Raw genomic sequence first — 72,089 nt, forward strand, 5'->3', positions numbered from 1 at the left:
GCAAATTCATGGTGGAGGGAGCCTCTAAACAGCCCAGTTTGGGCAAATTCATGGTGGAGGGAGCCTCTAAAAAACCCAGTTTGGACCAATTCATGGTGGAGGGAGCCTCTAAACAGCCAAGTTTGGACCAAGTCATGGTGAAGGGAGCCTCTAAAAACCCGTTTGGACCAATTCATGGTGGAGGGAGCCTCTAACCAGCCCAGTTTGGGCAAATTCATGGTGGAGGGAGCCTCTAAACAGCCCAGTTTGGGCAAATTCATGGTGGAGGGAGCCTCTAACCAGCCCAGTTTGGACCAATTAATGGTGGAGGGAGCCTCTAACCAGCCCAGTTTGGACCAATTAATGGTGGAGGGAGCCTCTAACCACCCCAGTTTGGACCAATTCATGGTGGAGGGAGCCTCTAAACAGCCAAGTTTGGACCAATTCATGGTGGAGGGAGCCTCTAAAAACCCCAGTTTGGACCAATTCATGGTGGAGGGAGCCTCTAACCAGCCCAGTTTGGACCAATTAATGGTGGAGGGAGCCTCTAAACAGCCAAGTTTTGGGAAATTCATGGTGGAGGGAGCCTCTAACCAGCCCAGTTTGGACCAATTCATGGTGGAGGGAGCCTCTAAACAGCCCAGTTTGGGCAAATTCATGGTGGAGGGAGCCTCTAAAAAACCCAGTTTGGACCAATTCATGGTGGAGGGAGCCTCTAACCAGCCCAGTTTGGACCAATTAATGGTGGAGGGAGCCTCTAACCAGCCCAGTTTGGACCAATTAATGGTGGAGGGAGCCTCTAACCACCCCAGTTTGGACCAATTCATGGTGGAGGGAGCCTCTAAACAGCCAAGTTTGGACCAATTCATGGTGGAGGGAGCCTCTAAAAACCCCAGTTTGGACCAATTCATGGTGGAGGGAGCCTCTAACCAGCCCAGTTTGGGCAAATTCATGGTGGAGGGAGCCTCTAAACAGCCCAGTTTGGGCAAATTCATGGTGGAGGGAGCCTCTAAAAAACCCAGTTTGGACCAATTCATGGTGGAGGGAGCCTCTAACCAGCCCAGTTTGGACCAATTAATGGTGGAGGGAGCCTCTAAACAGCCAAGTTTGGACCAATTCATGGTGGAGGGAGCCTCTAAAAACCCCAGTTTGGACCAATTCATGGTGGAGGGAGCCTCTAACCAGCCCAGTTTGGGCAAATTCATGGTGGAGGGAGCCTCTAAACAGCCCAGTTTGGGCAAATTCATGGTGGAGGGAGCCTCTAACCAGCCCAGTTTGGACCAATTAATGGTGGAGGGAGCCTCTAACCAGCCCAGTTTGGACCAATTAATGGTGGAGGGAGCCTCTAAACAGCCCAGTTTGGACCAATTAATGGTGGAGGGAGCCTCTAACCAGCCCAGTTTGGACCAATTAATGGTGGAGGGAGCCTCTAACCAGCCCAGTTTGGACCAATTAATGGTGGAGGGAGCCTCTAACCACCCCAGTTTGGACCAATTCATGGTGGAGGGAGCCTCTAAACAGCCAAGTTTGGACCAATTCATGGTGGAGGGAGCCTCTAAAAACCCCAGTTTGGACCAATTCATGGTGGAGGGAGCCTCTAACCAGCCCAGTTTGGGCAAATTCATGGTGGAGGGAGCCTCTAAACAGCCCAGTTTGGGCAAATTCATGGTGGAGGGAGCCTCTAACCAGCCCAGTTTGGACCAATTAATGGTGGAGGGAGCCTCTAACCAGCCCAGTTTGGACCAATTAATGGTGGAGGGAGCCTCTAAACAGCCAAGTTTTGGGAAATTCATGGTGGAGGGAGCCTCTAACCAGCCCAGTTTGGACCAATTAATGGTGGAGGGAGCCTCTAACCAGCCCAGTTTGGACCAATTAATGGTGGAGGGAGCCTCTAACCACCCCAGTTTGGACCAATTCATGGTGGAGGGAGCCTCTAAAAACCCCAGTTTGGACCAATTCATGGTGGAGGGAGCCTCTAACCAGCCCAGTTTGGGCAAATTCATGGTGGAGGGAGCCTCTAAACAGCCCAGTTTGGGCAAATTCATGGTGGAGGGAGCCTCTAACCAGCCCAGTTTGGACCAATTAATGGTGGAGGGAGCCTCTAACCAGCCCAGTTTGGACCAATTAATGGTGGAGGGAGCCTCTAACCAGCCCAGTTTGGACCAATTAATGGTGGAGGGAGCCTCTAACCACCCCAGTTTGGACCAATTCATGGTGGAGGGAGCCTCTAAACAGCCAAGTTTGGACCAATTCATGGTGAAGGGAGCCTCTAAAAACCCGTTTGGACCAATTCATGGTGGAGGGAGCCTCTAACCAGCCCAGTTTGGGCAAATTCATGGTGGAGGGAGCCTCTAAACAGCCCAGTTTGGGCAAATTCATGGTGGAGGGAGCCTCTAACCAGCCCAGTTTGGACCAATTCATGGTGGAGGGAGCCTCTAAAAAACCCAGTTTGGACCAATTCATGGTGGAGGGAGCCTCTAAACAGCCCAGTTTAGGCAAATTCATGGTGGAGGGAGCCTCTAAACAGCCCAGTTTGGGCAAATTCATGGTGGAGGGAGCCTCTAACCAGCCCAGTTTGGACCAATTAATGGTGGAGGGAGCCTCTAACCAGCCCAGTTTGGACCAATTCATGGTGGAGGGAGCCTCTAAACAGCCCAGTTTGGGCAAATTCATGGTGGAAGGAGCCTCTAACCAGCAGAGTTGTGGGAAAGCAGGGTGGAGGGAGCCTCTAACCAGCAGAGTTGGTGGAAATCAGGGTGGAGGGAGCCTCTAACCAGCAGAGTTGGAGGAAATCATGTTGGAGGGAGCCTAGTATTAGCAGAATTGTGCAACGCTTATGGTGGATGAGTATGAGGATGCGGAGGAATTGGAGAGGTTGAGTACAGACATGGAGTTTCATGTTGGGGTGCTTTACACAGGTGGGCACAAAAATGAAGGCTCTATCCAGTGGTGGTTCATTTTTATCAAAGTGAGCCGGTCGGCACTCTCAGCTGACAGACGGGTGCGCTTGTCAGTGATGATGCCACCGGCTGCACTGAACACCCTCTCAGATAGGACGCTGGCGGCAGGACAGGACAGCACCTCCAAGGCATATAGGGCAAGTTCAAGCCACAGGTCCAACTTCGACACCCAATACGTGTAGGGCGCAGAGGGGTCGGAGAGGACAGGGCTGTGGTCGGAAAGGTATTCCCGCAACATGCGCCTATACTTCTCACGCCTGGTGACACTAGGACCCTCCGTGGCGGCACTTTGGCGAGGGGGTGCCATCAAGGTGTCCCAGACCTTAGACAGTGTGCCCCTCGTTTGTGTGGACCGGTGAGAACTTGGTTGCCTACTGGAGGAACTGCCCTCCCTGCCGCCAACGTCACATGCTGGAAACATCTCCATCATATTCTGCACCAATTGCCTGTGGCAAGCATTGATGCGATTGGCCCTCCCCTCTACCGGAATAAAAGACGAGATGTTGTTTTTATACCGGGGGTCAAGGATAGCAAAGATCCAGTACTGGTTGTCCTCCATGATTTTGACAATACGCTTGTCGGTTGTAAAGCACCCCAACATGAACTCAGCCATGTCTGCCACAGTGTTAGTTGGCATGACTCCTCTGGCCCCACCGGAAAGTTCAATCTCCATTTCCTCCTCATCCTCCATGTCTACCCATCCGCGCTGCAACAATGGGACGATTCGAAGTTGCCCGGAAGCCTCCTGTATCACCATCACATCATCGGACAACTCTTCTTCCTCCTCCTCCTCCTCCTCCTCCTCCATTAAACGCAGTGAAGCGGACAGATGTGTGGACCTACTCTCCAGCTGTGACGGATCGGATGCTATCCCTAACTCCTCTGTGTGATCTGAGTTATCCCTGATGTCAATCAGGGATTCTCTCAGAACACACAAGAGCGGGATTGTAAGGCTCACCATCGCATCCTCAGAGCTCACCCTCCTTGTGGACTCCTCAAAGACCCGTAGGATGTCACAAAGGTCTCTCATCCATGGCCACTCATGGATGTGAAACTGAGGCAGCTGACTTTGTGGCACCCTAGGGTTTTGTAGCTGGTATTCCATCAAAGGTCTCTGCTGCTCAACCACTCTATTCAACATCTGAAACGTTGAGTTCCAGCGTGTGGGGACGTCGCACAAAAGCCGGTGTTGTGGCACATGCAGGCGTTGCTGGAGAGATTTTAAGCTAGCAGCGGCTACTGTCGACTTGCGAAAGTGGGCGCACATGCGCCGCACTTTCACCAGTAGCTCTGGAACATTGGGGTAGCTCTTTAGGAAACGTTGCACCACTAGGTTGAAGACGTGGGCCAGGCATGGAACATGTTGGAGTCCGGCAAGCTCCAGAGCTGCTACCAGGTTCCGGCCGTTATCACAAACGACCATGCCTGGGCCCAGGTGCAGCGGCTCAAACCATATTGCCGTCTCATCGAGGAGGGCATCCCTCACCTCGGAGGCAGTGTGCTGTCTGTCCCCCAAGCTGATCAGCTTCAGCACAGCCTGCTGACGTCTACCAACGCCAGTGCTGCAACGTTTCCAACTCGTAGCTGGGGTCAATCTAACAGCGGAGGAGGAGGCGGTGGCGGAGGAGGAGGCGGTGGCGGAGGAGGAGGCGGTAGAGGAGGAGGAGGAGGGGGGTGTTCTTCTCGTGTCCCTGCCAGGAATGTTAGGCGGGGAGACGAGGTACACCGGGCCAGTTTGGGAAGCAGTCCCAGCCTCAACTACATTCACCCAGTGTGCCGTCAGTGAAATGTAGCGTCCCTGTCCGCATGCACTTGTCCACGCGTCGGTGGTCAAGTGGACCTTTGTGCAAAGCGCGGAACTAAGGGCCCGCCTGATGTTGAGTGACACGTGCTGGTGCAAGGCAGGGACGGCACACCGGGAGAAGTAGTGACGGCTAGGGACGGCATAGCGAGGTGCCGCAGTTGCCATCAGGTCCAGGAAGGCGGGAGTTTCAACAAGCCGGAACGCCAACATCTCCTGGGCCAGCAGTTTAGCGATGTTGGCGTTCAAGGCTTGCGCGTGTGGGTGGTTAGCAGTGTATTTCTGCCGCCGCTCCAATGTCTGAGAGATGGTGGGTTGTTGTAAAGAAACGCCTGATGGTGCCTTTGATGGTGCAGGAGAAGGAGATAAGACAGGACCAGGGGAGGATGAGGTAGAAGTCAACAAAGTGGCGGAGGCAGATGAAGTGGTGTCCTGGCTCGTCCTCTGGAGTGCATCGCCAGCACAGTCAGCAGTGGCAGTGGCAGAGGCAGAGGCAGTGGCAGAGGCAGTGGCAGTGGCGTGAACGGCAGGCGGCCTTTGTCCTGCCGTTGCTGCCTGCCACTGATTCCAGTGCTTGGATTCCAAATGACGGCGCATTGAAGTGGTGGACAGGTTGCTCTTCTCAGAGCCCCTAATCAATTTCGAGAGGCAAATTGTGCAGACAACACTATATCTGTCCTCGGCGCATTCCTTGAAAAAACTCCACACCTTCGAGAAACGTGCCCTCGAGGTGGGAGTTTTTCGGGGCTGGGTACGAACTGGAACATCTTGGGAGATTCCGGGTGTGGCCTGGCTTCGCCTAAGCTGCTGACCTCTGCCTCTGCCTCTAGCTACCCTTTTTGGTGCTGCACCTGCCTCAACATCCACACTACTTTCCCCGCTTGACATCCCCCCTGTCCAGGTCGGGTCAGTGTCCTCATCATCCACCACTTCCTCTTCCAACTCCTGTCTCATCTCCTCCTCCCGCACAATGCGCCGGTCAACTGGATGCCCTGACGGCAACTGCGTCACATCATCGTCGATGAGGGTGGGTTGCTGGTCATCCACCACCAAATCGAACGGAGATGGAGGAGACTCTAGTGTTTGAGCATCTGGACACAGATGCTCCTCTGTTAGGTTCGTGGAATCGTGACGTGGAGAGGCAGGTTGAGGGACAATGAAAGGAGCGGAGAACAGCTCTGGGGAGCAGGGACAGTTTGGGTTATTGTTCTGTAAAGCTTCGGAATTTTGGGAGGAAGGAAAAAAAGACTGTTGGGTAATAGGAGGAGAGGAGGCAGAGTCTGACTGGCTGCTGGACAATGTGCTGTAAGCGTTCTCTGACAGCCATTGCAAGACCTGTTCCTGGTTCTCGGGCCTACTAAGGTTTGTACCCTGCAGTTTAGTTAATGTGGCAAGCAACCCTGGCACTGTGGAGTGGCGCAATGCTTGCTGCCCCACAGGAGTAGGCACGGGACGCCCTGTGGCTTCACTGCTACCTTGCTCCCCAGAACCATTCCCCCGACCTCGCCCACGGCCTCGTCCACGTCCCTTTCCGGGAGCCTTGCGCATTTTGAATTCCTAGTTAGAAATTGGCACTGTATACCAGTAGTAAAAATTGTGGGTGCACGTAACCCCAATATATTCTTTGAATTCCCAGTCAGACACTGGCACTATATGGCAGTAGCAAGAAATGAGGGTATTTGTATTCCCAATATACTCTTTGAATTCCCAGTCAGACAATGGCACTGTATACCAGTAGTAAAAATTGTGGGTGCACGTAACCCCAATATATTCTTTGAATTCCCAGTCAGAAACTGGCACTATATGGCAGTAGCAAGAAATGAGGGTATTTGTATTCCCAATATACTCTTTGAATTCCCAGTCAGACAATGGCACTGTATACCAGTAGTAAAAATTGTGGGTGCACGTAACCCCAATATATTCTTTGAATTACCAGTCAGAAACTGGCACTATATGGCAGTAGCAAGAAATGAGGGTATTTATAACCCCAATATATTCTTTGAATTCCCAGTCAGACAATGGCACTGTATACCAGTAGTAAAAATTGTGGGTGCACGTAACCCCAATATATTCTTTGAATTCCCAGTCAGAAACTGGCACTATATGGCAGTAGCAAGAAATGAGGGTATTTGTATTCCCAATATACTCTTTGAATTCCCAGTCAGACAATGGCACTGTATACCAGTAGTAAAAATTGTGGGTGCACGTAACCCCAATATATTCTTTGAATTCCCAGTCAGAAACTGGCACTATATGGCAGTAGCAAGAAATGAGGGTATTTGTATTCCCAATATACTCTTTGAATTCCCAGTCAGACAATGGCACTGTATACCAGTAGTAAAAATTGTGGGTGCACGTAACCCCAATATATTCTTTGAATTACCAGTCAGAAACTGGCACTATATGGCAGTAGCAAGAAATGAGGGTATTTGTATTCCCAATATACTCTTTGAATTCCCAGTCAGACAATGGCACTGTATACCAGTAGTAAAAATTGTGGGTGCACGTAACCCCAATATATTCTTTGAATTACCAGTCAGAAACTGGCACTATATGGCAGTAGCAAGAAATGAGGGTATTTATAACCCCAATATATTCTTTGAATTCCCAGTCAGACAATGGCACTGTATACCAGTAGTAAAAATTGTGGGTGCACGTAACCCCAATATATTCTTTGAATTCCCAGTCAGAAACTGGCACTATATGGCAGTAGCAAGAAATGAGGGTATTTGTATTCCCAATATACTCTTTGAATTCCCAGTCAGACAATGGCACTGTATACCAGTAGTAAAAATTGTGGGTGCACGTAACCCCAATATATTCTTTGAATTACCAGTCAGACACTGGCACTATATGGCAGTAGCAAGAAATGAGGGTATTTGTATTCCCAATATATTCTTTGAATTCCCAGTCAGACAATGGCACTGTATACCAGTAGTAAAAATTGTGGGTGTATATAGCCCCAATTCTATTGCTAGGGGACTTGCAGGGTATTTCTGGGGTGAAGGTGGGGGGGCACACCGTTGGAACGGGTATCGGGGTATATATCGGGTATACGGGAATACACTGACAGTGTATTCCATTCAGGATCCTGGGAAAGCTGGGTTGCGGCGATTGAGCCCGTCAGTGCCACGTTACACTGACAAGCTTCTCCCTGGAATTTAGCTCTTACAAGAGCTGTTGGTTGTCTTCTCCTTCCTATCCTAGCCTGTCCCTGCCTACCCAGAATCTAAGCCCTAGCTAGCTGGACGGAAACCTCCGTCCTCGGTGAATTGCAAGCTCAGAATGACGCGAAGCTGGGCGGCGCTGTTCTTTTAAATTAGAGGTCACATGTTTTCGGCAGCCAATGGGTTTTGCCTACTTTTTTCAACGTCACCGGTGTCGTAGTTCCTGTCCCACCTACCCTGCGCTGTTATTGGAGCAAAAAAGGCGCCAGGGAAGGTGGGAGGGGAATCGAGTAATGGCGCACTTTACCACGCGGTGTTCGATTCGATTCGAACATGCCGAACAGCCTAATATCCGATCGAACATGAGTTCGATAGAACACTGTTCGCTCATCTCTAGTTATTAGCACTGAGCATATATATACAGTCCTATGAAAAAGTTTGGGCACCCCTATTAATCTTAATCATTTTTAGTTCTAAATATTTTGGTGTTTGCAGCAGCCATTTCAGTTTGATATATCTAATAACTGATGGACACAGTAATATTTCAGGATTGAAATGAGGTTTATTGTACTAACAGAAAATGTGCAATATGCATTAAACCAAAATTTGACCGGCGCAAAAGTATGGGCACCTCAACAGAAAAGTGACATTAATATTTAGTAGATCCTCCTTTTGCAAAGATAACAGCCTCTAGTCGCTTCCTGTAGCTTTTAATCAGTTCCTGGATCCTGGATAAAGGTATTTTAGACAAACAATTCAAGTTCAGTTAAGTTAGATGGTCGCCGAGCATGGACAGCCCGCTTCAAATCATCCCACAGATGTTCAATGATATTCAGGTCTGGGGACTGGGATGGCCATTCCAGAACATTGTAATTGTTCCTCTGCATGAATGCCTGAGTTGATTTGGAGTGGTGTTTTGGATCATTGTCTTGCTGAAATATCCATCCCCGGCGTAACTTCAACTTCGTCACTGATTCTTGAACATTATTCTGAAGAATCTGCTGATACTGAGTGGAATCCATGCGACCCTCAACTTTAACAAGATTCCCGATGCCGGCATTGGCCACACAGCCCCAAAGCATGATGGAACCTCCACCAAATTTTACAGTGGGTAGCATGTGTTTTTCTTGGAATGCTGTTTCTTTTTGGACGCCATGCATAACGCCCTTTTTTTTATAACCAAACAACTCAATCTTTGTCTCCAAAATGAAGCTGCCTTGTCCAAATGTGCTTTTGCATACCTCAGGCAACTCTATTTGTGGCGTACGTGCAGAAACGGCTTCTTTCTCATCACTCTCCCATACAGCTTCTCCTTGTGCAAAGTGCGCTGTATAGTTGACCGATGCACAGTGACACCATCTGCAGCAAGATGATGCTGCAGCTCTTTGGAGGTGGTCTGTGGATTGTCCTTGACTGTTCTCACCATTCTTCTTCTCTGCCTTTCTGATATTTTTCTTGGCCTGCCACTTCTGGGCATAACAAGAACTGTCCCTGTGGTCTTCCATTTCCTTACTATGTTCCTCACAGTGGAAACTGACAGGTTAAATCTCTGAGACAACGTTTTGTATCCTTCCCCTGAACAACTATGTTGAACAATCTTTGTTTTCAGATCATTTGAGAGCGAGCTGTCCATGTTCGGCGACCATCAAACTTAACTGAACTTGAATTGTTTTGTAGAAAGAAATGGTCCAAAATACCTTCATCCAGGATCCAGGAACTGATTAAAAGCTACAGGAAGCGACTAGAGGCTGTTATCTTTGCAAAAGGAGGATGTACTAAATATTAATGTCACTTTTCTGTTGAGGTGCCCATATTTTTGCACCGGTCAAATTTTGGTTTAATGCATATTGCGCATTTTCTGTTAGTACAATAAACCTCATTTCAATCCTGAAATATTACTGTGTCCATCAGTTATTAGATATATCAAACTGAAATGGCTGCTGCAAACACCAAAATATTTAGAACTAGAAATGATTAAGATTAATAGGGGTGCCCAAACTTTTTCATAGGACTGTATATATATACACACCATAATATACAGCTTGTAGGTCAAGACCATATTTTAAGCGAATTTCTATTAAAAATTAGATTTTAGAGTATTTTTTTGTATTTTTGGCCTTAAGAGTTATGTTAGGCCTTAGGAGTTCGAGTAATTTTTTTTTTTTTTCGAAATTATTTATGTTATATAAAAAAAAAAAGAAACCATACAAATACTGCCATCACACATGTAGGAGACAAACAAACTGTATAAGAAACAGAAACAAGCAGAATATCAAGATGGGAGACATCTGAATTGATAACTTCAATGAGAAGTATATGCATAAACAGAGAAGGGGAAAAAAGAGAGGGAGAAGCTCAGAAGGAAGAGAAATGGAAGAGAAGAGAGAGAAGGAAGAGAAGGAAAGAGAAGAGAGGGGGAGGGAAAAAAAAAGAAAAAAAGGGGTGAGGGGAAGTCAGGATAAAGAGTTCCAGCAAACTCTTCAGCGGAAGCGAAGCCCACAGAATACAGCCTAACTCTCAAAGAATCCACGGTGTCCAAGCTGTAATGGAGGATTCATACATGTTCTGAAGGCATGTCGTGCAATCCTCCATGCCTTGCATAGATTGAGTCATTTCTGACTCAAGCAGTTTGTCCTGGACGCCTAAGCTATAAAAGCTGTTGACATTTCTCTGTATTTGTGCCTTTAATAATCTTTATAATACTTAACTAATGATCATTAGTTCCCTTTCAGTTAATACCTGGGCTTAAATCTATTTCTACCCCTTCCTTGTACTCTGGTAAGTAGCTCTTGTATGGCAACAGCATATAGAGCTTCAGGAGGAGTCTGAGGCTGAAGAGTGAGTGGCTTCAAATAGCTGTATCTCAGGATTTATTCCACCTAGAATAGGCAAAGTCAGTAATGGTTGCTGTATAGGATGTAACTATTGTCGATTGTGTTCTTACCTGATGATAGCTCTTAGTTAGTTACAGCGAGAGCTGCTGAGAATATCAACTTAAATACGACTCCAGTATCACTGTTCTAGATGGTATAAAGCCTTAGTTAGTCCAACAAAAATGTCTCCTCTCTTAGGAAATCTATAGATGTGGGAGAAGCTAAAAGCATTTTTCTTTTTTCCAATGTGAAAAACTGATTTATATAATTTTTTCCCATAATTCATAGAAAGGTAAAAACAGCTTATACATCTCATTACTCTTTCCTTAATGTGACAAAGTATAAAAAGATTATTATTTTAGAGTCTAAGAATAGTTTTTTCTTTACTTGAATTTCCCTCTTTATTCTCTAGAATAGGAGTAGAGATACAAATTGACTCAATCTTGTACAAAAGCTGTCTTTTAGTAATGTCTAACTGACAACATCCATTACTTAGGCAGGGCTTAGCATTCGATGCTAAAGAGGATAACTCTAACCTCCCATTATTAGTTTAGTATCCACTGCCACCAGAAGTACCAAGAAGAGTCAGTTACGGTCTAGTACCCACCTATCTAGTAAAAAGATATTTACAGTTTCCTATGTTTTTGGTTATGGAAAATTGGGAAGGACATCAGGTAACTTTTTCCAATTATTTGATATGTAAAAAGACAATCTTTGATATCTTTTCTTTCAAATTTAAATGTAAGAAAAAATGCAAACTAGTCCATGTAGGGACACAGCCTTCTGACAAAGGTAAAGGTAGCATCAATTTATTCCTACATATCTGAAGTATAGTAAAGAAAAGCAGATGCAATTCAGAATGCTAATAAAAAAAATACACAGAATTGTTTCATTATGGGGACAACACATATTTACTATACAGATATGTCAGGAAAAGTGAGAGGTCTTCTTTAAAGTAGTTTACGGAAATCACAAGTCTAAATATACATTATATAATAGCAACACAAATGAAAATCTACAGGGTTTTTTTTAGTATGTTGACTATTCCCATATTCAACCATGACTTAAGGCTTCCTGCTCATGACTATGTACCTGTACTCTACAATAGGGCTCAAATAGAATATACATGAGGTCACTGCTGTACATACCTATGGTTCTGATTTTCTGTCATAGATTGTACTAATCTGAGTAGAGACAAGGTTAGTTCAGAAAAGTTCTTTATAGAACAATAAAAATATTCTTAGACCATAGATCTTAGTGAATCATTTTAGCAGAGCCCAAGAGGCAAACAGTCAGTGATGCCCCAATGGACTTCTTTTTCCTTCTGGGTAATTTTCTATCTCTGATCATCAGGTCATGTATTGTCCCAGCACTATATAAATCCCATACACGGCTTCCTCTCACCCCAGTAAAGAATTTTACATGAAGACAAGTCCTGTGTTACTATGCTGGTAAGTCACCAGACATTGATACGTTATTGTGAATTATATTTTCATGAATGATTATACTACAGTGGTCAGTAAATTTTTTATAGAAAAAATTAGGTATAAATAGACTTATATTAAATAGAATATTATAATGTCAGGATGTTATGGACACTTTACTTTATTGGCATGTCAGCTCATTTTATGTCGCTTATTTCATTTTTAATTTTTTGATTATTTGCGCTCTTTTATTTTATCAACACAGCAAAAAATGAATATACGTACAAAGCCATCTCTCACCTCAGCAATAATGGGGCCTCGGAATTTTAAAAAAAAAATCTAGTGTAGAACTGACTAAATGTAACGCTTATAGTGAAATAATATTTCTAGAACAGAGCCTTAGTTTTTATTATAATGTGTTCTCTTCATAGCCTCCCAAATAGATAGGGCAATGGAAATCAGCCAAGATAAAAAAAAATACATTGCGGTAATAATATCAGGCTCAAATTTAACCCTAACTGCAATAAATAGCAATAGAGATGAGCGAACACCGTTCGGATCAGCCGTTCCGAACAGCACGCTCCCATAGAAATGAATGGAAGCACCTGGCACGTACACTTTGCCGGCGGCCAGTCGCCGTGCCAGGTGCTTCCATTCATTTCTATGGGAGCGTGCTGTTCGGAACGGCTGATCCAAACAGTGTTCGCTCATCTCTAAATAGCAAAACTTAAAGGTTTAAACTCACAATTAAAAATAATGTTATTCGTTCGTGTTATCGAGCCTCAAACTCAAATTTAATCATTTGTAAAAATCAGAATTTAATCTGTATGAGATTTACAATTATCTGAAACAAAAACTTGTTCAAGGCGCTCTCTATAACTACAACATGGATGACCAATCTTTAGAATAAGCCATTAATAGCACATGGGGGAGGGAGAGGTTGATTCTCTGCCGATCATCTAATTGTATTGTCTGATATTTCAGTTCAGAACACTTTATCTCATAGGAAACTTTTTGACCTTTGCCGTGCAGTTTTTTTTCTCTTCTCTTAGCCAATAACCAAAAAGTCTTCATGGATTGTCACTAGATGACTCGATGACCTCCGCTTCACCAGACCACTCGTTTCTGTATATTTTACATATTTTCCTCCTGTGTCTTAAATGTGCTGAAATCTGTTTATTAATACGTCATATATTGTGCTCTAAATACTATGTTTTTTTCTAGAATACTCAATAGATAGCAATGAAGAATCAGACATCTGTTAAATATTTCTACATTTTACCATTTGCTGTAGAGAGGAATAAACCATTAATTTCCACTTTCTTCTTCTTGATATATGTGGTCGGAGTCCTTATCAATTCCTCCATTATCACAGTGATATGTCTGGAAGTTCAGTTACATAAACCAATGTATCTCTTTATCTGTAATTTATCCATTGTAGACATATTTTATACATCGGTCACGGTTCCTAAATTACTGTACATGTTATTGTCCGGAGATCATATTGTTTCCTTCTCACAATGTTATACGCAGTTTTACTTTTTCACAGCTGTGTCAACTGCAGAGGAAATCCTTTTATTTGTTATGGCTTATGATCGATATGTCGCTATCTGTCTCCCCTTATATTATCATCGTATATTGAGCCAGAGAAATTGTATCCTGATAACTATTGGGATCTGCACAGTCGCCTTTATAAACGCTTTACTGTATATAATATCAGCTGTGTACATGTCCTCCTGTCACTCCAACATCATCCACCAGTTCTTCTGTGATCCTAAGTCCCTTACAAAGGCCACCTGTACAACCTCACAAATGTTTTTTGTAATAACTGGTGTAGAAATTTTTATATTAGGTTTTATTCCGGTCATGTGTACTGTGATTTCATATGTTAAAATTTTCTCCATCATCTTCGAGATGAAGTCAAAAGAAAGCCAAAAAAAATCCTTCTCCACCTGCTCATCCCACATCACCGTCATCTCTGTTTACTATGGGACAGGCTTAATAGGGTATTTCATACCACCATATTGTGAACGTCTAGAATCTGCTTTCAATATAATATATACAACTATTACCCCCATGATAAACCCTATTATATACAGTCTACAGAATGCCGCTGTACAATCTGCATTGCTGGGGTTAGTGAGGAGGATTTGCTTTTTTAAGAGCAAGTTTTGACATATGATAGGGAAATGAATACATTCATATATATTTCCTATATGTGTATACATTCTTTCAATAATACTTACGCTTGTAGAAGGTCAGCTTGACCCATCGTTCATATTAATCAGAATATTTGCAGAAGAGAATGCTACACCCCATAATAAACCTGATCATAATAAAGTCATAAAGTTCTATTAATACAGTACAGATAAAATTGATAGTAGATAGTCATTGGGACTTTGCCTTGTCATGAAACAAAATTATGTCACCTAACATTACTTCATGTGGTGTGATGGGAATTTACCTTTTTGGGAAATTGTCATTGGATATTAAAATAGCTTAAGATGAGACTAATGTCAAAATAGACTTTGTTATGCCTCGCAGTAAAGATGGCCGCGAACTGACGTAACTTCTGGTCATCTAGCGTGAGTAAGAGGAATAGTTAGAATATTCATATTAGGGGCAGGATATTCTTGTAATACTCATGTATGGAAATTGCTGATGCCGGTTAATGCCGGTTAATGATGAATCAAGTATACACCCATATACGCCTACTGTACTATACACTTGTGTACACCTCCTGGAAATTGCTATAAAAAGAGATGTTTTGTTCAATAAAATTATGCTTCTATCCAGGTTCAACTGTGTCTCTGAGTGGAAGGCATCACTGACTCGAGTCAATCTTTAAATCTGACTATCATTCAATATACTTAAATGGTCCCATTGAGACCACCCTAACACATATATATCATGAAATTTGGCCACGTATCGGTAATTGAAGCACAAATACAATGTATTAGACCTCTTATTCATGGTCTTATAAACTATTTTAATTTTCGACCAAAAATGTATGAAACATAAAAACTCTTCCTAGAAGATCATCCACCTACAGAATCTGCCGCTGTTTCACAATGTAATAATAATACTAATAATAATAATACATTTATTTATATAGCGCCAACATATCCCGCAGCGCTGTACAATTTATAGGGTTCAAGTACAGACAAAAAGATATATTACAAAGAAATAGTCACAATGGGACTGAGAGCCCTGCTCACAGGAGCTTACAATCTATGAGGTAGAGGGGGTGACACAAGAGGTAGCAGGGGCGGCATCAGAGGTAGCATTGCTTATACAGTGGTCAGCCAATTTAGTAATAGAGGTGACTGTCATTTCACATACATAAAAATTTATGAGCCATCACCAGTATACTTTAACGTGCATAAAGTTAACCTGAAAAGGCATTGTATTGTGTAGAGTAATGTGGCAGCGGGGACAGAGGAGGGTTCATTTTAGAGATTGTAGTTACAGTACAGAATGGTTTACATTAGGAATGGTGATAGGCCTGTCTGATAAGATGCGTCTTTAGTTTGCACTTGAAGCTGTAGAAATTGGGAGTTAATCTGATTGTCCGGGGTAGAGCATTCCAGAGAAGTGGTGCAACTCAGGAGAAGTCTTGTATAAGGGAGTGGGAGGTTCTGGTAATAGAGGATGTAAGTGTTAGATCATTGAGTGAACAGAGAGCATGGTTGGGCGGTAGACAGAGATGAGGGAGGAGATGTATGGACACTACTGTGAGGAAGGGCGTTCCTGACTGAAATGCCCTTCTGACAGTGAAGAGCTATGGTATCGGCACCGATAGCTCCTCAGTGGGGGCACAGAACGTAAAAGACAATAGTACACTGAATTTAGCGCACTGTCGGCTTTCTAGCGGTGTAGCGGTCCTCTTTAAGCATTTCATGGGACTTAAAACAATATAGAGCTGAAATTTTTAATTTTTTTCAATAACACCTTCATTTTTCCCTATAATTTACACATTCACAAAAGGTTAAAGGAGAAAATACATCTCAGATTTTATGTCATTTCTCTTGAGCATGTAAATACCCCACATGTGGATGCAAACAGATGTTTGAGCTCACAACAGAGCTATGTGTTACGGTCAGCAGGCTATCTTAAAAAAAAAACTAAAATAAACAATATCTTGCAGAGCCCAACTGGGCCCTGAACCACAGGGCACCCTGGTGTGAACAAGGCCCGACAGTTAGCTTCACTACTGGGCTATACCACCAACTGGGTGCTGTTACCTTACAGGGAAGCTGCCTCTGCAGTACAGAGCAGCCGCAAATTAATCCCAAAGTCTTGCAGTTACTCCACTGCAAGACAACATAAACTAAGACCGTGTGCTCTCAGTAGTTTTCCGGGCCGCACCCACTACATACCTGCTGTGCAGCACCACAGGTGGCAGAATAGCTAGGTAGGAGTTCCCTGGGTACTTTACTAATGAAACAATTCTAACTAGAGAACAATTCTATCTAGGGAACAATTCTATCTAAGGAGCTACCTAGCTAAGGCTGCTTACTGCCAAACTAATGTTTGCACTGACATGCACAATTCTGAGTTAAGGCTAAGGCACCGGGCGAACAGACCTGCCCCCTTAAATGGAGGGAAGGTGGGTCTAAACAGCAAGTTCAGGTGCCCACGCCAGGTGCTCATAGGTTAGCACCAGTGTCAGTCAGTAAACTGACCACGCCTACCGGCTGCAATTAATCCCAGCCATGCTGGACTGAGCAATAACAGTGGAACAGGCTGCAACCCTGATCCCTTGACCGCACCTGCCGCACAGTCCTAACACTGTGAAGGGAAGAAGCGACACTGTGTTTGAAAAGCAAATTTTGTAGAATAATTTTCAGGTCTCATTTGCAGAGTCCCTAGAGTACCAATACAATGGAAGACCCCCAAACGTGACCCCATTTCTTAACCCCATTGGGATAAGAATTTTTTTTTTTTTTCATATTAAATGTTGTTATTAATTTTCACAAGGGGATAAAAGAGAAAATACACCCAATGTCTTACATTAATTAATTAGAAATTACACAATGTCTCCTGAACACGGCAATGCCCCATATGTGCTTGTAAACTACTATATGGGAACTTGGCAGGGTTTGGACCCGGAAAGTCAGTTATTTGGTTTTTGGTGGAAAGATTTTCCTGGAATAGTACCCTTTAATGAGTTTAGCGCTACTGCCATCTTCTGTTACCCCTTTGTTGTTATATGCCCTTGCTTAGCGCATACGCTATGGCTACTTTTGTGGAACATTGCTCATAGAATTTAGGAGTTAATTTTAGAAATGGTTTTATAGAATGCAAATAAAATCTTAGTACATACACATCCTTGTGTTAGAGCCCAAGGGACGCGAATTCTCTTATGTCATTATGAACATCTATTTCCTCCTGGGTAATTTCCTATCTCTGATCATCAGGTCATGTATTGTCCCAGCACAATATAAATCTCCTACACGGCTCCCTCTCACCCTAACACAAAAATTTTACATGAAGCCAAGTCCTGTTACTTTACCGGTAAGTCACCAGACATTGATAGTCCATGAAAATATAATTTACAATAAAATTATTATACTACATAGGTGAATTCATTTCTTTTTGGAAAATTTGAACATGAGCTATATTAAGCAGAATATTATGAGGTCAGGATGTTTATTGGCGCATTGGTTCATTATATACGCGTCATTTTTCTTTCCTTTTACACAGTAGTCAGCAGTGATGTCTCTTTAGGATGTCGTCATTATTACTCAAATCTAAATCTAATTAAATGTACAACTAAAATTAATTTGAATAATTATTTGGAATATTTGGTAATATTATTTGGGAAGTTTTTTTCACCAAAACATATTTCTCTCCCCGAACTTCAGTTTTTCTTACTGTTTTTGCCTGTAACTGCACAGGAATGATGAGATTAAAGCACAGAATAGATAGAGGAATGGATATCAGCCAAGATAAAAAAAAAAATACAGGGAGGAAAATATAACACTGCGCTCAAAAGATTTATTTGATTTAGCAATTTTTGAAAAAAAAAATTGGTAAAATTTCTATTGTGTTGGCCTAATTACATAATTTTATAAATCGGAATTCAGTATGAATGAAACCTACATTCATATGAAAGAATAAACGGTCAAGAGTGTCCTTAGAATAGGCCAATAATATCGTATAGATCGGAGTCTGATTCTTGGCTCACTCGATGCTGATCTAATTGTTTTGGCTCTGCCTGGTATCACAGGCAGAGCCAAAACAATCAGCACCCCTGATTTAGATAGAAACTGTAACACCCACTGGTTGAGGATAGAGCAGGTTCTTTCTCATACACTGAAAAAATAATTTTCTTGAAATAATACAATAAGAAAATCATGGCTGGGTTCTTACCAAGTCCCAGACCATAAAAAGTTCCTGCATTGCTAAAGTTCCATTAGCAATCGATGAAGTCAACAGAATGTCATCACTAAGTTGGTTAGAGGAAATCTTCAAACTCTGAAAAATATTGAATTATTTATATTTGCAAAAATGTTTCACTTTTAACTGTCTACAAATTTACATAGGTTTATGTTCATGGGAAAAACCCTTTACTATAAAGTTCTAAACCAGTAACCAATAAACCATCAAGGATTGTCATTAGATGACTGGATCACTGGGAATAACCATTGGAATAACAGGGATGACCAGTTGATCATTGTAAAATCTGTGTGTTTTTTTAGATTATGTATCAAATATCAATGAAGAATGAGACGACTATTAAATATTTTTATATTTTACCATTTTCTGGAGAGACACTAAATAAGCCATTCATTTCCACTTTCTTCTTCTTGATATATTTGGTCGGAGTCCTTATCAATTCCTCCATTATCACAGTCATATGTCTGGAAGTTCAGTTACATAAACCAATGTATCTCTTTATCTGTAATTTATCCATTGTAGACATATTTTATACATCGGTCTCGGTTCCTAAATTACTGTACATGTTATTGTCCGGAGATCATATTGTTTCCTTCTCACAATGTTATACTCAGCTTTACTTTTTCACAGCTGTGACAACTGCAGAGGAAATCCTTCTATTCATTATGGCTTATGATCGATATGTCGCTATCTGCCTCCCCTTACATTATCATCGTATATTGAGTCCGAGAAATTGTTTCCTGGTTACTCTAGGATTTTGGGCAGCTGCCTTTCTAAACCCTTTGTTGTTTGTAACCTCAGCTGTGTACATGTCCTCCTGTCACTCCAACATCATCCACCAGTTCTTCTGTGATCCTAAGTCCCTGACAAGGACCACCTGCACAACCTCACCAATGTTTTTTGTAATATCAGGTGTAGAAATTTTGACCTTTGCATTCATTCCATTGATCTGCACTGTTGTTTCTTATGTTAAAATCTTCTCCATCATCTTCAAGATGAAATCTAAAGAAAGTAAGAAAAAATCCTTCTCCACTTGCTCATCCCATATCAGTGTCATCTCTATATACTACGGGGCAGGGTTAATAGCATATTTGATACCAGCTTACTCTAATATTCTGGATACTGTCTTCAATATAGTATACACCACTATAGTCCCCATGATAAATCCTATCATATATAGTCTACAGAATTCTGGGATACAATCTGCCCTGCTGGGATTATTTAGGGGAATATGTTGTTAAAGCGGAACACCACCGGACACATACAACTATGAGGAAGATGTCAACGACATAATTAGCTATGTAACATTTTTTATGTGCATGTATATATACATGTAATATTATTTATATCTATGGCTAATTAGATTTTATTATGCTTAATAATGCATACTTACACAGTCCAGTCCCATTAATGTGACCACCTGTCACAGTCCAGAATAATCACCTTTCGTAGAGCGGACCGCTGCAAGACATGCAGGAAGAGGGGGGATGTTGTGATGATGTCACTGGGATCTTGAGCCATGCCGACTCCAGTGCCATGGCCAGCTGCGATAGGTTACACGGTTGAGCATCCATGGAGCGAACAACCCGATCGAGGTGGACCCACAGATTCTCGATTGGGTTCAGCTCTGGGGAATTTACTGGCCAAGGGAGTTCAGTAAACTCATCCTGGTACTTCTCTAACCACGCACCACACACTGCAAGCTTTATGACACGTCGCATTGTCCTGCTGGTAGATGCCATCATCCTAAGAAAAAACATTTTGCATGTAGGGGTCCGCAAGGATAGATGCATACTTGTGTTGATCCATCGTGCCATCCATAATGATGAGTGCACCCAGATGGCTGATGACACGTGCCTTCTGCCATTGGTTATTTAACGTTGACGTCAAAAGTAGGCGCTGGTCACATTAATATGACTGGACTGTGTATATGTAGCTCTCTACTATTTATTACTGCATACTATGTCAGTGGTTATACAGCCAATTATTATACATTTGAGAAAGGGGATTAGACTCCGAAACACGTTGTGTGTATTGGTTTTACTTCAATAAAGATATCCTTCTCAAGAACACTGATCCATCTATATTCATTGCATATATTGTATCTCCATCTGGATGTTGGTCCATTCTCCATTCTCATAATAGATAATCTGTGATAAAAGAGATTAAAGTCTCTCAAAGACAAGCTCAGGCTGAAAGTTGGCGTCTCCATTGCTGAGATATTGCCTTTTTTTGTCAACTTATAAGCAAGCTATTTGAAGCAACGAGGGCGTTAACACATACAATTAGAAACATTAAAGGGATTCAATCATGAAAATGGAATTTTTTAAGACTAACATGTAGAAATATGAAAAACAAAAAACCAAACCAAATACAATAATAACGGTCCCAAAACCACTCAAAGTATACAACTTGAGGTTACCAAAATATAATAAAATATAAATAATTTTATTAATGAATCAATAATACAAATCAAAATAACATATAAAGTAGAGAAGACAGCAATCAGAATTACTGTAGGAAATCTGAAACAATAAAATTATGACCAGGGACGTAAGTAGCAAAGACTTGGCTGCCAAGCAAATTTTTTGACTTAAGCCTTCCCCCACAGCATAGCATCCCCTTTTCTGTCCCCCACACAGAATAATGCCCCATTTACACACTTTATTGTTCCACAAAATATGTGGCGTGCTATGCGTGCCACAAAAAATTTAGCTCTGCCCACTTCTACATTGACTCCACTTATTCTCACCCATTTTTCTTTGTGCCCCCACATAGTATAAAGCTTCTACAGTCACCCTAACATTAGTATATGACCCCAATGCTCCTCCCTAAACTGGGGGCAAGTAGAGGGGAACATTAGACTGGGGCAGCTAGAGTTCTACATTAAACTAGGAGCAACTAGGGGCACAAGTGTCCCCCTCCAGCTACCTCCATGGTTTAATGTCCTCCTCCAGTTGCCCCTAGTTTATTGCCCCCTCATCTGTCTTCAGTTTAATGTCCCCTTCATCAGCCCCTAGTTTAATTCCCTGCCCTTCAAGTGCCACCAGTTTAATGTCCCCCTTTATCTGTAACTAATTTAATGTTCCCCTTCATCTGCCCCCAGTTTAATGTCCCCCTTCATGTACCCCCAATTTAATGTCTCCCCTTCATCTGCCCCCAGTATAATGTTCCTCTACATCTTCTCGTAGTTTAATTTCCCCCTCCATCTGCCACCAATTTAATGACCCTTCATCTGACACCAGCTTAATGTCCCTCTCCATCTCACACCAACGTAATGCCCCCCATTCAATTGCCTCCAGTTTAATATTCCCCTTTGTCACCAATTTACTGTCCCCCTTCATCAGTCACCAATTTAAGGTCCCCCCTTCATCTGTCCCCATTTATCTCTTCCCAGTCTAATGCCTCCCCAAAGTTTAACATAGTAAAGTCACTGAAACTCACCTCTCCTCGTTCCTCTTCTGCTCTGTCTCTTCTTCTGGAGTGTGCAGGGAGCTGCAGACACGATGTGAGTGACGTCACCACATCCTGCCTACAGTTCTCGTGGCCGGAGCACAGGGAGGCGAAGAGTGGCGGAGCAAGATCTCTCCACGGATTGCTCCGGCTTCACCATTGTATTCAACTGAACTGCATCCTCTCTGGAAGCAAATGTGTTGAATCCAGGAAATACCTCCCACTGCCTGGGACCGCGGAACAGGGCCTACAATCCGGGACTGTCCCTTAGAATCCGGGCATGGTTGGGAGGTATGGCTATATCTGTAATATTATCACTTCCTGGACTCCTCATCTAAAGGGCAAAGGTCACATGAAATATTGATGGGATTTATATTTCTCTTTCTTCATTCACTTTCCATTTTAATGGACAAAAATAAATTATTAACCTTTCTATTTCTGAAAGCATTCTTGCATTTCCCATGCCTGCCTGAAACTTTTACACAGTACTGTAAGTCCCAGAAAACTTCTTATATTTTTTAGCTGTCAAGCTATAAAGAGCTACATCTGTACTATGACCTTATTACAATGGATTACTAGGTTATACTAAAACTTTATAACTAAGCCCCAAAGGAACGCAGGTGAATCTCTCACTAGGGCACACTGCCAGGTAACCTGAGGCTGTCAGTATAAATCCTGCCAGGAATATATAGCAAGTCTCTGCATACACAGGGCCACGTCTAGCATCGGGCAGGGGGGTCAGCTGCTCTGATCAGCTGGCTCCAAGAAGAGAGTGCAGTCATACAGTATAGGGTCAGGGGGGTACGCAGAAGTATCAGAACTGGTCACGTCTGGCCATGTATGGAAGGATCAGCAAACATTAATTGCTTCAGCCAGTCTGGGGTTAACATGCTGTTCAGTAGCTCAGTATGTGGTTGAGGACAGGGGAGGTAAGGTCAGGGGCTGCTGCAGATGTGATATAGACTAGGAGGGAGAGGAACAGAGCTGTGTACAGCCGAAATAGAGCAAAGGGGCTCCATACAAAGAGGAGGCTGCAGCACCTGAGCAGGAGAGATGTGGACCTGGTGGGCAAAGTATTCAACCTACTAGGTGTGTGAATATGTATGTGCATGTGAATGTGTGTGCATGTGTATTTGTATGTATGTATGTGAATGTGTGTGTACGTGTAAGTGTGTATGTATGAGTGTGGGTTCATGTGTATGTGTGTTTATGTGGTGCTGCATGTATATGTATGTATGTGCGTGTGTGTGTGTGTGTGAATGTGTGCATTTACTGTATGTTGGTATAGATACGCACATATTTATTTACACACATAGATAAATATCAGAAAGGGATTTTTTGTTTTTATCTTTTTTTAATCCCATTGCATTTTGTATGCAGTTTTTTTTTTTTGAGTCAAAGCCAGCAGTGAATCCAACAGCAAGACGTCTATGCCCTTCCTTTATATTGGCCAGTCCATCTATATCCACTTCTTATATCCATTTTTTAGGCTCAAAAATTGCATAATAAACAGCCGGAACAGCACAGTGTGAAACCTCCCCTAGTAATATATATATATATATATATATATATATGTGTGTGTGTGTGTGTGTGTAGGTGTCACGTGCATGTACAGTTGTGCCTGGGTCCTGATTCCTGTCTCTGATGTGTAGGTGCAGTATATAGTATTGTATACTTCACTGTACTTTATTGTAAACGTGACACAACAAATCCACGACTGCTGACCATAACCATGTGCTTTGTCCTACATCTTCACCATCTTCCGTATCTGCACAATGATGGATTCAGGTCACGTGTAATGTTTTATAATCCGTGTTATAAATTACAATGAAGACGTTTATATATCACCTCTCTATACTTGCATAATATAGCTGTAAGATTTTTTTTTACTCATTTACATATTGAAGTTCTTCTATTTTTGCTGTCTTTTAGGAAGGCTGAAACCATCCTGGATAACCAGACCTCTGCCGGCAATATCCAAATTGTACCTTTCTTTACCAAATCACAGGACACCCCATATATCTTTTTCCCATTGCTGACTGTCTATTTGTTGGGCGTATTAATAAATATCCTTATCATTGTAGTAGTATATACTGACCGCCGGCTCCACACCCCAATGTATCTCTTTCTGTGTAATTTATCCATTATTGATGTCTGTTTCTCTACCGTCATAGTCCCTAAAGTGCTTTACATGTTATTAAGTGGTAGAAATATGGTGTCGTTCACCCAGTGCTTCACTCAGTTTTTCTTTTACGTCTTGGTTGGCACCACAGAAGATACCTTATTGTTTACCATGGCTTATGACCGCTATGTGGCCATCTGTAAACCTTTGTATTATAGTCGTATTCTGAGTAAGAGAACGTGTTCTGGGATCATTGCTGGTATTTGGTTGTCCGCCATAATGAACTCTCTATTAATTACAACCCAAGCCTCCAAGATGACCTTCTGCACAACCAATAAGATCCACCACCTATTCTGTGACTTCAAAGCTCTGTTTAAGATCTCCTGCGGTGGCTTAGAGAAGTTCTTCAATCTTGTGTATTTCGAGATTTTAGTATTTGTTTTCTTCCCCTTCTTGTTCAGTTTAATCTCATATATAAAGATTATCAACATCATCACGCATATTAAGTCCCGGGAGGGAAGACGAAAGGTCTTCTCCACTTGTTCTTCTCACCTGACTGTCCTCCTCCTCTACTACACCACTGCCTCATCTGTCTTATTGGCTCCAAATTCTAAATACTCAGATATCTTAGAACAGATCTGCTCTGTGCTTTATACCACGGTGACCCCATTGTTAAACCCTCTCATTTACACACTTCGAAATAAAGAAGTTAAACAAGCCCTCCAGAGACTGGTAAAGACCAAGTAAGAGTGTATTGGCATTGACCTTTTAGTGTCTGTTCACGCAATGGATACCAAAGAGTGTCTACTCTGCTGTGGCCAGTGGACTTGATGGATAGAATAGTATAATAGACTATCAATACAGAGGCGTTATTAAATGCATTAACTCTGCAATTCCTGCTGTAACATTGAATGGTATATGATCCTCTATTCCACCCAACTCTTAGACCTGGTTCACATCTGCACTTCGTAATCCATTTGGGGAGTCCTCATGGGGATCCCCCAAATGGACTACCGAGCACATTGATAAGCGGTGAGCTTATGAAAGCACACAGACCCCATACACTATAATGGGGTCCGTGTAATTTCCACTATTACCAAATGCAGATGTGAACCAGGCCTTACTGATCACTGAGCCCTATCCTGGCATTTCATCCAGGCTGTGTTTTTGCATTTCCATGTGTTCTTATCTGTACTAGTGTCAGTCTTGTGATGCTCACTGATTTTATGGTTGTTTATGGTCAGTGTTTACTTGGATCCACACAGCCCAGTCTCCTCATGTGTCACAGTTTGTAGATTAATTAGTTAATGACTTAAATTAGTTCTAGTTTTGAAGCTCTCATTCCCTATATAAGTAGATACAGCTTATGGGGGAAGCAGTTCCTTATGCAACATCCATCTTAACTGAAGTGCAGATTAACCAAAGTGCACTTAAACATGGCAAATCATGGTAAAACACAACCTAAAACAACAAGCTTTACCACATGGTATCACGGAGCTGCACTATCACTTACTATCTTAGCCATTGTCTTCCTGCAGACCTCACCTCTACCTTTACCACCAGTGCACACCATCCATATCAGTCCCTCTCGTCTTCCTTCTCCCATGTACAGTTCTCAGTGTGTAACAAACTAGAACATATTAAAGGGGCTCTATCAGCAAAATGATGCTGTAAGAGCCCCATATATGCGTGAAGAGCCTTTAAAAAGGCTACTTAGGCAGCACAAATGTTATTTCTAAACCTCCCCCCCCCCCCCCCGTTTTAAAATAAAACCATAAAAACATATTTCTATATCATACCTTATCGTGCACGGTGGGCGGTCCTCCACGGTCCGACGTCATCTTGCTGTCACGCTTTCCTCTTCTTTCTTCTTCCAGCGACGTCCTCCTGTCCTGGCTCTTCCCCGCCTTCATCTTCTGTTCTTCCAGCAGGTTGTGTTCAAATCCCATACGTGCGCAGTAGCGCTCCCTCCGGGCACTCATGGGTCCATCATTAAAGTGGGTATCTGACCCTAAAAAATAATCTAAAGGCTACTAATAATGTAAATTAAAGCTATCTCACTATTACAGGAACTAGACTCATTGAGTACTATATATACAGTGATCATGATGACAGGGGCAATAATAAACCACCCCTTCCTCTCTCTAGGTGTTGTAACTGCTCAAGGAAACCTCTGTGTAAAATGTGCAGTGGGAAAAACTGGGGTGCTTTGCCGCTGAGGGTTCTTCTGCAGCTCTTTTTTTGCTGCAGGACGCTATATGGATCCTTAGCCTAAATCAGGAGGAATGCCCTCCTCCCCTCCTTAAAGTACTTGTCCACAGATGAGTACGCAGGGTGGGGGGGGTGTTCCTCATCGTCATCGCTAGTGGTAAGAAACTCCCCCTCTCACAGTACAGCACGATAGACGCTACTGTGAGGAAGAGCGTACCTGACTGATTGTCAGAAACACTCTTCTGGCTTTGAAGGGCTATGGTACCAGCACCGAGGGCTCTTCACTGGGGGCACAGAACATGAAAGCCGATAGTGCCCTGAATTCAACGCACTGTTGGCTTTCTAGCAGTATATAAAACCGCATGTGCCCCAGGAGGTGAAAGGTCCTCTTCAAGACCATGGTCAGAGTAGTCTCAGAGCCCATTGACCTCCCATATATTCTACTCTGATGTCTCTTCAAACCAAAAAATATATAAGTGGAAAACATGGAAGGTAAGTCCCAGTCTTACTTACCTCTCCTGTGTCCCATTGTAACATCTAACAGTACTTTGGCATCCTCTTTGGATGAAATTACATTATGTGCTTTAGGCACTGAGATGCAAGCGTCATGACATTGGCGTACTTCTGAGGTCTGAAAACAGGCTTCGGTGACATAATTTTGGAGGTTGGAAGAGACCTGAAGACACCATAGAAAAAAATGGCGGATGCTGTAATGGAGTCCAGGAGAGGTGACTACACCGTTTAGTTTACTTACCTACCATGAACCTCTACTTATTATACTCTGGGGTCTGAATGATAAGAAAATAATAATGGCACCTCCAATTGAAGTTTGGTCCAAATAAATCTGCTGTGCAAATCCACAATTCTTGAAATGTTCCCCTCAACATTAGTCACCCCCTGAATTAATGAAGACATGGATTGTGTCACCATTAAGTGTTTCTAAAATAATTCACAATTATATAAATTATACAGTTTAAAAATTAGGTCCACAGGGATCAATTCAGTATAATTTCACATTATTGCACTGGGAGTTCAGACCTCCAAATTCTAATTGCCGAGTTCTTGGTGATTGTCCATGGAGAGAACGTGGCGTCAGGTGTTAGGCCATTCAATGATTCCTGTACTGTATATAAAACCGGTCTCTAACACTGAGCAAATGATCCATTAAGCTGCAACCAAGGAGACTGAGAGGTAAGATGTTTGGGACCTCCAGAATCTTCTTCCACTTGAATCGGAAATGGAAAGAATAGAAATCTCTATGGGATCTGCTGAGGAAATTGTAACCCGATGTATCAGTATGTCCTTTGCACTAAGTTGTTAAGGTCCTTAAAGGGATTCTACCACTAAAGCAACATTTTTTCTAATTACCACGTCGGAATAGCCTTAAGAAAGGCTATTCGTCTCTTACCTTTAAACGTGGTCTGCGCGGCGCCGTTCCTTAGAAATACTAGTTTTAACCGGTATGCAAATGAGTTCTCCGCAGCAATGAGGGCGGGCCCCAACGCTCAAACAGATGGGGGCATCCCCACTGCTGCCCAAGAGCTCACTCCAGCGATGCTTTCATCTTCAGCTGCAACCCCACCTCTTCTGTCTTCCGTCTCGGTCCAACTTCCGACGCCTGCGCAGTACGCTCCTGTATTGAACTACAAGAGCAAGAGCGGCCATTTTGGGGCCATTTTAAGCAGCCACTCGCACCCTAACTGCCCCCAGAGCTGCCACAAGCCATAAGACCAGTCAATGATCGCGTAATGTCTATGCTCTGCTTTCATGAGGACCACACTGGCTTTATTACACTTCTCACGGTCTGTTTAGGATCTCTTGCTCTTTAGATTTGTTAACATTGCTGCCATAACATGACTATGAGTCTGAATGAAACTAGGAGGACGTCTATATTTAATTTGTATGTTCCATGTATAATTACATCATTGGGTTCCTCTAGGTTCTTCAATGTCAAACTATTAAAAAAGTTTTAAAAAACAGGTACCCGGGTAATGTGGTTTTCAAGATTTCTGCAGGTATGTTATTCCATGGAAACCTTCCAGATTATCAAACTCTATGATACATTGTTCTGTAGTTGACAAATGTAATGATAGTTCTGTGGTTTCATCTCACTCATATACTTGGACACAACCATTCTGGGTCAGTGCAGAGCAGGGTGAGACAAAAACTCTCTCACTCTCTCAACATTCAATGTCCAGTAGGCAGGTGTGGAAAATTGTTACCCAGTAAGAATTATTTATAAAATAGAAGAGTTAATAGTTTAATAGATTTCCATTCTGGTGCAAGGGCAAGCACCTAATTTATTTGCACCAGTTGGGCCCTTTATTTGACATGCCAGTCTTGAAAAATCTTCCCCAGTGAATTCAAGGATCTTGAATGTTGAATTGATGCTCAATGAGGGGAACATTCTCCAAATTGAGCTTTTTCCTATTATTATGCCGAGGATTGACACAAGTGTAAGGCAATCCTTGGTAGATCTCACGGTCAGCTGGCCCATAGCATTCTAAGCAAACATGGTGCACTTTGGTGGTCCACTTTGACTATATCGTCCACATTCATCAAGAGTTGGCCCTCAATTTCCCTCCTCTGAATGTACATGTGCCTTTTATGGACAGTATACAAAAGGTATCAATCTACAAAAACTATAATAGACAATTGCTCCTTCTGTCTTCCAGTCTGACGTCATCCTGTTGGGGAATTTTACATATAATTTCTTTATCTTGACCTTTGCTACACATGAGAAGAATAAGTCATTTTTAGCTTTTTTCTTTGTTGTTATTTACCTGATCGGAGTACTTGCTAATTCGGCCACCATTACTGTAGTATACAGAGATCGGCACTTACACACCCCCATGTATCTATTCCTGTGTAATTTATCCATCGTTGACCTTTGCTACACAACCAGCTCAGTCCCTAAGTTGGTTGACATGTTACTGACTGGTGACTATACATTGTCCTTCACCCAATGCTTTGCCCAGATGTTCTTCTATCTCATTGTGGCTACTACGGAGGATCTACTGCTCTTCATTATGGCTTATGATCGATATGTCGCCATATGTAACCCTCTACATTATCATCGTATATTGAGTAAGAAGATCTGTATCTTGCTCATGGGTGTTGCCTGGCTTACTGGTTGTTTAAATTCAGCTTTTGCAACATTATCTTCATCTCGTATTCCTCTGTATTCTAATAGAGTCCCGCAATTCTTCTGTGAATTCAAAGCTTTTGCCAAAATTTCCTGCCCCAATGCTGGTTTCCAGCTATTTACCTACATGGAAGCTGTAATATTTGGCTTTGGACCATTTCTATGCAGTATAATATCTTATATTAAGGTGATTATTGTAATCCTACATATTAAATCTAGTGATGGGAGAAGAAAGGCCTTCTCCACCTGCTCGTCCCACCTCATAGTCCTCACCATGTTCTATGGCACCTGGATGTCTGTGTATATAATACCACCATTAAAAGATCCGCAGGTCTTTGAACTGACCCTTTCTATTCTGTATTCAACCATTACCCCCATGTTGAATCCTCTGATATACAGTGTACGGAATAAAGACGTAAAGAGGGCTCTACTGAAACTGCTGGGGTGCAAAGTCAGAGAAGTCAATCTTTAGGATTACATGGTTGATTTAAGCTTACATGGAATGTTCTGCCAGAAAATGTAATAGTTGCAATACCAAGTTTTCATGTAGGGTGGGATCACACCTGCGCCCCACTCTCTGCTTTAGCCAATCCAGCGGATTTACGTCTTCTGCCCTGAGAAACTGGACAGGGGATGGAAACCCGGTGGTCAGTTTTCAGACCCTTTCACTTGAATGAGTTTGCAAAGTGACTGCCCGTGTGCATCTTCTGTTTAATGAGTCAACGGCAGGAACAGATAGGGGGGGATCAGTGTTATTGTCCCAGATCTTAAATGGACAAATAAATAACACTCATCGGAGGATCCGAAACAGCAAAAATATTATAATCACATATGAGCCATCTCAAAATCGCTGGTTTCTGCTCCCCCTAAATATTCAGATAAGGCTTTATAATAGACTCCATCTACATCTTAATCTGTCATATTTCTATCTGTACACAATAGGATGTTTTTGTTAGGAAGCAAAATCGTACCAAAGCTACAACTGGCTTTGTTGGCAAAAATTCAAAAAATTGTAGCTTTTGAAATATGGAAATGGAAAGGTTTTTTTGAAATGCCAAAGCTTTTTAAACAGAACCTGTCATGTAGTGATATCACCCATCTCAGTTGCTCCTGACAGGGGCAGTTCTATAGGCAAGTCAGTGCAATATGCCTTGACTTTACTGTTGTAGAATAGAAATAGAAAATATTTCCAAAAAATTTCAGACGTTTGCCCCTGGACTATTAGTGAAATAACTATACATATAAGATACATGCCTACAACTTTGTACTGTACATACATTTCCCAGTTCATACTTAGCTTGGATGTTCATGGTTGGGTCAGTGTTAGGATTCAGCAAAAATCGGATCCCGATCGGATCGAGCAAATTTCACGATCGGGATCGGCTGGAGAATGATCGGAAATCGGATTTTGAAAGCTCAAGATCGGCTCAACCCGAAAAGTGACTTTTCCCATAGAGAAGCATTGACTAGGGTTGAGCGATCAGGTTCAGAAAAGATCAGATCCCAATCGCCGATCAAGCAAATTTCATGATCACGATCGGAATCGGCTGGAAAATGATCGGAAACCAGATTTTAAAATCGATCCTGAAATCTCAAGATCGGCTCAACCCCAGTCAGTGTCTATTTTTAGTCCTATTTTTGAGACTTAAAGGGATTTTTCCATAAACATAACTGTGTTTAAATTTGGAGACAATTAAAAGATAAACATTTTTTGTAAATGTGAGAAATTAAAAATTTTGAAGAGCTTTAAAGGTTTTCTCTAAACATCTTAGTGGTGATCAGTTGTCAATGGATATGACCATGAATTCAGGAACTTTTATGGTCTTTGACTTATCACAAATCCAGACAAGATTCCCTTGTTGATAAGTTATCAATAGAGTTGAGCAAATCATTTTATATTCAAAGTTGTTCTAATTTTATGAAACCAAACAACTGGAGATTTGTGTTGAATAAACGAAAATGGCCACCACAATATACTCTGGGGTCTCTTGTACCCAAAGTATATTAGATGGAGACCCAGGGTAGATAAAAAAAAAAAAATCATACTCACCATCCATTAACTTTTTGGACCTCCTAGCGGCATTCAGTGATCTTCTAGTGATGTCTAGTGCTCTTCCGTGACATCATCAGCCCGGGCTCAGCCTATGACCTGCGCAAATTTTGTATTTGCACATATGTTTAACTTTTAATTGTCTACAATTTAAATATGGTTATATTCATGGGAACCCCATTTAAATTGAAACTGAGGTACAAAGCTGACCTTATACTCTTTTTATGACTAATGTTTCTTCGAGGGATTCTTGGTTCCTACAAAACTGATAGCCCATTCTTAGGATAAGCCATTGATATAATATCGTTAGTGGTCCAGTGCTTTGCTTCGATCAGTTGAAGTGAATGGGATTTAGTAGTGGCACAACCACTATGGAGTTGTGCCTGGTAAACAATGAAGAGAGTGCAGAATTTAGAATAAAGGGTTGTCAGAATTTAGCAATCTGATATTATTGGCCTATCCAGTTTGGTAGGACTGGAGAACCCAGTTAGCCAATGGCCAGAGTAGTGTAACTCAACATTCAGTTACAGATAAATAGTTAATTATACTAAAATGCGACACCAACCATTCATTTGAGAGAAAAGAAAAAGGTCAACACCAAGTGTTGGATTACATCTTTCTTGGTATTCAGGACTTTTCTTAGACAAACGTTTCATAGATAACATGATTGTGACTATGTGAGCATATACTGCAAACCAGATGGAGGAGACTGGAGGATGGGAGTTGTACTGACGGATGCTGTGCCACCTGCTAGACTGAGCACACTCCAACTATCACTCCAATTGCACTTCAGGGTCGGACATCGTCAAGGGGGGGTCCTGCAGCTCTACTGGATGGTGATTAGAGATGAGCGAACAGTAAAATATTCGAGGTTTGATATTGGTTTCGAGTAGCCCCTCAATATTCGGCTACTTGAATCGAATATCGAACCCTATTATAGTCTATGGGGGAAAAAGCTCGTTTCAGGGGTAGGCAACGTTCGATCAAATTATACTTACCAAGTCCACGAGTGAGGGTCGGGCTGGATCCTCTGTGCAGTCTTCTCCTTGCAGCGTCCCTGTGGCGTCTTCTGGCTCTTCATTCACTCTGCCAGGCATCGGGCCTGGGCAGAGCCGACTGCGCATGCCAGCACTACAAGCGGACATGCGCAGTCGGCTCTGCCCAGGCCCAATGCCCGGCAGAGTGAATGAAGAGCCGGAAGACGCCGCAGGGACGCTGCAAGGAGAAGACTTCTAAAGGTAGGAGAAGAACCAGCATTGATTGGCCGACTGTATAGCATTCGGCCAATCAATGCTGGTTCTGCATCGAACTTTTACATTCGAACAGCGAGTGGTACTCGATCGAGTACGAGTATTTCGAATACCGTAGTATTCGATCGAATACCTACTCGATCGAGTACTACTCGCTCATCTCTAATGGTGATGGTAGTTGAAGTTTCCCCTGGAGAACTTCCAGTTGGAGAGGGGTCCTCACCTCTCTAGGCCAGTGTGGTGTTAGTCAGAAGGGCCCTGATGGTATGCAGGCATGGCTCAGGAGTCAAACAGGTAACAGTTTATTTAACACAACTGGAACAGAGGATAACAACAGCTTGTAGATGGGGGGAGTAGTACACTGTCCAAACCCCTTGTCTTGAGTGTGAGAGTAACTGTAGAGATTAGTGGCTAAGAATTCTTGATTTTTTCCACGACTGTATTGAGAAATGGCCTGTACATGTATATTCTACTCACAATGGCTAATTTTCCTCTTATTTGTTTCCCCACTATTAAACACCTTTAAAATAAGAGTGAGAATAACTTTTACTTGCGTAGATTGGTAGCTAAGAATTCTTGATTTTTGGCACAACTGGTAAGTATGATGGGCTCGGGTATATATATCTATATACAGTCCTATGAAAAAGTTTGGGCACCCCTATTAATCTTAATCATTTTTAGTTCTAAATATTTTGGTGTTTGCAACAGCCATTTCAGTTTGATATATCTAATAACTGATGGACTCAGTAATATTTCAGGATTGAAATGAGGTTTATTGTACTAACAGAAAATGCGCAATATGCATTAAACCAAAATTTGACCGGTGCAAAAGTATGGGCACCCTTATCATTTTATTGATTTGAATACTCCTAACTACTTTTTACTGACTTACTGAAGCACAAAATTGGTTTTGTAACCTCAGTGAGCTTTGAACTTCATAGCCAGATGTATCCAATCATGAGAAAAGGTATTTAAGGTGGCCAATTGCAAGTTGTTCTACTATTTGAATCTCCTCTGAAGAGTGGCATCATGGGCTACTCAAAACAACTCTCAAATGATCTGAAAACAAAGATTGTTCAACATAGTTGTTCAGGGGAAGCATACAAAAAGCTGTCTCAGAGATTTAACCTGTCAGTTTCCACTGTGAGGAACATAGTAAGGAAATGGAAGACCACAGGGACAGTTCTTGTTAAGCCCAGAAGTGGCAGGCCAAGAAAAATATCAGAAAGGCAGAGAAGAAGAATGGTGAGAACAGTCAAGGACAATCCACAGACCACCTCCAAAGAGCTGCAGCATCATCTTGCTGCAGATGGTGTCACTGTGCATCGGTCAACTATACAGCGCACTTTGCACAAATAGAAGCTGTATGGGAGAGTGATGAGAAAGAAGCCGTTTCTGCACGTACGCCACAAATAGAGTTGCCTGAGGTATGAAAAAGCACATTTGGACAAGGCAGCTTCATTTTGGAAACAAAAATTGAGTTGTTTGGTTATAAAAAAAAGGCGTTATGCATGGCGTCCAAAAAGAAACAGCATTCCAAGAAAAACACATGCTACCCACTGTAAAATTTGGTGGAGGTTCCATCATGCTTTGGGGCTGTGTGGCCAATGCCGGCATCGGGAATCTTGTTAAAGTTGAGGGTCGCATGGATTCCACTCAGTATCAGCAGATTCTTGAGAATAATGTTCAAGAATCAGTGACGAAGTTGAAGTTACGCCGGGGATGGATATTTCAGCAAGACAATGATCCAAAACACCGCTCCAAATCCTCAGGCATTCATGCAGAGGAACAATTACAATGTTCTGGAATGGCCATCCCAGTCCCCAGACCTGAATATCATTGAACATCTGTGGGATGATTTGAAGCGGGCTGTCCATGCTCGGCCACCATCTAACTTAACTGAACTTGAATTGTTTGTCCAAAATACCTTTATCCAGGATCCAGGAACTGATTAAAAGCTACAGGAAGCGACTAGAGGCTGTTATCTTTGCAAAAGGAGGATGTACTAAATATTAATGTCACTTTTCTGTTGAGGTGCCCATACTTTTGCACCGGTCAAATTTTGGTTTAATGCATATTGCGCATTTTCTGTTAGTACAATAAACCTCATTTCAATCCTGAAATATTACTGTGTCCATCAGTTATTAGATATATCAAACTGAAATGGCTGTTGCAAATACCAAAATATTTAGAACTAAAAATGATTAAGATTAATAGGGGTGCCCAAACTTTTTCATAGGACTGTATATATTATTGTATCCAAAGTACTAATATGTGATTGAAAAAATATGAATATCAATATATCAAATCAATATTTGGCATATAAATAAGTTTGATATATAAATGAATGATATGGTGCACTGTGATATTATAATGTTAGTAAATCACCTAATTTGGTGAAATATTAGGGAAAGAAAATTTATCTTCAGTCAAGATTACGACAAAGTTTGATAGCAAACACTAATCAAAGACTTTGACAGCTACAAGAAGATTAAGACATGCAGAACGAACCAACTTATAGGGGCTCCATCACTGGATTTTTGCTATTTTAGATAAACATATGCCTGAAGGCTATACAGGTCCTGCTAATTGTTTGTTAAAAGACCCCGCCACCCCCCGTTTTAATGAATTACTTTTTAAACGTATATGTAAATGAGCCCTCTGTGCACTGTGGGCATTCACATGCACCCCTCACATCATACTCTGTTCACGCCCTCCTCTGTGGTTCTTCTATTTAATCCCTCCTCCTGGTTTTGATTCACAGCCTCTAACTGTCTCTTCCCTGCTAGTGGCACAGGACCTGTGATGACGTCACTATAAGGTCCTTCGTCGTCTTCTAGGTAGTGATCTATGCAGAGCAGGGGCTGCAGCTCTCTATTGTCTATCATAGATCTCCATGTACACAGTATATATATATATATATATATATTATGGGCAGTAACTTTTGCGCAAGAAAACATGAGATATCTTGGCATGTATGATATTATGATTCCTGTCTTAGACTCTTGCACAATGGATACAGATGACACAGAGCTGGAATAAATCTACATGACACCACCTGTGAGCTTCTAATGAAGAATAAAGGATTATTACACAAATCTATATAAATAATATAGTCAGAGGATTATGTGAAACCAGAGATGTATGTTGTGTGTTTGATGAGTCAACGGCAGGAAAATCAGGACTGCAGATTTGTAGAACAGATGGGGAGGATCAGTGTTATTGTCTCAGATCTTTGATGGACAAATAAATAACAGTCACCGGAGGATCCAGATCAGCAAAACTATTCTAACCACATATGAGCCATCTCAAAATCTGTAACTGGTTTCTGCTCTCTATAAACATTCAGATAAGGCTTTATAATAGACTCCATCTACATCTTAATTTGTCATATTTCTATCTGTACACAATTGGATGTTCTTGATCGGAAGTAAAATCATACCAAAGCTACAACTGGCTTTGTTGGCAAAAACATTCAAAAAATTGTAGCTTTCGAAATATGGAAATGGAAACTTTTTTTTTTAAACTTCCAAATCTTGAAACAGAATCTGTCATGTAGTTATACAACCCATCTCAGTTGCTCCTGACACAGGGTCAGTTCTACAATGAAGTCAGGGCAATACGCCTTGACTTTACTGTTGTTGAATAGAAATAGAAAATATTTCAAAAATTTTCAGAAAGTTGCTCCGGGACACTTAGTGAAATAACATACATTTCTACAACATTGTACTATACACACATTTCCCAGTTCACATTTACCTTGGATGTTCATGGTTGGGTCAGTGTCTGTTTTTAGTCCTATTTTTGGACTACCCGCCCACACTCTCCTAACCTGGCAGGGACGGGGCAGCGAAGGAAGAAAAGCAGCATGGAGCAGCAGCGAGGCGAAGAATGAAGGCATGGGGCACAGGACCAGCCATCTCTGGTGGTAAGTGGACACCAGGGGGTAGGATTGCTTTTAAAATCCGATCTCCGATTAATAAAAAAATCCCATTGACTTGCATTGGGATCGGAATTGGGATCGAGATCGGGTTCGAATGAAAAATCGGATTTTAAAATCAATCCTGAAAAGTCAAGATCGGCTCAACCCTATTCAGGACCTTTTATGGTCTGGAATTGAATCCCTGTAATAAACATTTCCCCCTCACTAACCCTAGTAATGCAGATTGTATGGCGGCATTCTGTAGACTGTATATGATAGGATTTATCGTGGGGATGATAGTTGTATAAACTGTATTGAAGAATAAATCCAGAATATCAGAGTACGGTGGTATCAAGTAACCTAGTAGCCCTGTCCCATAGTATAGAGCGAGGACAGTGATGTGGGATGTGCAGGTGGAGAAGGTCTTTGTTCGACTTTCTTTTGTCTTCATCTGAAATATGATGGAGAAAATTTTAGTATAAGAAATGAGAGTGCACATAATTGGAAATAAAACTAATATCACAATTTCTACAGTGGTTACTACATAATATATTTGTGTGGTTGTACAATTGGTCTTTGTTAGTGACTTAGGATCACAGAAGAACTGGTGGATGATGTTGGAGTGACAGGAGGACTTGTACAACGCTAAGGTAATAAACAGTGAAGAATTTATGAAGGCGGCCGCCCAATATCCAATATTTATCAGGATACAATTTCTATAGCTCAATATACGATGATAATGTAAAGGGAGACAGATAGCGACATATCGATCATAAGCCATAACAAATAGAAGGATTTCTTCGGCCGTCCCCACCGTTGCAAAAAAGTACAGTTGAGTATAACATTGTGAGAAGGAAACAATACGATCTCCGGACAATAACATGTACAGTAATTTAGGAACTGTGACCGATGTATAAAATATGTCTACAATGGATAAATTACAGATAAAGAGATACATTGGTTTATGTAACTGAACTTCCAGACATATGACTGTGATAATGGAGGAATTGATAAGGACTCCGACCACATATATCAAGAAGAAGAAAGTGGAAATTAATGGTTTATTCCTTGTTTCTCGAGGAAATGGCAGAAGGTAGAAATACTTAATAGAACTCTCATTATTCATAAGTATTAGATTTTTCTAGTAAAAAACCCCACACAAAATGTAGATGTCAGGATGGAACATTTGGCATATCATTGCTTGATTTAACATGGGTTCCGTCGTGTTTCATTGTGGTATCTATCATCTTGACAGTGATGTAGTGATGTATAATGTAAAATTTTTGTGGTCAAATCTAACAGAATCCAGGGGAGGCAATTATAAGTAGAAGAGGAATCCTTGGCATCAGTGGTGTATGATATTACGAGCTTTCAAAAAAATTATAAAATTAAAGCTAAGAAAGGGGAAAAAAATTGTTAAAATTACTAGTGGTACATAGAAACATATGGAGGCAAATTACTTATTCTTTTATGTAGATTGCAAGCCCTATTGCTATACATTCTGCCAATCAACGCTGGTTCTTCTCTTACCTTTAGAAGTCTTCTCCGTGCAGCGTCCCCGTGGCGTCTTCTGGCTGGAATTCACTCTGCCTAGGCATCCGGCCTAGACAGAGCCAACTGCGCATGCGCGGGCATGCCCGCACATGCGCAGTCGGCTCTGCTCAGGCGTTGGGCCGGGCAGAGCCGACAGCGCATGAGCAGTCGGCTCTGCCTAGGCCCCGATGCCTAGGCAGAGTGAATTCCAGCCAGAAGACGCTGTGGGGGCGCTGCGCCGGGAGAAGACTTCAAGGGGAATCCAGCCCGACCGTCACTCGTGGACTTGGTAAGTATAATTGTATCAAATTTTGCGTACCCCTGAAACGAGCATTTCCCCCCATAGACTATAATGGGGTTCAAAATCCGTTCGAACAGCCGAACAGTGTGCGGCTGTTTGAATCGGATTTCGAACCTCGGACATTTTAGTGTTCGCTCATCTCTAATCAGTATGTCTTTGTAGAATGGGAGGAAATCCACACAAACACAGGAAGAACATACAAACTCCTTGCAGATGTTGTTCCTGGTGGGATTTGAACCCAGGACTCCAGTGCAGCAAGGCTACAATGCTAACCACTGAGCCATCACATTGCCCCGGTAAATTACTATTACACTGCACAACAATGATTTTGCTACTGAGAGAAAAATGTGATTTATACTAAAATGAGCGCACTGATTTCAAATATGAACTCGGAATTTGCCTCACACGTCTAGATTTTAAGTTATACATGTAAAGCCTATTCTATTATAGTATTAATTTATTAGACATTGGAAATATTCCCATTGACGTACCCAGACCTGTCCAGCACAGTTTTGTCATCTAGATACCAAGTTAGCTGCATAAGATGCAATGAAAAGCGATGTCAGTTTCTGTACTGATATAGATGGTCTTATGATGGAGTTTAGATGGTCACATGTTCCTGATGAATGGAGGCTAAATGGAAATGATCAAATACTCAGAACATAAAAGGACAATTTGTGCTGACCTGAAAGTAATAGCATTGCTACTTGGCCTACAGTTTGGGTATACAAAGCCTATGTGTTCCTTGTTTCCATGGAACAGTCGTGTTGACAACAATCATTACAATAGGAGACAGTGGCCTCTCAGAGTCGAGCACAGAGGTGGTCGGTACAATGTACAACACAAATCACTGGTCGATCCACTACAAGTTTATCTTCCACCACTTCACATGGTTTAATGAAAAATGTTGGAATTGCTCTTGATGGTGATGGAAATGGTTTTCAGTATTTCGAGGAGAAGTTTAGCAGACTGAAAACTGAGAACAGAATTTTTATTGGCCCTGAAATCAACAAACTAATGCGATGACACATTCAGAACAAAACTCAACCCTCTGTTACCTGCAGCTTGCTATGTATTTGTGCTAGTAGTGCAGAACTTCCTTGGGAACAGATGAGCTGAAAACGCTGCTGAATTAATATAAAAAAAACAAAAAAACTTGAGAGTCTTCATTAGCTGATACCTTTTTTATTGGCTAACTAATGATGATGACAGATTACAACATTTTGAAGCTCTCGGCTTCTTCTTCAGGTATATCTAAAAACAATTTCTGAAGCATGCATGTTTATGTACAGAAGGACACATAGGATTAGAATTCTAGGGGGGGGGGGTGGAAGAAGGTTATTGGCTATACAACTAAACAACTAAACAATTCAGCAGTTTGTAATGTTCTTATCAGTTCAGAGAATGTCTTTTATGGCTGTTTCAGTTCAGTGATTTCTGTAGGATGCCATGAACCCATGTGACAGATTCATCCCTTTCTCGAGAGTGTTAAACAAGGTCATAAACTTGTATTCATAAATCCATCTCTCTTTCCTGGATTTAAAATTTCCTCTTAAAACCAAAATTTTCATGTCATTGGTGATATTATGATCTTCACTGCTGAAATGTTTTGACACGGGAAGGTTCATTCTTTGTTCTCTAATTGTATGGCAATGTGAATTAATTCTCATTCTAAGCTTCTGACCAGTCTCTCCAACATACAAATTTATATTTCCTACCCACTGGCTAACACGGTACAAAAACAAACATTTTCCTTATGCTGAATTAATAGGCAACCTGCTTATAGCATATGAGCAACTTGGCTACCGAATGTCAGTTAAAATACATTTCATACATTCCCATCTTGACTTTTTCCCACCCAATTTGGGAGACATAAGTGGCGAACATGAAGAGCGGTTAATAAAGATATTTCTACAATGGAAAACAGATATCAAGGCCGCTGGAATCCCAACATTTTAGATGTTAAGTTTAGGTATAGATTTAATTTCATTACATTTTTTTGAATTATGATTCCAAATACATAACTGATGAGATGAGACTTTGTTATGTGTATAATCAGTGGTCTGTTTTATTATTAAAATATGATTTTTATTTAAAAAAAATAAAATAAAATTATGGGACAAAAAAAACAATTAAAATGATATTAAATACCAATAAAGATCCTACAATATATTGACATTATATCATTCATTATTAAAGTTTGCTAAAACCTCAATCTAAAAATCTATAATCTAGAAATCGTTTATTGCAGAATTTATCTCAGTAAGTAAATGATTTTCCCACCTATTTTATATGAGAGTTTTCAAAGGAATATTTTGTAATAATTTCTAAGACTGGTGACTTACCAGTATAGTAACGCAGGGCTTGTCTTCATGTAAAATTCTGTATTGGGGTGAGAGGGAACCGTGTAGGAGATTTATATAGAGCTGGGACAATGTATGACCTGATGATCAGACATAGAAGATTACCCAGGAGGAAAATCTGTTTATGAAGACATTAATGAACTTATGTCTCATGAGCTCCAACATAATTTACTAAGATCTATCTCCTACAATTCTTTGAACATTTTTGCTACTGACTACTAGTTTTGAGTCTTATGACCAAGTCAGATCATGAGTGCCCATAAGCATTGATTCCATAGAATGGAGAATATCCCCATTGTTTTTTCATTAGTTTGATATGGAATATTACAAAAAATCTTTTTTTGAAATTAGAACTACATGGTCATGAGACCCTAAATACCATGTACCTAAGTACCATGGAAGAGACCCTAAGTACCTTTATTAAAACTCTGACACTGTAACTCTTGTATATTTACATGTATGGGGATACATAAGGCGTATTTTTGACAGGGTTATGTGTACTTTTTAGTAACACCATTTTGAGGAATGTCTATTAAAGATGAGCGAGTAGTACTTGATCGAGTAGGTATTCGATCGAATACTACGGTATTCGAAATACTCGGACTCGATCGAGTACCACTCACTATTCGAATGGAAAAGTTCGATGCAGAACCAGCATTGATTGGCCGAATGCTATAGAGTCGGCCAATCAACGCTGGTTCTTCTCCTACCTTTAGAAGTCTTCTCCGTGCAGCTTCCCCGCGGCGTCTTCCAGCTCTTCATTCACTCTGCCAGGCATCGGGGACGCTGCACGGAGAAGACTTCTCGGAGGATCCAGGCCGATCCTCACTTGAGGACTTGGTAAGTATAATTTGATCGAATGTTGCCTACCCCTGAAACGAGCATTTTCCCCCCATAGACTATAATAGGGTTCGATATTCGATTCGAGTAGTCAAATATTGAGGGGCTACTCGAAACGAATATCGAATCTCGAACATTTTCTGTTCGCTCATCTCTAATGTCTATTGCTTTGATCACTTTTTATTAAAATTTTTATCAAAAGGAAAAACATTTAAAAAAAAAAAAAAACTGGTGGTTCCGCACTTAATTGACTAACAACTTCATTAACTAAATTTTTTTGGAAAAATATTTTTATAAGTTTGTAGACCGGACACAGGAATACCTATGTGTATGTGTTTCATAGTATTTTTTAACTTTCATATGTATTCTAGGGAAGGGGGGATGATTATAATTTTAGTTCTTTTTTTTTTATATTTTTTTTACCTTTTTTTGTATTGCATTTATTAGACTCCCTAAGGATCTTGAACCCCAGAGAGTATGATCACTAATGCCATGCAAAATAGAGTGGCCTGTCGTACAAAGCATTGCCAGACAAGCCTGGGAGCTATCAATAGGCAATGGATCACCGTTGGTGTTGAGCGAATAGTATTCGATCGAATACCTCGCCGGCATAGGAATGCATGTAATCGGCTGAACACCAAGGTGTTAAACGCATCGAATATTCGATGAGTTTAACCCCGTGGTGTTTGGTTGATTACATGCATTCCTATGCCGGCGAGGTATTCTATCGAACACTACTCGCTCAACACTAATCACCATATATAAATGTACTTAAATATGGTGAAACACATACACATTAGATATCCCTGTGTCCAAAAATACTCACTCTAAAAACTTATCTATTCTCCAGTATGTAATTAGGAGAACAGTGCACTCTGTACGCCGCCCTCTAGAGGGCAGCATCCTTAACATCATGCATGACTCAGTTAAAAAGTCTATTTAATCATGATGTGGATTGAATTGCCAAATTAGTATTTCTATCCCAAAAGGAACAGATTCCCAGCTATGGACAGCGCTGTTTCGGCCTATTGGGCCATCCTCAGCATAGCGTAGGGATACTGATTTGGCAGAGTGAGAGACTATAGACCAGGGTCAGGGGATAATCGTACACATCAGGGAGCGTGTGTGCCTACATAGGCAGTACAGTACTTGTAAGTCTCCGTTACTTTTCTATTTATTTTGGTTTTCAAATTCTAGAGATAAAGTCTATAAATGAAAACAACAGCTATCATAGTAGGTCCTGGTGTGTCCTTAGGAATCACATTATCAGTCATTAAATTATCACTAATTTTCATGGGTGTTAGTTTCGGGCATTATTCTTTGAAATACACATTACCCTCACTAACCCCAGTAATGCAGATTGCACCCCGGCATTCTGTAGACTGTATATGATAGGATTTATCATGGGGATGACAGTGTTATATATTATATTGAAGACTATATCCAGAACATCAGAGTACAGTGGTATCAAGAAACCTGTCAAACATGTGCCATAGTAAAGAGCGATGACGGTGATGTGGGATGAGCAGGTGGAGAAGGATTTTTTCCGGCTTTCTTTTGACTTCATCTTGAAGATGACTAAGAAAATATTAGCATAAGAAATAACAGTGCAGATCACCGGAATAAAAACAAATATCAAAATATCTATACCGATTAATATAAAAAAGATTTGGGTGGTTGTGCAGGTGGTCTTTGTAAGGGACTTGGCATCGCAGAAGAACTGGTGGATGATGTTGGAGTGACAGGAGGACTTGTACAAAGCCGATAGTATAAACAGGGAAGAATTTAGAGATGCAGCTCCCCAAATCCCGAAAGATATCAGGATACAGTTTCTATGACTTAATATACGATGATAATGTAAGGGGAGACAGATAGCGACATATCGATCATAAGCCATAACAAATAAAAGAATGTCTTCGGCTACCCCTAATATTGCGAATATGTACAACTGAGTATAACATTGTGCGAAGGAAACAATATGATCTCCGGACAATAACATGTACAGTAATTTAGGAACCGTGACTGATGTACAAAATATATCTATAATGGACAAATTACAGAAAAAGAGATACATTGGTTTATGTAACTGAATGTCCAGATATATGACTGTGATAATGGAGGAATTGAAAAGTACTCCGACCACATATATCAAGAAGAAGAAAGCGGAAATCAGTGGTTTCATCTTCATCTCTCCAGCAAATGGCAAAAGGTAAAAATATTGAACAGACGTCTCATTCTTCATTGGTATTTAGTTCATTTCTAAGAGGAAAAAACAAATTTTTCGTAGATATGAGGAAGTGATATCTAACCTATCAATTACTTCCATAGCACAAAACAGAGGAAGAGGAAAAGTAAGTAAAATCTACTGTAAATACATAACTGGTCACCTATGGTATTCCAGTGGTCACTCCTGGTGATTTAGTGGCCATCCTTGAAGGATTATTGGTTAATAATGGAGTTTGTAGCCCACTTGTATTAAGTATCTAACTATGTTCCTTACTTATCAGTCAAGAAATTGGCTTTCAAAATATGGATAGTTATCTTAGACTTTGTTCACATTTTCACATTAGGTTCCAAAGAATGAGGGTTTATAGAGACGATGGGAAAATCATTTCTGTTAACATTGAGTGGTGGAATTTACATTGAAGCTAAATTTGAGGAGTCACCTGGAGAGGTATTACTATTTTGTGTTAACCATTTGTCATGATACTATACCTCAATATTTAAAATAAGGGGATATGAAATTGTAGTTTTTGTCCCAAGACACATTGGATAATAAATGTTACTGTAGTTATACCAGATGTGAAAGAAAATGACCTTGTAAATATACACACGTGGACAAAATTGTTGGTCCCCCTCGTTTAATGAAAGAAGACCCCACAATGGTCACAGAAATAACTTGAGTCTGACAAAAGTAATAATAGATAAAAAGTCTATGAAAATGAACAAATGAAAGTCAGACATTGCGTTTCACTTCAACAGAATTAAAAAAAAAATAAATAAACCTCATGAAACAGCCCTGGGAATTTATGATAGTTCCATAACTTAATATTTTGTTGCACAACCTTTTGAGGCAATCGCTGCGATCAGACAATTCCTGTAACTGTCAATGAGACTTCTGCCCCTCTCAGCAGGTATTTTGGCCCACTCCTCATGAGCAATCTGCTCCAGTTGTCTCGGGTCTGAAGGGAGCCTTTTCCATATGGCCTGTTTCAGCTCCTTCCAAAGATGCTCAATAGGATTTAGGTCAGGGCTCGTAGAAGGCCACTTCAGAATAGTCCAATGTTTTCTTCTTAGCCATTCTAGGGTGTTTTTGGTGTGTGTTTTGGGTCATTATCCTGTTGCAAGACTCATGACCTGCAACTAAGACCAAGCTTTCTGACACTGGGCAGCACATTTCTCTCTAGAATCCCTCAGTAGTCTTGAGATTTCATTGTACCCTGCACAAATTCAAGACACCCTATGCCAGAGACAGTGAAACAGCCCTAGAACATAACAGAGCCTCCTCCATGTTTCATAGTAGGGACAGTGTTCCTTTCAATATTTGCTTAATTTTTCTGTCTGTGAACATAGAGCTGATGTGCCTTGCCAAAAAGTTTTATTTTTGTCTAATCTGTCCATAGGACATTCTCCCAGAAGCTTTGTAGCTTGTCAACCATTTTTATTACTTTTTTCTCTGACCATTGTGGGTTTTTCTTTCATTAAACGAGCGGACCAACAGTTTTGTTAACGTGTGTAACTCCACATTTCTACACTATATCATGACTCACCAAAAGTTTTATTTTTAATTATTTCATTAATAACTTTTATTATAATCATTTTTAATTAGCTAAAACTTTATTAACAATAGGTTATAAAAGATCACATCCATCAACCTCTAGTATAAGATAAAAAAGTCAAGGCCTAAAAACAAAACATGCGGTTGGATTCAGTGACTTATATTTCACAGTTCAGTGGTCTAAGCACATGAAAAATCTTCATAAAAGCTGAGGCCACAAAGTATGTGAAAAAAGCATTTTTTTGTGCTAAACTCAGGAGTGGATATGGCTTACTATATATTTTCCATTCCTATTGAAGCCACTTTTGGGTTTGGCTCAGAACACAGGAAAATCTGCAACAAAAAGCTAACATGGGGCCTCAGCCTTAAACCCCTTTTGGCTAAGGCTCCATGTTGCGAACACGCAGCTTTTTTTTGTTGCAGATTTTGTTGCAATTTTTTGAGCCGAAATCAATAATGGCTACAAAAGGAATGGGAAATATATAGTAATTCTTATACTTCTAACTTCTGCTGAATTTAGTCCTGATTTTGGCTAAAAAAAAAATGCAACAAAAAAAAAGCTGCGTTTCTGCAAGGTGGGGCCTTAGCCTCAATGTTAAAATCTAAAATGGAGACATTAAGTTAAGTCTGATGCTTTTACAATTTACTAGAATGTAAAGGGTTGAAGTTCAGCCTGATATTAAAATTATCCTACTATTTTTTTATTTTTTACATTTTTAAAAAAAATCTATTTCCCTATTATTTCATGATACGTTGCACTCTACACAGTTATTATATATGAAAATATTTTATTTTCATCACTTACACATTTTTAGGTGTTCCACTGAAGATCTGTATGTTGGAGAGACCGGACAGAAACGCAGAATGAGAATTAATTCACATCGCCATACAATTAAACAACAATAGAATGGACCTTCCCGTGACAAAAAATTTCAGCCAGGAAGATCATAAGATCACCAATGACATGAAAATTTAGATTTTAAGAGGGAATTTTAAATCAAGGAAACAGCGACTGATTCATGAATACAAGTGCATGACCCTATTCAAGACTCTGGATAGTGGAATGAACCTTTCACATGGGTTCATGTCATTCTGTACAAATCACTGAACTAAGACAGCCATAAAGATAAAGAACCTGGGAACTATGAATTGTTTATTTGTTTTTATATGTATATAGTAATAAGCCTCTTCCCCTCTCCCTCCTGAAACTGTGTCCAGTTGTACATAAATATGCAGCCTTCAGAAAGTGTTTTTAGATATATCGGAAGAAGAAGCCAGGAAGCTTCGAAACATTATATTCTGTCATCATTATGAGTTAGCCATTAAAAAAAGGTATCACCTATTGAAGACTTGCAATTTTTATTGTTTTCTTTTATATTTCATACCTACTGGCTAACACGGTACAAAAACAAACATTTTCCTTATACATTTTTAGGTGTTAATTTTAAGCGTATAATTAATGTAATTACATTCTTACAATTATGACCCCAAGGAGTCTTTACTGCTGGCTTTGCATTATTGCTAAATTGTGTATTTCAATAAATACAAATAGGGAAAAAATAATAGAAAAAATAAATAAAACACATAAAATGAAACAACATACCATTAAAGTGTCCACAACATACAGATATTATATTTGTAAAATTTGTAAAGCCTCAATTTAATATAAATAATTCTTGTAAGAATTTTTCACAAATAAATGAATTATCTGATCCATGATGTGCCATAGCTGTCAACAATATAATGTATGATCATTTCGAGTTCTGCTTGACTTACCAGTATAATAACACAAGAAGGTATGGGATCAAGACAAAGAGAAATCGGTATCACTCCACGGACGTGAATAAAAAAAGTCCTTTATTCCATCTGATATAAACTTACAAAGACATCAAAAACGAAGAAAAAAAAGAAACCCGAAACGCGTTGGCGTTTTTTAAATGTTTGTCATTCTTTTTTTTCTTCGTTTTTGATGTCTTTGTAAGTTTATATCAGATGGAATAAAGGACTTTTTTTATTCACGTCCGCGGAGTGATGCCGATTTCTCTTTGTCTTGATCCCATACCTTCGTTTGTTGGTCCACAAACCTATCGTGCACCCCGCCCAGGACTGATTACCATTCACGGTGAGCTCCAATACCTTCTTTTTCAAATCTATAATAACACAAGGTTTGTCCAGAATTTTTTTTTTATTAGAGTGAGAGGGAGCCGTGTTACAGATTTATGTAGTGGAGGACAATACACAACCCGATAATTATAGATATTAAATTACCCAGGAGGAATAAAGTCACATCACCGAAATCACGTCTCTTGTGCCCTGACAAGATGTTTACTAAGATCTATCATCTAAGATTTTGTTTTACTGAGCATTTTTTAAATTGCTACGAGATTTAGGTCTCAAAGGTTTCAATTGTTTTTTTTTAACCAATTTACCGTATATACTCGAGTATAAGCCGACCCGAATATAAGCCGAGGCCCCTAATTTTACCACAAAAAACTTGGAAAACTTATTGACTCGAGTATAAGCCGAGGGGAGGAAATGCAGCAGCTACTGGAAAATTTCAAAAATTAAAATGGTCAGAGTTTTTGGGTGCAGTAGTTGCTGGGTGCTGGGGAAGGGGGGGTGTTTTGGTTGTCTGTCTGCCCCTTCCCTGAGCTTGAGGACTGTTTTTTTCTTCCCCCACTTAGAATTCAGCCTGGCTGAATATTGGTGGATCTGCAGTGCTCCTATTAACCCCTTCCCGACGGAAAAGGAGCACTGCAGATCCCCTATATTCAGTAGACCGGGCACTGTCAGACACAGGGATACCTAATGTGTTTGTGTTTTGCAGTAATTTTCTACTTTTATATGTATTCTAGGGAAAGGCGGGATTTAGAACTTTTATTTATTTATTTATTTTTTAAATCTTCCTTTTTTTGCACTATTTTATGGGAAATTCTATACATTGATATTGTGGCTGGTCATAGACCCCCCCCCCCCCCTTAAAAAAAATTGTTTCTTTTTACTGACTCGGGTATAAGCCGAGGGGGTCTTTTTCAGCACAGAATCTGGGCTGAAAAATTCAGCTTATACTCGAGTATATTTCAGAATTCTGTAGGCAGATGTATGCATCTTTTTAAAATTAGATTCATGTACAAGTGCAGTAGAGACCCTATGTACCTTTATGAGACCCCTATTATAGTTATGGTTGAGAAAGGAAAAATATCTTTGTACTGTGTTAGCCAGTGGATATGGAATATAAAAAATTGAGAGTCTTCAGTAGTTGATCCCTTTTTTAATGGCTAACTAAAATCATGACAAATTGCAAGTTTTCGAGGCTCCTAGGCCTCTTCCTCAGGCATAGTTTAAACACAATTTCTGCATATTTATGCAAAAAAAGACACAGGAATCCAAAATTTTTAAAAAAATTTTGCTTATGTAACGCTACTATGTAATTGATATGTAGATGTTCCATGCCCATTATCTGCTTTAAGTTTTACAACCCACGGTAAAATAAGATATGATGGAACCATTCATAAGTCTTTTTGATACTTTTTCAGATGCTCTCAAATTTCGTAAGGAATAATAGTGGCATGTGATATGAAAGCGGAGGGACCACATTGTAAGATATTGAGATCTATCAGGTAATAGTGAAGTCTTTTGGTTAACAAAATATAGCCCTGTGTTTTGTTGCAAATTTTAAATGAAGACATTATATTTATAGTAAACAGAGAGAGTCCAATTCTGAGTCTTCCTATATAATAACTGGAAGCCTAAGACATTGTTTTACATTTAGTGGAAGTGGAACTATGTTTATAGTCGCAGAACTTGGTTCTATAAAAAAAATTAAAATAACTAAAATATAATATATTTTAGTTATTTTTCAATTTTTTTGTGGGACCAAGTTCTGTGACTATACACATAGTTCCACGTCTCAATGGGTGCTATCTACACAAACCACCAGATAGGTTTCTTTTGTCTGAAGGACAATGTTCTGCACCTACTACTATTCATTTAATGTATACACATGTCACATGTTATGGCAATTCTGTTTGGAAGCAATACCCTAATGGCACCATTCCTATTAAATGAAACCTAGTTTTAAATTGTAAGGTCTGTTACTATGATTTGCCCCATCCTCCACCCAGGAGAGTACTAAACAACTGGAAGCTCAAAGTCTTTATTGTAAGACTTCTAGATTTGGAAATTATAACTAAATTGTACCATAACACAATCCATAAATCTAATTCATTTCAGTGTAACTGCTCAAACAACACTATCTTATACTTCATATCAGCTGTGTACATCCCCAGTCTAAAGATATTGAACAAAGCTTTGAGGAATTGTCTCATCAACCAGTCTAAATGTAGCCTGTGGTCCACAGATGTGATTTGCTATGGCTCCAAAGAGATTCTGAAGAAGATGGAAGAAGAACCAATATGCAATGAACACGTCAGATAAGTGCAGCATCATACGATCAAGGTATGCAAAATTGACAAAAGGCCCACTTACATTGGGCACAGAAAACAAACTGCACACACGGCAAAGACTTGCTACTCACACAGTTAATGTCACTGAAAAACTGCATAAATTTCATCACATTATAAACATAATACTGATACACTTCAGTGTCTCTGCTGACACTCACTATATCCAAGTGTTCTTCACTCTACAAAATCCCAGGCAGATGTTATTTTCCAGCCCAACTCTATGTCTTATTAAAAAAAGAAAAAAGAAAAAAAAAAACCTAAGCATATACTCTTAAAGGGGTATTCCCGTAACTCTTGTTCTGAAGCCTGAAGGCTCTGTACTCTCTTCACTTCCTGGATTTCTCGCACATTGGTGGGCGGGGTTTCACTTGCTCTGCTATCTGCTATGATCCACAGTATGACGCTGATGTGGAAACTGATGTAGCAGAGCTGGCTTTGAGTGCGCTTGCATTATATACAGAGGTAACCAACTCCTTATCTCAGCTCTTATCTGCCAAATTCAATTAAACCGGCTGATAACTGGAAAAGCTAAAGATAGACAGCACAGTAATCCCAGAGCTCTCACCTCCCCCCTCCCCTATATGAGGAGCTCCGTTGCTTGTCATCCTCTCCCTCCCCCCTGAGAGCAGGCAAAAGCAGGCAGCTACGTCACTTGACAAATGAGCAGATAATCCCAAGGGCCAGTGTCAACAATGAAGTGAATAAATTAAGATAGTGGCCAAACAAAGCAGTTTTGATAAAGCGATGTATTTAGGAAAAGTCATATCCACATAAACTAGCAATATAGATAGAATCCTTGTTATGGAACCCCTTTAAGGTTCAAATTTGTTCTCCTCTGACTTTTCCCCCCATCAATTTCAGTAAAGCCCTCCTTATATCTTTGTTCCGTATGCTGTATATCAAAGGGTTCAACATGGGAGTAATGGTTGAATACAGGATAGAAAGGGTCAGTTCAAAGACCCTGGTATCTTTTAATGGTGGCATTATATACACAGACATCCAAGTGCCATAGAACATGGTGAGGACAATGAGGTGAGACGAGCAGGTGGAGAAAGCCTTTCTTCTCCCATCACTAGATTTAATATGTAAGATAACAATGATGACCTTAATATAAGATAGTATACTAAACAGAAACGGGCAGAAGCCGAATATTACAGTTTCCATGTAGGTAAATAGCTTGAAACCAGCATTCGGGCAGGAAATTTTGATAAAGGCTTTGAAGTCACAGAAGAATTGAGGGACTATGTTGGAAAAGCACAAAGGTATATTAGATGTTGTCAATGTTAACAAAAGTGAATTTAAAAACCCAATGACCCAGATGACAACAGTGAGCAGGATACAGTTCTTCTTACATAACATTGAGTGATAATGTAGAGGGTAACAAATGGCGATATATCGATCATAGGCCATAATGAACAGTAGTAGATCCTCTGAACTAACCACAAAGCTAAAGAAGTACATCTGGACGAAGCATTGGGTGAAAGACAATGTATAGTCACCAGTCAGTAACATATGAACTAACTTAGGGACTGAGCTGGTTGTGTAGCAAATGTCGATGATGGACAAATTACTCAGGAGTAGATACATGGGGGTGTGTAAGTGCCGATCTCTATATATTACTGTAATGGTGGACGAATTAGCAAGTACTCCGATCAGGTATACCAGGATGAAGAAGATAGATAAAAACGGTTTATTCTCTTCACGTGCAGTAAAAGTCAAGATAAAGTATTCATATGTGTGATTCTCCATTAGGTCTTTCTATTAGGTATATAATTTGGTTAATTACATTTTTTTCAAATGTTTGGTATACACAAAAAGATAAAAAGATTCAATTCTAACTTTGTTCAAGAATTTTTTGGGAAAAATTTTAACCACAAATGTGAATTGCTGAACCATACTCAACATATACAGTATATGTATGCATAACTATCTCTGGTCATACAACATAGAGCTGAATAAACACAGTAGATATATAATACATTTATTTATTATTGTATATGAGTTTTCATACAAACCATGTAAAATTCTAAAATTATATAAAAGAGAAAATTGTAAAAGCAAAAAAATGCAAAAAATAAAGCAATAAAAATCTACAACTCCCAGCTGTTGAAATTTGTTAATTTCAATTTCTTTTTAAATGAATTTCTAGCATTTCCTGTGAATGGCATCTTATCTATCCTGTGACTTATTTCTTGTGTAATTTCTAATCATTTAATACCGATATCAGCAATATTCTGATCATCTTACCTCTTAGTGTAATTTGGTGAGTTCTGTAGATTCCCTATGATAAAGATGCGGTATATATACTCTGTTGTCAACACACAAAGGTGCTTCGGGATCCACTGCTGGGACAAGAACCAATGATTGCTCATATTTATAGTCACGTTATAGGAATATAAAATTACATTATAATAGGCCTCTGGTGATCTAATTTTTTTTAATTGTAGTCTAACCTTAATTGATATGATGCAATAATACAGACTAAATCAGAGAATTTTCACCCCATATTTTGATTTGTTAGATTTTATTAACATGGTGGGTGTACATATTAAGATCATGTAACATTTAGTTTATTATTTTAGTGATTTTTATTGTTTTGTTTTTAGAATTTGTTTTTTATTTTATAATGTTTTTTCTTTTCTTACTTCATTTAGTACATGCACAGTCCCTGTCTGTTTCTGTTGTTCTGCATGACACGAAACCCGAATGAAATGACTGGGTATCTTACAAGCACCAGACTATAGACTAGAAATGGCCGAAACCATCCATAGTGAACCAGATGGGACCTGAATTAACGAAACTGAATAAATGACGATTTGCGGAAAAAAACCTGGAAATTTTATAGAGCTACTGTGGAAGGATACAACGCAAAAAGTAACGTTAGGCTGGAAGGCCGTGTTTACTCAGTTCCAATGACAGTGGAGACAAGGCTACACATTTCGACACCAGGCAGGTGTCTTCTTCAGGCTACTAAAATATACAGTAACAGACAAACACTAAAATTAAAATCAATAATCAAAACATGATAAAACAGCAGGGTTCAGCGTACACTCAGTTCTGCTACATCTCTGATTCAGCAGAGCTGAGTGTGCAGCAGGGTTCAGCGGTTCTCCGATGTAGCAGCGGTTCTCCGGTGTAGCAGTGCTGGCCGTGCGATCAGCTTGGTTGCATCTCCGGAGTAGGTGAGCTGAGCGCATGGCCAGCATTCCTACATCTCGGCATAGGAATGCATTGACCAGCATTGATTGGCTGAATGCTATACAGAGTACAGCATTCGTCCAATCAACGCTGGTTGTGCCAGAGGAGGCGGAGTCTAAGATTGGTCCACAGCAGTCTTCATTCTGCTCCGATCTTAGACTCCACCTCCTCACAGACGAGCCTCCGGCAGAACTAGTGTTGATTGGCCAAATGCTGTACTCTGTATGGCATTCGGCCAATCAACGCTGGTCAATGCATTCCTATGGGAAAAAGTCAGCTCGCACATATCGCAAGCTGACAGGGATTCCGACGTAATACAGTGACTTGTGCATGTTAGATGCCCCCAGACATGCTTCCCCTGCTGTCCCAGTTAAATTCCAGGGTGTTGGCATAATTTCCTGAGGTGTCATAGTGGACTTGGTGACTCTCCTGAGTCGAAGAGTGGGATCCCCTGAAACAAGAATTTTTTCCCCATAGACTATAATGGGGTTCGATATTCGTTCGAATAGTCGAATATTGAGGGGCTATTCAAAACAAATATCGAATATCGAATATTTTACTGTTCGCTCATCTCTAATAATAATATATAGATATATATGTAAGATAAACATAGTAAATAAAAACAAATAAATACAAAACATAACTGGCAATTATGGTAATTGGTAATTAGTTTCAAATATCTGCATTTAAAGCAGACATACATTTTGTTTCAGATGTTGCTAAACTTGAGTTCAACTCGTATTTTAACTGGATTTTATATTAGGATGCAACCGATGTTTACTACACGGTTATATTTGTTATTTATATTTGTTTTTATGTTTTGTATTTATTTGTTTTTATTTACTATGTTTATCTTAATTATAAATCTATATGTTATTAAATATTACGAAAAGATCGTGTCCATGGGTTGGTTGAGGTGGTCACTGGGGTGGGCTTGGAGAATAACCCTGAGTCCCCCCTTCTATTCTTTTTTTCCCTCAAAATTGACAAGCGCACCCACAAGCTTTTTGCCTTTATGTTGATAGCAGCAAGGTCATCCCAAGGGGAAATCCACTACCTGCCTACTATCCCGGCCTGGTTTTAGGAACTCCTGTACATCAGATGTATGGAGACCCTGGTCAATGAACTTAAATCTGACGATGGCACCCAGCAATGGGTTTGGTCGCTAGGGAATGCTTTCCCTCTTTCCCTTCCTTTCCACCTCCATAACTCCCTTCCCTCCATATTACTCTGCTTCAGTCACTTCTGGCTCCTCTTTTTCCACCCCATTTTTGTCAAGTATTAACCTCTCTCTGTTATATACAGTGTACCGTTTGATTTTGTCACTTTGTTTGTTGATGACTGTGTCGGAGCCTCCTTCGAAACCTGAATTTCTTATTTATATGCCCCACTACCTCCTTCTTTCTGATACTTTTTTTGCATGTTAAATTTGAAAAATTGCTAAAAATCTTTTGATGTTGAAAAAAACTGATTTTCCCCAACAGCATATAGTGAATACGATTCAGTACAAACTCCATCAAAATCTCCATGGCTGAAAGCACAAAGTCCTAATAACCCAAAGTGAGCGTGGTTTAGTATAAGTGGTGTAACTAATGTTCAATCTTATTTACTGCTATGTAACCATGAGACCACGATATTCACACAGAACACAATGCTAAAATTAGAATGTATCTTTATTTACACTATTCATACAAATAAAAGAAGGAGGAGAGAACATCCTAAGGGCGGGTTCACACCTGTGCCAAGTCTCCACTTTGTGGGTTTCCATCTTCTGCTGACAGGAGACGGAAACCCAGCATTCAATGTCCGCCCATGAGCACCCGTGAGCATCTTCTGGTCTCCACAGCGAAACCAGGGTTTTTTTAACCGGACACAAAGTCCTGCATGTCCGACTGTGTGTCCGGTTTCGCAGTGGAGCGCAGAAGATGCTCATGGGAGCTCACGGGTGGACACTTTGCAAATCCAATCAAATGAATGGTTTTGAAAATTGACTGCTGGTTTCCGTCTCTTGTCCAATTTCTCGGGCAGAAGATGGAAACCTGAAAGCGGAGACTGGGCGCTGGTGTGAACCTGCCCTTAATAAGGCAATGCTGGGTAAGTTTTAAATCATCCTGTACATTGCAAAAGGTGATAAAAATGACTCAAATAATGGATATGTCCATCTGAATTTGCTATCAGTCAAAGATCATCTAGCCCAGAGGTTCCCAAACTTTTTTTCTCGTAGATCACTTTCAAAATTTTACTGGTTTTGGTGGACCCCCTGCTGCTACATTTCTACCATATTCCAAAAACTTGTCAAAAAATGTGAAGATTAGCTCTAACGATGACCCCCGTCAAGTCTCCTGTGGGCCCCTAGGGGTCCACCTGGACCACTTTGGCAATCACTGATCTAGCCCATATCTTTAGCTGAAAATGTATCATACTGATTAATGTCCAAGACGTTATAAAAAAACATTAAGCATATACTCTTAAAGAACAAGAATTCATTCTCCTCTGACTTTGCACCCCACCATTTTCAGTAGAGCCCTCTTTATATCTTTATTCCGTACACTGAATATCAGAGGATTTAACATGGGGGTAATGGTTGAATACAGAATAGAAAGAGTCAGTTCAAAGACCCGGGGATCTTTTAATGGTGGCATTATGTACACAGACATCCAGGTGCCATAGAACATGGTGAGGACAATGAGGTGGGACGAGCAGGTGGAGAAGGCCTTTTTTCTTCCTTCACTAGATTTAATATGTAGGATAACAATGATCACCTTAATATAAGACATTATACTGCAAAGAAAAGGGCCAAAGCCAAATATTACAGCTTCCATGTAGGTAAATAGCTGGAAACCAGCATTGGGGCAGGAAATTTTGGCAAAAGCTTTGAATTCACAGAAAAATTGTGTAACAGTGTTAGAATAACACAATGATGTTTTAGATGTTGTCACTGTTAAAGAAAGTGAATTTAAAAATCCAATGACCCAGATGACTACAATGAGCAGGATACAGTTCTTCTTACATAGCAAAGAGTGATAACGTAGAGGGTTACAAATGGCGACATATCGATCGTAGGCCATAATGAAGAGTAATAGATCCTCTGTAGTAACCACAAAGCTGAAGAAGAACATCTGGACGAAGCATTGGGTGAAGGACAATGTATAGTCACCAGTCAGTAACATGTGAACCAACTTAGGGACTGAGCTGGATGTGTAGAAAATGTCAACAATAGACAAATTACACAGGAATAGATACATGGGGGTGTGTAAGTGCCGATCTCTGTAGACTACAGTAATGGTGGCCGAATTAGCAAGTACTCCGATCAGGTATACCAGGACAAAGAAGATAGATAAAAATGGTTTATACTCTTCACGTGTAGTAAAAGTCAAAATAAAGAATTGATATGTGCGATTCTCCATGAGGTCTTTCTGTAAGACACATGTATGTAATATTATTCTGTAGACTTTCTTTTTCTTCAGACTATTATGTAAAATTGTTCTAGTGCTAAGATTTCACAATTCATGAAAAATTAATGATAAAGTTAAAGAACATCAAATTTAAATTATCCCCAAGTTATTCCGGAAATTGAAAAATTGGGAGGCTGTGTAAAATATAAAGAAAAAAAAAAGAATGCAAAAAAATGGAAATCTCATCTAATCATATTTTATTTACAATAGAACATAGAACAAATATCAGAAGGTGAAAGTTACACAATGGAACATAGATCACACATCTGAAAGTGAGCGTTACCCAATAGAATATAGAAGACATATCAGAAGCTGAAAGTTACACAATAAAACGTAGATCACATATCTGAAAGAGAACGTTACACATTAGAACAGAGATCAACTGGAAAAATTATTGGCATGAATAAAAAACAACTGGAAGATCAATTTTCAACTAAGTCAAATGATGGTGTGCAAAGGAGCTTATTAGGGAGGCAGAGTCTCGCACAAGCAATGATGGTCAGAGGTTTACCAGTCTATGAAAAACCATAATTAAAAATTGTGGAAAAATATCAGAAAAACGTTCCTGCATAGGCTTAAAATATACCACCATTTGCAGTACACAACACTATCAAAAGATTCAGAGAATTTGTGTACAAGGGATAAGGACGACAGTTAACATTGGATGCTCATAATCTACTGGCATTACAAACAGGCATGAATCAGTAGAATGCAGATTACTGTATCACAGTTCGCCTTGTAATCAACAAATGCAAGTTAAAGCAGTACCATGCAAAGAAGAAGCCACCATCCAGACAACGTCTCTTTCAGGGAAGGCCTTGCATATTTTCACTAGACAATACTAACCACATACTGTATCCAACACAACAGCAAGACTGCCATGGCACAGAAGCATTAGTTCTTCAGGGCACTCATTGGTATTCCTATCACCTTGGGCAGTAAAGTGGACATAACACAGGCACAAGCTTTATTTAACAGATTTCTGAGGTCCAAGCAGGAGCGCATTGTCGATGATTGTTATTTTGCTACATATATATGACAAGCATCACAGTGAGACAATTATGGACATCTGTTGCATTGTTAATCTGACTTTAAAGGGTTACCCAGTTTCATCTATTCATGATCTATCCATAGAATAAGCCAGATTTTTAGATCTGCATGGCGTTCCAACACCCGACCGCTGCAGATCACCACTGCTGAGACAGAGTAGCTCTTGGTAATGGTTACATATGGCAATCTGCGCCGCTCACTCGCCATACAAACCGTAGCAGTGAGTGCAGGTAACGTGGACGTGTCCCACTGATGTCTGCATTACCTATACTTACTGCTATGTTTTGTATGGCTTGCGGTATGTAGACATTACCTAGAGCCACGCTGTCTCGAAACTGGTGATCTGCAGGGATCTGAAAGAGAAGAATAGGCCATAAGTACTAAAAATCAGATAACTCTATTCATTTGTATGTAATAATTAGAAAAGCGTGCTTATTTTTCTATAACCTTCTTTTTAAAGGAGTATCATCTGTCATGTGACTTATTTTTGGTGTAATTTTTAAGAATTTATTACAGATATGTGGACCACTATGATCATCTTACCTCTCTGTGTAACCTGCTGAATTCAGCAGCTCCCATCTGATAAATATCAGGTTTATATACATTGTCATAGACATACAAGGTGCTTTGGGATCCACTGCTGGGATAACAAGCAATAATTGGTTCCCTGTCGTCCCTACCAGCGGCACAATGTGGGGTATTTCGTGCCCCTGTGTGCTGGTAGGACAGGCGGAATTTTAATTAGCCATGTATTAATTTCACATGGCTTGTTCCCTTTAAGAGGGCACAGATACCTCCCCCCTGTGCGTTTTTTTCTGTCCTGTGTAAAGGATCGGACAGGTGGGGAGGACTCTGTGTCCTCCTAAAGAGAAAGAGTAAGAAGAAGTTTCAGGTACTTACCTGCTCAGACCTGTTCAGGTGTCTTCAATGATGCACTCTGCCCCTTTGGACTTCTGTCGGTCCTGCAAAGAGAATAGGTAAGATTAAAGTTACCTATTTTGCCCACCTCCCTCACGCAATCCTACCTCCTGTTCCCCGGCATCCAGTCCTGCTGGGCTTCGGAGCCGCGCGCAGCCAGCCGGCGTGTTCGCGCGGCTCCATGAGGGGAACTTCCGGTTTTCGCGGAACCTTTCCTCTGTGTAGGAGGGTTCCGGCCGGTCGTTTAGAAGTGTAACACCGGCAACTTCCGGTTTTCGGCATTCGCCGCTCCGGGACCACGCGAACAGCAGCGTTGGACACTGGAGGTCCTCAGGAGATTAAGGTACGTGCCAATGTAGTTGGCTCAAAGGGGGAGCGTGACTTGAAGGGCTAGGAGTGTTATGAAGGGCAAAGGAACGGAGCTTTTGACTAAGGCCACGCCCCTTCCGGATATGGGGCTGTAAAAAAGGGGGCAGGTTGCATCCCTCATTGCCTGCTAGTCTAATCCCTAGCTGGTTTCTCCGCTGTGGCTTGTGGTTACCGCTTCAATCTGCATTTATTCTACTGCAAACTCTGCTGAAGGTTGGTAAGTGGCCTGCAGAAGCTGGGTGAGTCTCCTCATATGGTTCCTTGAATGTACTCCTCTGATGTTTCATATTCCATGCTTAGGTATCGCTGAAAGCTAGCTTCTATTTGTCATGTCTTCCTCTTCTACCCCTCCCGGGGATCAAGTAAGACGGAAGAAGTCTTCTAAAAGGAGACACCTGGCTTGCATTGATTGTGACGTTCCACTACCTGATGGTAGGTGCGGTTTTTTCGTCTGCTAATTCTCCCAATGGTGGGAGTATCCTGAATGTCATTGTTTTGCCTTTAGGCTATGACTGGTCACGCTGCCAGCAATGCAGGGGACCTCTGCGGAGGAACCCGTTACCAGTGATATGGTAGCATGGGTCAAGGAGTACATGGTGAGTACGGTTGCCGCAAAGAGGGGAAGGGTCCCCTCCGGCTTCTAAGTATCCTTGTGTTTTTTGCAGGATGATTCTTTAAAGGATATCCGTACTTCACTGGCTCAGCTCACCAAGAAGCAGCGCGTGGAAAGGCGTTCTGCTTCACTGCCCTCCCTGGAGCGCCTCCAGGTGGAGGAGGTGTCCATATCATCGGACGATCAGTCCTCCTGTACCAGCAGACCAATTTTCCATCGGGAAAAGACTAATAAACTGCTGAAGGCCATCCGGTCGTGGGACCAGGTTGGCGAGGGGGAAGCCTCTGCGTCCACCTCTGGGAAGCGGAGGGTTTTCCAAGTGGACGCCTCCATGGCCAGCCTAATGGAACAAGAATGGAAGCAGCCGGAGAAGGCTTACGTCACCACCAGAGCTTTCAAAGCAGTGTATCCGATTGATCCCTCCCAGCTGGATCGCTGGGGTCCGCCACCCAAGGTGGATTTAGCCATCTCTAAGCTTTCCCGTCGCACTGTCGTGCCCATCGATGACGGGTCAAATCTTCAGGATTTGCTTGATAGAAGAGTGGATTCAACGCTCAAGAAGGCGTATTCGTCTGCTTCAGCCCAGGTGACGGTGGGCATCGCCTCAACGGAAGTAGCTGATAAGCTTCAAGCCCGGCTGGACCGCCTGGAACGGGATATCGACTCCGGGGTTAACAGGGACGACATCCTGGCATCCATGGGGGAGATCCGTCTCGCTACGGATTTCCTGAGAGAATCGGCAAGACAGCAGGTGAAGCTGGCTTCCAAGGCCATGGCCCTCAATACCGCCGCCAGGAGGCCCTTGTGGCTCAAACCTTGGCGGGCTGATGTCGCCTCCAAGTTTTCTTTGTGTTCCCTCCCCTTTCAACCTGGGAAGGTTTTCGGCCAAGGGCTGGACGATCTGATGGAGGGATTGGCTGATGGTAGAGGGAGATCACTACCACAAGCAACCAGAGAAAGAAGGCCTCCCCCTTCTAGGGGTCGAGGCTCCACGTCTCAATACAGGCCTCAACAAGGAAGCCAGAGACGCCCCAGATACCGTCCGAAAGGGGCGGGTCGCGGGATCCCCAAGGAGGACCCTAAGAAGAAGGGGTTTTGAGGAGACGCCGCTCTCTGTGACCAGCTCTCCCGTAGGAGGGCGCCTTTCGAATTTCCTTGTGGCATGGCATCTTCACATTCTGGACCCATGGGTCTTTCAAGTTGTTCAGCGAGGATACGCAATAGAGTTCTCCCATCCTCCGGTGGATCGTTTCATCACTACGCGGGTCTTACCAGCCCTACAACAAGACTGCCTGGAGGCTTCCGTCGCAGAATATCTCTTAAAGGGGGCCCTGGAAAGGGTCCCTCCTCCCGAAGTGGGTCAAGGAGTTTATTCACCCGTGTTCTTGGTTCCAAAGTCCACAGGAGGGTGGCGGATGATTATAGATCTTCGGTTCCTCAACCTCTTCATAAAGAAAAAACCTTTCAGGATGGAGTCCATAGACTCAGTAACCAATTTCCTATTGCGCAACGAGGTCATGGTCACCCTGGACCTGAAGGATGCCTACTTACATATCCCCATCTTCCCGCCACACAGGAAATATCTACGTATAGCCGTTCTTATGGCTGGTCACAGAGAGCACCTACAGTTCACTGCTCTGCCATTCGGCATATCGTCAGCTCCGTATGTATTCACCAAGATGGTCGCACCAGTTGCCGCCGCTCTCAGACTTCAAGGCCTCTTCGTGGTTCCCTACCTCGACGACTGGCTTATAAAAGCTCAGTCTACTTCAATTCTCCATCACCACCTCCAGATAGCCATCGCCTTCCTCCAGGAGTTAGGTTGGCTGATCAATTGGGAGACGTCAGAAATAGTGCCATCCACCCGGAAGAAATTCCTAGGGTTTGTTCTGGATTCCCAGAGCATGCAGATTTTCCTATCTCGTCCAAGGCGAGCAAAAATAGAAGCTTCGGTTCGGGGCCTCCTCAGGTCCCGATGGATCACCATTCGCACCGCCATGCGGGTCCTAGGCCTGATGTCTTCTTCAGCCAAGGCGGTCCCTTGGGCTTTATGGCACTTGCGTCCCCTTCAGATGGAAGTGTTGAGAGCCTGGAACGGATCTCCACGGGGACTGCACAGGAAGATCTGCCTTTCTCCCGGTACCCGTCTTTCCCTCAGATGGTGGAGACACCTGAAAGACGGAAGGTCCTCGGTTCAACCTCGTTGGACCCTGTTGACAACAGATGCGTCCCATTCGGGATGGGGAGCCCACCTGGACGGCAGGACTGTCCAGGGTCTGTGGAGGAATCCAGAGGTAGGAACCTCCAACCTGAAGGAGCTAAAAGCAGTGTATCTGGCGCTGAAGTACTTCGCCCCCTTTCTCGAAGGGAAGGCAGTCAAGGTCCGGTCAGACAATATGACGACGGTAATATACTTGAGCAAACAGGGCGGCACCAGGGTTCCAGCCCTACTGAGAGAGGCGAACTTGATCTTCACGTGGGCAGAGAAGAATCTGACCCACCTATCCGCTGTTCACATCAAGGGCTCCCTGAACATAGTAGCGGATCAGTTGAGTCGGGGTATCCCTGTATCAGGAGAATGGTCTCTCAATCAAGACATATTCCATCAGATTGTCCAAACATGGGGCCTTCCGGATGTCGACCTCATGGCAACCCGACTCAACGCCAAGGTGGAAACCTTCTGCTCTCTGTACCAGGAGGACAATGCCTTGGCAGTGGATGCCCTGTCCATCCCATGGAGGTTCAGGCTGATATACATTTTCCCTCCAGTTTCCATCATACCCAAGGTATTGATGAAAATCAGACAGGACCAAGTCTCGGGAATTGCCATAATCCCGTTCTGGCCGAAAAGGACTTGGTTTGCCCAGCTCATGTGGATGAGTCAAGGCAGGTATTGGAGGTTTCCCCCCCTCCCAGATCTGGTGACACAAGGAGAGCTGAGACACCACGATCTGAGGAGATTCAATCTGACAGCCTGGAGGTTGACCAGTCCCTATTAAGGAATAGAGGACTGTCTCAAGGCGTCCTAAGGACTTTAGCCAGCGCCAGAGCCACCTCGACCAATAAGAATTACCGTAGGATCGGTAATATTTTCTAGGCCTGGTGCACGGAACACGAAGTGGACTCCTCCGATCCCCCTGTGAGGGCGATCCTGGATTTCCTGCAGGACGGCCTAGACAGAGGGCTTGCAGCTTCTACCCTGAAGGTACATGTAGCCGCTTTGTCCGCCTATCTGGGGAGGCGGTTGTCTCAGGATCCTTTAGTGAGCACCTTTATCAAAGGGGCAACTAGGCTGAGACCAGCAGTTTCTGCTCCTGTCCACCAATGGGACCTCAGCAAGGTCCTAACGGCACTTTGTGTTGCTCCATTCGAACCTCTGGAGGAGGTGGATCTAAAGTGGCTGACCTATAAGGTATCTTTTCTCCTCGCTATCACCTCGGCAAAAAGAGTAGGGGAGCTTCAAGCACTCTCATCGGAAGCTCCTTACATTGCCTTCTTTGAAGACCGTGTTCAGTTGAGATTTCTGCCAGGATTCAGGCCGAAAGTTTCTTCTAGGGCGAATGTGAGTCAGCTCATTTGCTTGCCAACCTTTTTTCCCGTGCCCACTTCCCCTGAGGAGGAGAAGTGGCATACCCTAGATTTAGTCCGGAACCTGCAGATTTACCTTCAGCGCACACGCGCTTTCAGGAGATCTGAGAACTTGTTAATAAATTATGTAGGGGGCCATAAAGGCCGCAAGGCTTCTAAGGTCACCATCTCTCGCTGGGTGAAGGAAGCAATCAAGTTGGCGTTTGTGAGTCAGAACTTACCTCCGCCGACCGTCCTAAGGGCCCATTCGACGCGGGCAGTATCGACCTCTTGGGCAGAGGTCAAGGCTCTCACCTTGGACCAGATTTGTGCAGCAGCATCCTGGTCTTCAGAATTGACCTTTGTGAAGCACTACCGACTTGATCGGTATGGCTCAGAAGCTACTGCCTTCGGGCGTACTGTATTACATTCTGCTTGTGTTTAATCTCCCACCCTTATGGGGATTACTTGCTATTTCCCCACATTGTGCCGCTGGTAGGGACGACAGGGAACAAAGGATTATGTAGATAATCTTGTTTCCCTTAGTCCTAACAGCGGCACAAGGATTCCCCCCCCTATTGTTGTTTATTTTGGAATGTATGTATTATTACTTGTTATTTACGCACAGGGGGGAGGTATCTGTGCCCTCTTAAAGGGAACAAGCCATGTGAAATTAATACATGGCTAATTAAAATTCCGCCTGTCCTACCAGCACACAGGGGCACGAAATACCCCACATTGTGCCGCTGTTTGGACTAAGGGAAACAAGATTATCTACATAATCCTTTGTTCTGTTCATATTCCCTTTACTACTTATATGAAGCCTCTGGTGATCTCATGTTATTGTTTATGATTGTGCATTAACCAGGAACGTATATATAATGCAATATTATAGACTAAACCCCTATTATCAATTATTATAGTATAATGGTATTATTATTATTATTACTATTATTATTATTATTATTATTATTACATATTGTATTTTTAGAATTAGATTTTTATTTTCTAACTTTTTTAAAAAAAATTAAAAATGACTTACTTTATTTAGTGAATACGCTGTCCCTGTCCTATTTTGTTTGTTTTTTATTTTTTTGTTTCAGCATAAAACTAGCGAAAATAAGTAGAGATGAGCGAGTACTGTTCGGAACAGCACGCTCACATATAACATCATAACATTGGCTTACTCTTCACATGTGTTGTAAATGTCAAAATAAAGAAATCGTAGGTGTTATTCTCCATGACCATCATGGATTCTGTAAGATAAAGGGGTCTGGAATTTTTATTAGAACATTATTAAGGCTTAACAAGTCTCCACACACCTATATGGTGGTCTCTCCCTAAGGAGTGACAATATCCCCTTAACCCTGTCTAAGCCTCTCACCTCTACCAGGTTATAGTCCTCTCTACATCGAGCTGAAGAGATCCAAGTAGATCGAAACAGCTGTCCTCAATTGAGAGACTATACCTGGTAATAATCCCAGCGTCATTGCAAAACAAAGGCCTCTTGGAAGGTTGGGCATGATGCTAAAGGGAGCAGCCATTATTGGGTTATTTCACTGGAATCCTGTCACAAGACAGGCTTGCACATTCCAGTGAGCGCCCTCTATTGGTTTGCAATACTGAGGCAGCAACTGTCTTCCTAATTACATCATGGAAGGCAGATTTGCATATTCTTCCCATATTAGAACATTAAACATTGGAACATTATGTACCATACCGTCCCTCTTTGGATTACCTCTTTGCATCAGCTTCTCTGACTTCGTCTCTTTGCTTTCTGCCTTCTTGTTGCTGGATTCCGGAGTTCAACATGTATAATATAAAAAAGTAACAAAAATGATCAGTTAAACAAAGATGAAACAAAATGACATTGTTACAATTGTATCCATTTTTTTATAACATCAATAAATCACAACCTATATTTTGCTTAAAAATGGTTCCTAGAAATCTACAGCTCACCCTGCAAAAAGCAAGACCTCTTGTGACTACAATCATGGAAAAAATAAAATAAATAGATATCTCTAAATAATTTTGTCCAAAATCGATGATATTATCAAGTGTACAATAAACAAGAGAAATTGTTTCTAACTTTAAAGTAACCGGTCAGGAGTTGGGTGACCTGCGATCTATAACGTACACAGATATGTAATGTTGTATCAAAGAATTAAAAATGAATAGTTAGCAAGTGTGTTATAATGTAACTTAATGACTACGAGCTACATATATATATATATATATATATATATATATATATATATATATATATATATATATATATATATATACAGTCCTATGAAAAAGTTTGGGCACCCCTATTAATCTTAATCATTTTTTGTTCTAAATATTTTGGTGTTTGCAACAGCCATTTCAGTTTGATATATCTAATAACTGATGGACACAGTAATATTTCAGGATTGAAATGAGGTTTATTGTACTAACAGAAAATGCGCAATATGCATTTAACCAAAATTTGACCGGTGCAAAAGTATGGGCACCCTTATCATTTTATTGATTTGAATTCCCCTAACTACTTTTTACTGACTTACTGAAGCACAAAATTGGTTTTGTAACCTCAGTGAGCTTTGAACTTCATAGCCAGATGTATCCAATCATAAGAAAAGGTATTTAAGGTGGCCAATTGCAAGTTGATCTCCTATTTGAATCTCCTCTGAAGAGTGGCATCATGGGCTACTCAAAACAACTCTCAAATGATCTGAAAACAAAGATTGTTCAACATAGTTGTTCAGGGGAAGGATACAAAAAGTTGTCTCAGAGATTTAACCTGTCAGTTTCCACTGTGAGGAACATAGTAAGGAAATGGAAGACCACAGGGACAGTTCTTGTTAAGCCCAGAAGTGGCAGGCCAAGAAAAATATCAGAAAGGCAGAGAAGAAGAATGGTGAGAACAGTCAAGGACAATCCACAGACCACCTCCAAAGAGCTGCAGCATCATCTTGCTGCAGATGGTGTCACTGTGCATCGGTCAACTATACAGCGCACTTTGCACAAATAGAAGCTGTATGGGAGAGTGATGAGAAAGAAGCCGTTTCTGCACGTACGCCACAAATAGAGTTGCCTGAGGTATGAAAAAGCACATTTGGACAAGGCAGCTTCATTTTGGAAACAAAAATTGAGTTGTTTGGTTATAAAAAAAGGCGTTATGCATGGCGTCCAAAAAGAAACAGAATTCCAAGAAAAACACATGCTACCCACTGTAAAATTTGGTGGAGGTTCCATCATGCTTTGGGGCTGTGTGGCCAATGCCGGCATCGGGAATCTTGTTAAAGTTGAGGGTCGCATGGATTCCACTCAGTATCAGCAGATTCTTGAGAATAATGTTCAAGAATCAGTGACGAAGTTGAAGTTACGCCGGGGATGGATATTTCAGCAAGACAATGATCCAAAACACCGCTCCAAATCCTCAGGCATTCATGCAGAGGAACAATTACAATGTTCTAGAATGGCCATCCCAGTCCCCAGACCTGAATATCATTGAACATCTGTGGGATGATTTGAAGCGGGCTGTCCATGCTCGGCGACCATCTAACTTAACTGAACTTGAATTGTTTGTCCAAAATCCCTTTATCCAGGATCCAGGAACTGATTAAAAGCTACAGGAAGCGACTAGAGGCTGTTATCTTTGCAAAAGGAGGATCTACTAAATATTAATGTCACTTTTCTGTTGAGGTGCCCATACTTTTGCACCGGTCAAACACCAAAATATTTAGAACTAAAAATGATTAAGATTAATAGGGGTGCCCAAACTTTTTCATAGGACTGTATATATATACATACACCCTGTGAACACGAGGCCCCCGATGCTGAATTCTTGTCACAAACAAGTGTTAACAATTTGGGAATTCAGCCTGTTATTTCCGATCCCTATGAAACCACGTAATTATTTTACATCAACATAAACAAAATGATGATCAGCAGCTCTCAGGGGAACTTATTCTGTAAAATTATATAAAACCTTTAGTTTGCCACAGATCAGTGAAAATAAAATCATCAATACAATCCTTAATACGTAATTATATTGTGAAATTATTACAACTACCCCCGGGGAAATTAAAATGGCAGGCTATGCAAAAAAAATCTGACTAGTTTGTTCTTCGTAAAAAAACAATTTTTTAGTCTATATTATGGGGCAAATTCATTAAGACTGGTGCCGGGACCAAAAGATTTATGGCTATGACCTCTTCATACCTCTGAAGAAGTTGTAGTGCCAGAATGGAAATCCACGTCAAGTAGGAACTGGCGTGGCTTTCCATTCTAACGCACTTCAGGAAACTGGCATGAGTTTTAGTTATTAGATGGGCTGATCCCCACAACATCCACTTTCTCAGGATGTGCCAGGTGACACTACAGACATTACATCATTGTATAATATAAAAAGACCAGTGTTGAGTAGGGTTGAGCGATCGTGTTCGGAAAAGATCGGATTCTGATCGGCGATCGAGAAAATTTCACGATCGCGATCGGAATTCCGAACACAATCTTTTTAGGTGGGATCGAGATCGGTACTATTTCCTACAATGCTTTGCTTAGCCTTCACACTGAGTATATGCTCCGCTCATTCTGAGCAGAGTGTATACTCAGTGTGAAGGCTCCACTGCGGTTCCATAGGAATGAATGGAAGCAGCCGGCACACAGCCTTAACCCCCTGCGCGCTAGCTGCCTCCATTCATTCTAATGGGAGACTAAACTAACAACTCTAGTAGCTACTTACCTCCAGAGATGGCTGGTCTGCAGTACCTGGTGTTCTTCTTCGCCTCGCTGCTGCTCCACGCTGCTGTTCTCGCCTCGCTGCCGCCGCCGCCTCCCAGGTTAGTGTTTAAAGAGCTAGGAAGGCGGGGCTTGTGGCTTAGGAGAGTGTGGGTGGGTACAGGGTGGGGAGACGTGACCATTACCCGCCCACACTCCCCTAACGCACCCATACTCTCCTAACCTGGGAGGCAGAGGGCAGCGAGGCGAGAAGATCAGCATGGAGCAGCAACGAGGCGAAGAAGAACACCGGGCACCAGAGCAGCCATCTCTGCAGGTAAGTGGACACCAGGGGGGACTAAGTAGCCAGAGGATTAAAAAAAAATCCTCTGGCTACTTAGTGATTCACTACACAGTGTGGATTCTAACAATTAAAGCGTTCAATTGTTAGATTCCATGCTGAATAGTGAATAGGATTGCTTTTAAAATATAATCTCCGATTAATAAAAAAATCCCATTGACTTGCATTGGGATTGGAATTGGGATCGAGATCGGGTTCGAATGAAAAATGATTGGAAATCGGATTTTAAAATCGATCCTGAAAAGTCAAGATCGGCTCAACCCTAATGTTGAGTGAACGCTCAAGTTTTGTTTCAGGTTCAGCAACTTTGATCCAAAGACTTATTTAATTTTTAATAACTTTGTTCCAAATCTACTTTATAATGGCCTTAATGTTAGGGCTAATGAATGCGATAGAAATGAGATTGCAATAGAAAAAGCTGAGGCAAGACCCCTTGAGTTTTAGGACGCCTTCAGTAGGTGAAAGAGTCTGCACACTCTGGTGTATTCAGCCCTGAAGCAGTACCGCATTGTGATGTATCTCAGGGCTTCTTATACCAAAAAGGGCAAATGAACTCTACGTTATGGTCTGGGGATCTCTGACCATGGACTAGCCCCTGACTGATAACCTCTCAGTCAAGTTTAAGGAAAAACACAAAGGAAAAACAAAACTGGAGTAAGAGCGGTTTGGAATATCTAGTGTGTGATACTCCTAATCCCTGCCTTGCACACTAGAAGCAGCCATGGGCCCGACTAACTAACCTGAGTGGGCGCGAACACAGCCGGAGAAATAACTAGCCTACAAGGGAAACAGAAAACCTGACTTGTTTCACAATTATGAAGGAGAGGAAAAGCCCCCCAGGTGTCCGACTGGACTGACAGTGAATATGATGGAACACAAAGTATAGGGGAGAAAATAAATGTGAAACACAGATAACTGACACTATGCAAAGGGATAGGAAAAACAGAACTAGTATCACACACAAAAAACCCTACAAAAGGTCCAAACATCCAAACAGAAAATAAGGCTAGGGTTCACTGCACCTGGAACACTATGTTTGGATAAGTGAGCTCAATTCTTAGCCAATATCCAGATAGTAAATAGTAGATTATAAAAAATTGTGATTTTTTTTTAATCATTTTTTCCATTATTTATTTTTCAAAATGGAATAGTGTCCTCATTTTTCCTTTCCAGACAGATATGACAAAGCATCATTGTAATGAAACACCCCCAAACTACCCCCATTAAAAATAAAAATCAGAAACCACTTGTCATCAAGGTAGTCCACCAACTGTGACATAGTCCAATTGACAAATCTGGAAAAAAAAGATGAAAAAATACATTACTAAAACATGAATAAGCAATACAATTCTCATACTCGCTGACTCTGGTCTAGTATTGTCTTCTCTCATGGAGAAATCATCTCAAATGACATCTCATTGGCTGGTTTAGACATGTACTAGGGTTTGCTGGGTGGGTAAAGCTTGCAAATATTTAAAAATGCATAAAAAGTTGATGGGTCTCACTATCTGAATGAGTCCAAAGCAAACACGGCATCATTGCAAACCTTGGAAAATGCACGATTGCTAATGTGAGGTTCTGTTGAGTCAGATTGCGATTTCTCAATGGGAAAAGTGCAATTTTAACTCCCATAATGTCTAATTATTCTTGTTCCTTAGAGAAAAGAACACAGGAGATGTTACTCTACATATCCACTACACAGAATATATATATACTGCATATCTGTACTTACTATTCACTTACACCAGGCAATGCTCTGAGGTATGATTTATGATATCACTGTCGAGGATCAATAGCTTGAGTAGGCCACAACTTTTGTGCTTGCTGCAGTTCCTTAGGAATTACTAACATCTATAGACAGGTAGATTAACGTGAAACATATTTTCATTGAAACATTTGGATGGATGAATGGGCTGAGTGGACGATAAAAGGTCGAAGAGTATCTAAAACATCTGAGTAATATTTCTATAATCAGACCTTAAATGTTCACATGGTAAGTTCTACCACACAGCATCTCTTCATAGTTTCCTAGAGGCACAAGGCTGTGACTTTGTGTCCTATTGAAATGTTTATTCACCTTTGGCACCAGACGCCCCAGGGTCTATTGTGTTTATCTAAAAGGAGTCAGCTCAAATCAGCTGGAGTGGGACCATTGTCTCCCCCAGCCAACAATGTATTACAAGATACCAGCATGGACATATGATTTTAGCTTGAACATATCATAGCTGTGTCCATATATTGCTGATTTTATATTTCTGGGCCACAAGGCGGTGGTCGGGGCTCCTCAGGCTGTCATGAAACTCATTATTATAACCAGAACTGGCAGAGGTAGGACAACCAGTTTATTGTATGAATTTGCTTTAAATATAATATATTTTTTAGAAGAACATTTAGGTTTTTTTTTTTTAGTTCTTTGCAGGTCCTTCAACCTTCGAGGATTGTTCCAGCTCAGCACCAGGTTTTTTCTGACCACGGCTCTTTAGGCACTTCCCTAATGCAAAAAAACGAATCCCCTGAAAGCTTCCTTGTGTTATAGAGACACCACATGAAGAATCACACCTATCAGTTCTTTATTTTAACATTTAATACACAACACAATACGCCATTTTTATCTTTTGTCTTTATTCTCATCTACTTGACCGGAGTGATAGCAAATTCTACCACCATTACCGTAGTCTATAGAGATCGGCACTTACACACCCCCATGTATCTATTCCTATGTAATTTATCCATTGTTGATCTTTTCTACACGACCATTACAATCCCTAAGTTGGTTCACATGTTCCTGAGTGGTGACTATACATTGTCCTTCACCCAATGCTTCGTCCAGATGTACTTTTTTTACATAGCAGTTTCTACTGAGGACTTCTTGTTGTTCATTATGGCCTATGATCGATATGTCGCCATTTGTAACCCCCTACATTATCACAGTATACTGAGTAAGAAGAACTGTATCCTGTTTTTACTTTTGATCTGGATTTCTGGGGTTATTAATTCGCTTCTTCCACCATTAATTGCTACTAATATTCCACTGTGTTACTCTAATAAAATTTCACAATTCTTCTGTGAATATAGAGCAATTTCCAACATCTTCTGTCCCAACGTTGGCATCCAAACATTTGTATACACGGCGACTACAGTTTTTGGTCTTTGCCCGTTTTTGTGCAGTATACTTTCTTATATTAAGATCATCATTGTGATCTCACATATTAAATCTAGTGATGGGAGAAGAAAAGCTTTCTCCACCTGCTCGTCCCACCTGATAGTCCTCTGCATGTATTATGGTACCTGGACGTCCGCCTATCTAATACCATCAGTGAAAGATACCCAGGTCGTTGAGCTGACCCTTTCTGTCCTGTATACAACCATTACTCCCATGTTAAATCCTCTGATATACAGTGTAAGGAATACAGATGTAAAGAGGGCTCTACTGAAACTGGTGGGATGTCAAATTAGAGAGTAATGTTCTTTTGATGTAATTGAGAACCTAAATTTATTTGAGAACTTGCTTCAAGCGCTGAACAATTTGGTCACTTGGTCTTAACAGAAGAATTAAAAAAAATTAAATGAACCTCTATTATTTAAGAAGTTATGTTTTTCCAGAATAAAGAATATTAATGGCTAAAATAATTAGAGTGTTTCCTTTAAAATATTCATTTATAAATAAAAGGCTTATCACAATTTTATAGAAAACATCTCCGGTGGGGGCAAAACGGTCAAAAAGGTATGAAGTCAATTTATTTAACTGTGTACATACACTGCTCAAAAAAATAAAAGGAACACTCCAATAACACCTTCTAGATCTGAAGGAATG

The 72,089-nt window shown here is 41.1% G+C and overlaps 6 protein-coding genes across 6 annotated transcripts in view; 3 read left to right on the forward strand and 3 right to left on the reverse strand.

Moving 5' to 3' along the window:
* The first annotated feature begins 22,339 nt into the window (after positions 1 to 22,339).
* LOC142217135 (olfactory receptor 9G19-like) lies at positions 22,340 to 24,928 on the forward strand. The gene is made up of 2 exons (XM_075285325.1): positions 22,340 to 22,350; positions 23,992 to 24,928. The coding sequence occupies exons 1-2, from the start codon at positions 22,340 to 22,342 to the stop codon at positions 24,926 to 24,928; spliced, it is 948 nt and encodes a 315-aa protein (XP_075141426.1).
* A 1,949-nt stretch (positions 24,929 to 26,877) lies between these two features.
* LOC142217136 (olfactory receptor 2K2-like) lies at positions 26,878 to 30,009 on the forward strand. Its single transcript, XM_075285327.1, has 3 exons — positions 26,878 to 26,884; positions 28,467 to 28,531; positions 29,068 to 30,009. The coding sequence occupies exons 1-3, from the start codon at positions 26,878 to 26,880 to the stop codon at positions 30,007 to 30,009; spliced, it is 1,014 nt and encodes a 337-aa protein (XP_075141428.1).
* A 13,087-nt stretch (positions 30,010 to 43,096) lies between these two features.
* Positions 43,097 to 44,038, reverse strand: LOC142217137 (olfactory receptor 1496-like). Its single transcript, XM_075285328.1, has one exon. The coding sequence runs from the start codon at positions 44,036 to 44,038 to the stop codon at positions 43,097 to 43,099; it is 942 nt and encodes a 313-aa protein (XP_075141429.1).
* A 6,821-nt stretch (positions 44,039 to 50,859) lies between these two features.
* On the reverse strand, positions 50,860 to 51,789 carry LOC142217138 (olfactory receptor 5V1-like). Its single transcript, XM_075285329.1, has one exon. The coding sequence runs from the start codon at positions 51,787 to 51,789 to the stop codon at positions 50,860 to 50,862; it is 930 nt and encodes a 309-aa protein (XP_075141430.1).
* A 3,932-nt stretch (positions 51,790 to 55,721) lies between these two features.
* On the reverse strand, positions 55,722 to 67,481 carry LOC142217139 (olfactory receptor 5V1-like). Its single transcript, XM_075285330.1, has 4 exons — positions 67,417 to 67,481; positions 64,926 to 65,001; positions 58,019 to 58,096; positions 55,722 to 56,654 (listed from the first exon to the last, which is right to left on the reverse strand). The coding sequence occupies exons 1-4, from the start codon at positions 67,479 to 67,481 to the stop codon at positions 55,722 to 55,724; spliced, it is 1,152 nt and encodes a 383-aa protein (XP_075141431.1).
* Positions 67,482 to 70,820: 3,339 nt separating this feature from the next.
* Positions 70,821 to 72,089, forward strand: part of LOC142217140 (olfactory receptor 1496-like) — a 10,413-nt gene continuing 9,144 nt past the window's right edge. The window contains exon 1 of the mRNA XM_075285331.1: positions 70,821 to 71,714. Coding sequence (XP_075141432.1) covers positions 70,821 to 71,714 — 894 coding nt within the window. The remainder of the gene's footprint in view (positions 71,715 to 72,089) is intronic.

Source organism: Leptodactylus fuscus, chromosome 8 (genome assembly GCF_031893055.1).
Source record: "Leptodactylus fuscus isolate aLepFus1 chromosome 8, aLepFus1.hap2, whole genome shotgun sequence".
Taxonomy (NCBI): Eukaryota; Metazoa; Chordata; class Amphibia; order Anura; family Leptodactylidae; genus Leptodactylus; species Leptodactylus fuscus.

Excerpts from the sequence above, each read along its gene's own strand:
- LOC142217139 (XM_075285330.1), bottom strand. The coding sequence starts at position 67,481 with ATGGAAAGCCACGCCAGTTCCTACTTGACGTGGATTTCCATTCTGGCA. Across the intron at positions 65,002-67,416 it reads GCACTACAACTTCTTCAGAG|CAACAAGAAGGCAGAAAGCA; the intron begins GTATGAAGAGGT and ends TCCGGAATCCAG. Across the intron at positions 56,655-58,018 it reads AAGCCATACAAAACATAGCA|AAAGACCTCATGGAGAATCG; the intron begins GTAAGTATAGGT and ends TGTGTCTTACAG.
- LOC142217137 (XM_075285328.1), bottom strand. The coding sequence starts at position 44,038 with ATGAAGAATGAGACGTCTGTTCAATATTTTTACCTTTTGCCATTTGCT.
- LOC142217136 (XM_075285327.1), top strand. Across the intron at positions 28,532-29,067 it reads CTTGGACACAACCATTCTGG|TCTGACGTCATCCTGTTGGG; the intron begins GTCAGTGCAGAG and ends TCTGTCTTCCAG.
- LOC142217138 (XM_075285329.1), bottom strand. The coding sequence starts at position 51,789 with ATGGAGAATCACACATATGAATACTTTATCTTGACTTTTACTGCACGT.